The sequence below is a fragment of the Pavona decussata genome, unplaced genomic scaffold (assembly GCF_977016875.1).
Source record: "Pavona decussata unplaced genomic scaffold, jaPavDecu1.1 SCAFFOLD_215, whole genome shotgun sequence".
Taxonomy (NCBI): domain Eukaryota; kingdom Metazoa; phylum Cnidaria; class Anthozoa; order Scleractinia; family Agariciidae; genus Pavona; species Pavona decussata.
Window position 1 is genome coordinate 2796792 of NW_028145620.1, and position 71486 is coordinate 2868277.

The 71486-nt window shown below is 37.9% G+C and overlaps 4 protein-coding genes and 1 non-coding gene across 6 annotated transcripts in view; 4 read left to right on the forward strand and 1 right to left on the reverse strand.

Annotated features, from left to right (window-relative positions):
- Positions 1-1392: 1392 nt before the first annotated feature.
- On the reverse strand, positions 1393-17954 carry LOC146460026 (ceramide transfer protein-like). Its single transcript, XM_085088624.1, has 14 exons — positions 17573-17954; positions 15812-15928; positions 14025-14135; positions 13577-13754; positions 10184-10461; positions 9334-9426; positions 8838-8924; positions 8241-8318; positions 6415-6504; positions 5221-5289; positions 4642-4705; positions 4092-4309; positions 3107-3233; positions 1393-1940 (listed from the first exon to the last, which is right to left on the reverse strand). Exons 1-14 carry the CDS (start codon positions 17810-17812, stop codon positions 1813-1815), a joined length of 1878 nt encoding a protein of 625 aa, XP_084944750.1. The 5' UTR covers positions 17813-17954; the 3' UTR covers positions 1393-1812.
- A 1787-nt stretch (positions 17955-19741) lies between these two features.
- Positions 19742-43830, forward strand: LOC146460027 (uncharacterized). 2 transcript variants are annotated; one of them, XM_085088837.1, is made up of 28 exons: positions 19742-20097; positions 22687-22785; positions 23081-23143; positions 23374-23427; positions 25687-25755; positions 26403-26446; positions 26706-26809; positions 27683-27771; positions 28503-28590; positions 28665-28781; positions 29415-29528; positions 30106-30146; positions 30699-30775; positions 31459-31534; positions 32988-33190; positions 34084-34571; positions 34970-35348; positions 36296-36773; positions 37393-37443; positions 38065-38151; positions 38924-39022; positions 39124-39177; positions 39596-39685; positions 40076-40167; positions 40279-40330; positions 40924-41651; positions 42864-42966; positions 43536-43830. In XM_085088837.1, the coding sequence occupies exons 1-28, from the start codon at positions 19861-19863 to the stop codon at positions 43689-43691; spliced, it is 4332 nt and encodes a 1443-aa protein (XP_084944963.1). In that variant the 5' UTR covers positions 19742-19860; the 3' UTR covers positions 43692-43830. The 2 variants fall into 2 exon arrangements, with proteins under 2 accessions (XP_084944963.1, XP_084944964.1); XM_085088838.1 differs by having other exon boundaries at positions 31462-31534.
- Trnas-acu (transfer RNA serine (anticodon ACU)) lies at positions 25209-25281 on the forward strand. Its single transcript has one exon. It is a non-coding gene; the product is annotated as a tRNA-Ser (tRNA).
- Positions 43831-50598: 6768 nt separating the features above from the next.
- On the forward strand, positions 50599-64723 carry LOC146460029 (ATP-dependent clpX-like chaperone, mitochondrial). Its single transcript, XM_085088840.1, has 12 exons — positions 50599-50900; positions 54879-55139; positions 55869-56035; positions 57059-57239; positions 58288-58461; positions 59279-59409; positions 59891-59924; positions 60593-60681; positions 61354-61518; positions 62404-62694; positions 63401-63493; positions 64069-64723. The coding sequence occupies exons 1-12, from the start codon at positions 50834-50836 to the stop codon at positions 64264-64266; spliced, it is 1851 nt and encodes a 616-aa protein (XP_084944966.1). The 5' UTR covers positions 50599-50833; the 3' UTR covers positions 64267-64723.
- A 2115-nt stretch (positions 64724-66838) lies between these two features.
- Positions 66839-71486, forward strand: part of LOC146460030 (ribosome biogenesis protein NSA2 homolog) — a 5570-nt gene continuing 922 nt past the window's right edge. The window contains exons 1-9 of the mRNA XM_085088700.1: positions 66839-66970; positions 67143-67210; positions 67909-67974; positions 69203-69256; positions 69360-69510; positions 70307-70391; positions 70896-70990; positions 71286-71324; positions 71482-71486. The exon at positions 71482-71486 is cut by the window's right edge and continues 97 nt beyond it. Coding sequence (XP_084944826.1) covers positions 66968-66970; positions 67143-67210; positions 67909-67974; positions 69203-69256; positions 69360-69510; positions 70307-70391; positions 70896-70990; positions 71286-71324; positions 71482-71486 — 566 coding nt within the window. The 5' untranslated portion in view covers positions 66839-66967. The remainder of the gene's footprint in view (positions 66971-67142; positions 67211-67908; positions 67975-69202; positions 69257-69359; positions 69511-70306; positions 70392-70895; positions 70991-71285; positions 71325-71481) is intronic.

The following is a 71486-nucleotide window of genomic DNA, read 5'->3' on the forward strand; positions in this document are numbered from 1 at the left end:
TTCGACAAAATTGGGAAAAGTTTCTACATCAAGAAAAAGTCTTTTTCCAAAAAAAAAAAACTGTTCCGCCACTTCTTCTTAAGTTAAACACGGAAACGCGTAAAACTGGCACTTTCGGAAAAAAAAAAAGTTGTACTATGTGCAGTAGCCTTCCACGCAGTCGTTTTTAGGGGACTTGTGTTACCTCCGCTATATGTCCAGAGCCTGAGCACAAAAAATCAGAAAATATATTTTAAAGGAAATCAACTTTGGCTCATTCCGCGTATTTTGAGTTGATTTTGGATTAGGAAAAACTAGGAAACCAACAGATTGAGAAGTCTTTCAAATCACGAAAAAGTTTAACTAATTTCAACTGTTTCTACACAATCAGTTTCGCAATTAACGTTAAAAAAAAACGCTACGTTCGAGTAAAAGGGATGCTTTGATTAACGTTTACTATGCCAAAATTTCACCCACACGCCGCAAATTTATACCCAAGATTGCATTTTTGGGCGTTGTAAATGTTATTTGTAGCTCGAATGCAAACTTTTCCTTTCTGTGATTACGGGTCAAGTTGGAAAAAACAGACGACATTTGAAGGTTTTTTTATTTTGTTGAACTGCCCCTACGAACTCGTCTTCTTATTGTTTTATTCACTTGTTTATTTATTAGTGGGTTTGCGCACTTTTGCGTTTGGGAAAGATGAGTAAGACAAAGAGAAGAACCATTCAATTCGTTTCTTTTATATATTATTAAGTATATTAATGTTACAAGATGTACACGATCTCAAAAAAAAAAAAAATTCCTTTGTTCATTGTCTTGATTTCCATGAAAGTCATTTGAACGATAAACCGCTTCAATATGCCATTTCCGAGTTGCTTTGAACCTCATTACGAAAACAAGGCTAAGTGCAAAGCTTTTCATTTTGTTTGCATAATAAGCAAAAAGCCTCACTTTCATAATGAGGTTCAAAGCAACTCGGAAATTACCTCAACATTACTTCCCGTTCATCAAGAAGCTAAGTAAATTGGCCATTGATTTTTCTCCTTACAAAATAGTCTTACGAACGGCTACTAATAATCGAAAATCGTATTGCCTTTCTATTTTTTTTAAAGCTGTTGTATATTATTTAGTTCAAAAGTAAAAAGCTGTACATTTAAATTAGAAAAGCGACTTCACAAAAGCAGTGACATCATTGCAACGAGAAACGAAAGAATATAAGCGATCAGGTTTCACAGCTTTTGTGAAATCATTCTACATTTTCTGAATTCTATTTTCAAGACACACGTCTTTTACCTTATATTGCAACCTCACCGGCAAGAAAATTTCTCATCAGACAAATTATCTACAGGTTAGAGAACTAGCTGTACCATAATGAAATCTGCGCGCGATACACATTGAAAATTTAAATTTGAAATATTCCTTAAAAAAATTAATTTCTGTAGCTTTATCTCCTCTGAGTTCTGATGCGCACGCGAATTTTTTTCACTGATTTCTGTCATATTTTCACTTGCCGGCGTTTAAGTCAGATAAAGAAGCCTTCATCCAGAATTGTTACCAGGCAGGTTATTCATAAATCCAGACTTGTTTATAGCAATATTCCTGTCAGTGTAATCATTTAATTGTCCACCGCATATAGTGGTAGATGCTATCCACATTATAGTCATTCATTCCCCTCCTTCACCATAGCATCAGTGTTCTAATTCTAAGCCTAAAAGAGACTCAGTATTGGATGCACATTAAAAAGTGTTCATCCTATTCATTTTAGTACACATTTCTTTCCTCCATCACTGGGACGTAGATACGCATGCCGTTCTGCGGGCTTCCGCTGGTTCACATGGTTATTGGTTTATCCTGGCAGGCATTCTGACAGAAGGAGCTGATTTTACGGAGAAACTTTGGATATTCACGCTTTGAGACGGCACGGACTACTGAAGGTGGCGCCCAGCCTCCTGGGTTTACTGTGGAATGACAAGCAAACAGACAGTATGATTTTTAGCAGAACAACCTGCACCTTACCGAAGATGATAAACGGATATTATTAATGGAAGTGAAATATATATAATAATTTTATATCTGGATGAAAGAATTAATTACTGAAAGACCATTACAGTTATCTACTCAACTTAAGCAGCTTCGAAAATAAAGCATGAAAACAAAATCAGGCTTGAACAGGATTTGAACCAATGACCTGTGCAGTGCCGGTGCAGTGCTCTAACAACTGAGCTATCAACCCAACTGGGAGCTTCTCATTATGTGAATTCGTTATACAGCTATTTCAATTAACGTTGTCGGATCAAAGCTAAAAGCTTAAAGACAAGACCGAAAGTTTACGTGGGATTTTTATGAATAAATTCATCAAAATAAGTCATGCCTGGAGAAAACAATAGGCTGTAATTAGCAGTACAATGACCTGCACGTGCAGGGATGATTTTGATGAAATTATTCATAAAAAATAATCCCACAAAACATTGCGGTCTTGTCTTTTAGGTTGATTTTAATCCGACAACGTTAATTGAAATAGCTGTATACGCAGAGGTGAAGAGGTAGAAATGAAATATACAAAGTTTATATATTTAAAACTGCCCATGAAACAAATACGTAGTAGAGCGCAGTATCCCTTGTAATGCATTTGTTAACCGGCGTAGAAGGCAAAATTAGTCAGGAAGGGTCCACATCAAAGCAGGGTAACAGTTGTATGTTATCAACCATCACGCGGCTCACAACCCAAGATATTAAAATAAACTTGTTTCTTACTTTTCATGGGAGTGGTTAGTGCGCTGACAAGTAGTTTTTGCAGGTAAATCAAACGTAAGCCCCTATTCCATGCGAGATAAACGGGAGAGATCTCACTTATGAAGAGGAAACAAAAGTTTATTTTAAGCCTTCATTCTCTACAATGCAAGCGCGAAGAGACGTACGAGTATGTCCTAGGAGTCGCTGAACACATGGTTTGGATCGGAGTTCTTAGTTATCAGGTTTTCCCAGGCTGCAGTCGTTCGACTTAAGCCTATACTCAGCTGGACTGACAAAGTAAAAAAGGAATGATTGTAGACTTATTTAGTTTTCCTGTTGTGTGAGCATTAAGAAGGTGACACATGCTACATAATATTAAGATAAGACATACCATTCGCAGTGTAGGTAATTCTGCACGATATGTGATCTCGGTTAAGCCTGCTTCCTTCCTCTCTTGGTTCAATTAATGTTTGGCAAAATAGACCAACCACAGCCACAGCGCGAACATACTTGTTGGTCTAAAAAACAAATGCATTTTAATGCACTGCTGTATAATAATCATGCTTCCATCCAGCACCTGTTAAGATGCAGATCATACCCAAGGGAAATTACTAACAATATTCATGAAAATTAACAAGGAGTTGAAAAGAACCTTAGAATTACCCTGCAAGTAGTGGTTTCTACACGGGACGCTATGTGCTCGCAGGGTACCTTAGAATGTAAGGGATAAGAACTTTCTGCTTGTTATAGATATACAAACAGCACCACGTGAAAAAGTTACTCTACAATAATATTTTTCACCTCACTGGTACCAGTTAAGCGTTCATTTAAACAAGAAAAATTCCTATATTTACTCTCGGTAAGTTGGTTCCATGCACAAGGTGCTAATGCTCAAAAATCCCAACTGCTAGGAAGCAGACTGGTTAATTACAATACAAAAGTGTCCAAAGAGTTGAATTCGGCACTACCATGCTCCCTCCCTCATGGTATTTTGCTCATGGCACAAAGTTTAACCTCTAACACTTTCTTTAAGAAAATGCCATTTAGAGCCATAAGGGGAAAGTCACTTTAGGCTTCGGAAATTGGACATAAAGACTGTCGGGCCTACGGGTGTGCACGTCAAAGCTTTGTCACTTGACAAAGGTTTGGATTAGTTTTTGACAACTTTCTCTACGGTAATTACTCTGTCTACTGGCAAATCAAAATACAAGGACTGTATGAGGCAAAGCTGCCAGGTTCCATGTTTACACTTATAACTCTGCTTCCTGTAATGCTTGGATTTGACTGTTTAGAGCGCACAGCACTGTTATGGAAATCCCCCATTTTAAGTGTTCATGGGAAAGCTTGGAAGTATTATGAACAGTTTAAACTCATACCGGAGCATCAGGGTGATCTATTGAATAGTTGCAAACAATCCACGGTCTGCCAACTTCGTTCTCCTGTCTCTCACCAGCATCATACGCTGGGATTTCCCGGATGTGTGAAAGGAAAACAGTGTCTCTCTGGGAGGATGGCCAGACCCGTTTATAAATTTGATGCATTATAAGCGTACTGTCGCTCAGTTGTTCCAACACTGTTGAAGACTCTAATGTGGCTGTAACAAAAACGAAAGAAAGAAAGAAAGGAAGGAAGAAAGACAGGAAATGATATTTTTATTGACGTAATATTCCTCTCTGAGCAAAAGACAGCAGCATAAAAAAGCACATGTAATACTAGTGGCCTGAGTGGTACATGCACGTTTCCATTGTCACCTTGGACACAAAAATTGAAACAAGAAAACTTAGGGGCTAGGATAAAAAAAGGACTAACAACACTATGCCCTCCCCAGACTTTTAAGTTAAACTAATTAATTCTCCTGTAACAACAACAAATTAGAATTCCCATCATCGTATTTATACCAACAACAACAACGACAACACTACATACTCTCCCAGTCCATGCGAACATCTTTGTCATAAAAGTAGTGAGCCATTTCTCTTGCTGTCACTCCCTGTACATAAAAACAAAAGAACCCTATTCAGTCCAGGTACTGCTACAGCAAGGATTAAGAACTAAGGTCAAGAACAAGACACTAGTTACACTTGTAGTGCTTTCACAATCAAATGATAGTATGCCGTACACTTCATGCTAAAGACAGCCACTCTTAAGCATCTATGCTAGGTACCGTTCAGCTTTATGCTTGTGGTATGTTAGTTCTGAGCAGTGAAATCAAAGTAACGTGCACGTGCAGTTTTTATTTCACTCTAGCTCTTACAATGAGCACAAGCACAAAAAGATTTTAAAATGTTTCTTTTTCCTCCATATAGTTACCAGTTAGCACACAAATTTTCTTATGCTTGTACATGTGTGTTTTGCATGAACGAAAACTAGGCTTTAGAAATAGTTAATGCTGTGTTGGGATTCTACAAAGTACATTGATGTGAAACTAATAAACAGAGGCAATTTTATCTTAGAAAGATGAACAGTGTGCTGGGAAGATTTTTTTCTCTGTGGAGGTGCTGTTACCTGAACAGTGTGTTGAGCTTTCATGGGATCTAAGACAATCCCTCCTTCTTCAAAATCACGACGGTAAACCTAAACAGAAAAAAGCACATTTTAACCCCAACAAACTAAACTAAAAATCAAACTGAGATTACGATTCTAAATCTGGTATCAGGATGTCAAGTCCAGTGAGCAAAGTGCAGTAAAAGGCCACACCCCCAAACGTTTTGCCTCCACAGAAGGGGTATTTATAGCACTTAAAATTGTCTACATTTTTATACCAGGTGCTTGTTTGTTCCATGACAGTCTAACCCATGGTTTTCTGCCTATAAGTATCAGTTTGATAACAACCACTACCCTACAATGAGAATGACAAGACTTGCAGTCGGCTACATGTATAATATTACTGTCGTCCATTTATTTGGAACATTTGATAAAAGGTCTAGAGTTATCATGCCACTACATCACAACTCCATTCAACTTGTTTTATTGTGGGAACTACATAAGAGAATATTATTGGAAAGGCCACAAGTGTTCCAACAAATGCGGTGAATATTGTACATTATAGTCCATCAAATATTTTCGCTTGCGCGCGATTGGTCTCAACGCCTCACGTGATCAAGTATACCCCAGCTGGGGAATATCCGGTGATATTCCCCAAGTGATATTCCCCAATTTCAAAAACTTCAAGGTGCGTCTTGATTAAAATTAAAATTAATGTCAAGATGGGGGAACGGTTTGCTTTTGTGACAGAAGGAGAGATAAACCTGCTGGTTGACAAAGCAGTATCAGAAAACAACATACGCTCTAAACGTTTTTGATGGTAAACTGTTTTAAAACGAAATGTTCAAATACTCAAGCTCGTTGCTATCTATTGCGAAAAATATTTGAAGGATAATAACCACAATAGCCTCCATTTGGCGCGAAAATACACTCAGATATTCGTCCTTGGACATTATCAAGCTCACAGTTTTCCTCGAGCTTCGCTCTCGGAAAACTGTTCGCTTCTCGGAACAGATAATGTCCGCGGACAAATATCTGAGCATATTTTCGCGCTAAATGGAGGCTATTGCTTATTTATTCCGCCTAGATTCATGTGTGAAATACCTCCCACATACTGCTACAATCAGTACTGTTCTTAGCTTTACAATGTAAGCATGATGATGATGAAGAAAAAGATGAAAAAGGCAGAGCTTGGTAAAGTGGCTGTGTTCAGACCTTCATTTCTCCATCCTCATACACCAAGTTCCAGTTGTGGTCAACATTTTCCAAAATTATCTGCAAGCACTCCTTTATATATTTATCAACCTGCAAATTAAAAAAAAGGTTCAGATTATCAAAGTCAAACCACAATACTGGAAATGAAACCATTACGAGAGGGAAGTGGAAGTGGATAGGGCTGAAGCGACGACTGATCAACAGTCTTCATGAGACATGGATTCTTCTATGAACAATACAATCCTTAAAAGTCGTTGTCTGACTGAGGCATCAACATGACGTACAAACAAGAGAACCTTATTAATGAACAATGCAAAATCATTCCAAGGAACTTATCCCTGCAAGCTGAATTAATGAGCTACTTTGTATAGAGAAAACAACTCAAACAGAAAATGACCAAAACTGGAGGGGAGGGGCAACGCACTGTGTGAAGTAGAAAACCTGTCATGGAATATCAGCTCAGCAATTGAATCTGGTGGAGAACTACAGTGAATGCTCTGTGCTACACAGGAATATGACCAGACATAATTTTTGGTTGTTGCTACAACCTCCTTCAGCTTGAGAATGTTAATAAAGACGGTATCCAGGATGTTATATGAATAAAATATTTTAAAAATATGAATTTGGGCGAGAACTATTATAATAACAATAGTGTAGCAAATTTTGAATGCTTCTAAAAATTCTTTAAGTTTTTTGTAAATGACCGGAAAAGCAATGTGTTCATTAATGGAGTTCACTTCTCAAACAGAATGCTAAAGCTGTCAATGATCTCAACCCCTTCTAGATCGATCTTGTGCTGGTGAAGCATATGATGTTGGGCTAGTAATGAGTTTTTACCTAGCGTTGCTATGGCTTTTCTGTGTTCTTTGACACGTGTTTTTAGTGCACCCAAAGTCTGGCCAATGTAAACACTTGGACAATCTTTGCATTCAATCTTATAAATAACTCCTTTGGAAGCCTCTTTACTTATCTTATCCTTTAATCCATTTTTATTAGCATTCTCAAGTTGAAGAGGGTTGTAGAAACAACCAAAACGTCCATTTCTATTTTAAAGCAAGTGTCAACAATTTAAACAGAATTTTTAACCATGCCTGGTTTCAGCCCACATATTATTAACAGACATGTTAAGTCTCATCTTTGTAGAGGTTAGCCTCCAGTGTGTAGTACAGAAGAAAGTGAACAACTGGCATAAAAATCTCATGCCCTTAACAAAAAATCAATGTAACTCCCCATATGAATGAGAATTCTGCACAATCTCATAAGAGAACCAAAATGAATCAACTTCTTTTGCCATGCTCTGCTAGAACAATGCTTTACAATAACATACAGTATGTGCAGCATTTGCAAATCAGCTGTGCTTCCCAGGACACATCCTTTAACTATTAGATCAAGTATTATAATTAAACAAGACTAAATTATGATCTCAATTTTCTCATATCTTACAGCTCTTTGGAGATTTAGGTCACTCATAAAAAGTGATTGGTATAAATGTGGTACTAGATAATTTAGTGGTATATTTAACAATTAATTTCCATAAGGGCATGTTGGATATGAGATGACAGATAGCCAACCTGGCGTGTAGTGCTGTATTGGCTATAATCATCTCATATCCAACAAGCAGGAGTGGAATAATTGTTTGGTTAAAAACCCTCAAGAAATATTGCTAGATCTTGCTGATTTCGTTTTGCAAGAACAACCAGAAGACAATTTAATGGTTGTTATTTCTCAGGCATGGTATAATGGCTCACATACCATGGCCACTAAGCCAATCAAATCCCATGAATTGCATTATACAATGATCCAGTTTTTAATAATCAAAGTTTTACCTCAGCTTTCATCCTGTGATCTGGTTCCTCCTCAGTAAGTTCAGATGGTGGCACAAATGTGCTCCCATGAAAATCCACCTACATATGCAAACCAAGAAAAAAAACATTAAGTTTTGAACTTAAATGGGACAAAAGGTTGAGTAACAAACACAATGCATTCATGATGAGTGAAGGGCACAGCACCTTCACCCAAAATCTTATAATTTTTGAAGCTGTTACTTTCTGAAGAAAACACCTTACTTTCAATCAATAATAACAAGTTCCGACAGGACTGTTCTCAAGCACTTCGAAATAAACAAGTGAACATTTAACTTCAATTTCTGAGTAGAGAAGAAATAAACTCAGAAGTTGTTTATTAGCAGCTGCACTAGCAATCAAGTACACTGTACATGGTAAAAACATAAAAGACTTACATATTGTATCCTGGGATTGGAGATGATCACAATCCTACTTACTTTAAAAACTTAAAGCATGGGAAAAGACAGAAAACAAGGCACAAAATACCATAAAATGTCAAAAACACATGCCATGCTATCCAGTGATACAGGGTACAATAATGGTAGGTTAAAAGCATTCACAAGCAAAAAAGAAACACACCATTGCATCTTCTTCATCCTGACGATCAAGAGCCACTTCTATTGCATCATAAAACTCTTCTTCATTCAAAGCACTGTGCGGCCCTTCCTATCCAAGCATTAAAAAAATCACAGAAGTGAAAACCTTCACATGATAATTTGAGGATCTTGTGGTTTAAATTTGTTTCTGGTTTGATTTCGAATGTCACAGATTCATTGGCATAATCTGGACAATAAGAGGTAGATCACCACACTCATTTACTGTGGGAGAAAATTACAATTTATTAATAAATTGACTAACTTAGCATCAAGGAACATCTGGCATGTTTCCAACTTGGACACATCAGTACACCAGTGTTCGAAATTAGTGGTCGTCCGGTCGTCCGAGACGACCAAAAAGTTTACCGGGCAACCAATTTTTAGTAAAATTAAGAGGCTGGGCAACCAATTTTTAGTAAAATTAAGAGGCTGGTTGCCCGGGGAAAAAACACTGTCAAATACTATTTCATCCCCATTACCTCAAAATCTGGCCCTCCAATAAATGCTTGCTTCCTAGCATTAATAACTGCCGTTTTCACAGCTTCCTCTGCTTTCTTACGCTTCTCTATTTCCTGGTGAAAAATATTCAATAGAACCATCCATGGTGTAATTCACAGTAGAATTCATAGGTACAAGCTACAGGTCAATATGATGATGTAACCTAAACTTGTTAGCCTTAAGCTTTAACCATGTCAGGTCTCACTACCAGTTGAGACTCCTTTCCGATTATAATATAAAGATTCCATTACACCATTTATAGAGATCTCTGTGTCAGCTCAAATAATGCTGATCAGAGTTTGAAAGTAAGTAAATGACAATGTCCTGACTTTTGCTCTTAGAAATTTAGACACATTAATTTTGATATCAAGTACTGTACACTCTCAAATAAGATATTCCACTATCACAGAAATATCAAAAAAACTCTCCAATACCAGTACTTCAAAAACATAAAAAACTTTACATGCAAACGTAAACATCATTTTTTTACCCACCAAAGACCTCTCCACTGAGAGACTGATTCAAAGGTGTCCGTGCATTCCCAGTCAAATTGGAATTTTGAAGTGTTGGTTATAGTGCAGGGAGGAAAACTGGAGAACCCAGAGAAAAGCCGGCAGAGCAGGTACGAGAACCAACAACAAACTCAGCCCACATATGGCGTCAATACCGGGAATGAAACCTGGCCACATTGGTGGGATGCGAGTGCTCTCACCACCGCGCCACCCCTGCCCAGCAACACATCCATCCTTTTGTTATTCATATAAATTTGTATGTGTGTATTTATTGTTGAGCAAGGCAACTAGTAAACTAAAAGGTACATGGTACGTGTACCTTATCTAATCTCCTCTGCCAAAGGTCTTCTCTCTTATTCATAATGTCAATGCAGTGCTGTAGTGTTGCTAGAATCCCTGCTGTTGTTGCTTTGAAGGTGATTGACTCTCCCCTGAAATCAACTCCTTTGGAATTTGCAATAGAAAACACTGCAGCTCCACTCTCAAAACTGTCAGAAGTTGCTCTCCTGTTGCCATGGTTACCAACAAGGTGATTAAAAGTAGCAGGTGTAGGGGTAGTTGAAAGTTCATCCATTTCATCATCTGCATCATGATCTACTGTAAAATCAACAAAACCATAAGAAGTCAAGATGAGAGGTTTCATAAAAAAACAAACACATGAAGTGAAGGATAAGTGCCACATTTGAAGTCATCATAAGGCTGATGCATACAGCATGGTACAGCTTTTGCATAGATAGAATGCTTTCTCATGATGTACTAAAATATGTTTTAACATGATGTTGTTAAACCTGCATCCTGTGTCCCTGATGCATATAAATTTCCAAAGACGAAAATATAATTCAAGGCATGTGTCCTGCAGGACGCAAAGATCGATCGATCTGAAGATATTTTTTAAGAATATCCTGTTTGTGTGATTTTGAATTTGTAATAAAACCGACCTCAAGTCAAGAGGCAAATATCATCTGCCTACAAATATCAGTCCAGAAGTAATTTCTGAATGAATAAACAGAAGCATTTTCATGCAAATACCCTAGGTAAAAAAGATTTAACCTGGTTAAAAAAAAATAACCTAGGTTAAAATTTTTTTAACCTGAATTGAAATTTGACCTGTAACATATGCAAAGATCAAACAAAAAAAAGTCCCCAGCAGAACCCACAGGGCAGACTTCTCATTGGCCTGCTGCCACAGGAAGGGAAATTGTACTTTTCAACTCATGCATGCGTGCATAATGGGGATGTGCCGCTGGATGGGGTCGCATTTTCACGACTGGATCGACTAGAATGAGGTTGCATTTTCAATAGTTACTAGAATGGGGTCGCGCATTTTCGGATTTTTGGGGTAAGAAAATTCTATCAAGTAGGGATTCAAAATGGTTTCGGTTAAAATGTTCAGAAAGTTGTTGTTTATTAAATGTAACAATCACCTTGCATTACACTCCGTTCTTGAAAGTAGATGCATGAATAGAAAGTGACTTAGCTGGGATTGCGAAATTACATTTTTCCAAAAAGTGACTAAGATGGGGTCTATAACTGGCCACAAAATAGACTATAATGGGGCAGGGGCTCTGAATGGCCAGCGGCACATACCCAGTAAACCTGAGCCCAAGTACCCCCCCCCCCCCCCCGGCGCGCGCATGCTCAATGAATGAGTTATTGTGATGTGGGTTTTTTGTCACTTGGTCGGTGGGTTGTTAACTTTCAGGCAGGCGCAGTGAATGAGTTATCGCAATGTAGGGGAATTTTAGTCGGACGCTGGTCGTAAACTTAAAAATTCTCCAATTTTGAGTTTTTGGAAGGAAAACACACCTTTTCGAAACGGTATATCGAAAGAAGAACTTCAAAGGGATGCTTGACAGTTTCAGCAGTGGAAATCAAGCATAACGGCGAAGAAATAATTATTGATCTTTGATTTGTGGTTTTATCAACCTGATGAGCGGGCGGATCTCAAATCAACTTTTAATCTGTGGACTTTCTTGGTAATGTTCAAGTGCTTCTAGGAATACAACACACAAATAATTACAGGCTTGATTATGAATTTGTACTATCCTGACTAATAGAATGATTTTTCATATTCCAAACAGTTCTTGCAAAATGTTTGAAAAACATGCTCTGATAAATTTGCTTCAAAATTGACTTCAAATCACTTGCAAGTCGCTTTGCGGCAAAAATTATACGCTTTTGCTTCCAAGACCTATCTGAATAATTTTTTTATTAAGGAAAGCTTTTTGCCTGTTCAGTTTTCCATTTTTATTGATGAAACGTGACAACTGGGCATAATCTTGTGTAAACAAACACATGTCCTAGCAACTTGCGGATGAAATTCGCCCATGTTACAGGAAGGTCAAATTTTTTCCTCCAAATTTTGAAATTTTTACGTTCATTTTGTTTGTCTGAATAAATTTTTTTATTTAGGAAAGGTTTTTGTGTTTTTCTATTTTCCTTGATAAAACATGACAACTACATAACCTTGTGTCAACAAACACATGTCCTCGCAAACAAATTCGCCCATGTTATGCGAGAATGGAATTTCATCTAACGTTTTGAAATTTTGATCTTCATCTTGTTTGTTTTTTAAGTATATTTTATTCATTGATTAGAAGTTCTAACTATTCTAGACTAAAGGAGTGCTGTTTCTTTGACTCATAAGTTGTGTATGGTTTGCTTATTACCAATATGCTAATTTGTTGAATTTCTGGAATACAAGTACCGCATTGCCACTATCCACTTCTGCATTCACGAGTTGGCTCACAGGAGCCCTTGATTTTTTATACTTTTTAGAGGTTCTTATTTCATTTTTTGTTTTGTTTGGGAATGATTTATTTGTCAGAAGGCACTCACAATACGTTTTTAATGGTTTGAAAACTAAGTCAGGGCATGAGTGAAATCTGTAACAAAATTTTTCAAGTGAAAATGGTTAAAAAGGTTTTTGAGACATATTAAAATCTGTGTGTGATCAAATTAAAATCAAATAAAATTATAATATTATACTTCCTTTCAGCGAAAAACGAGAATTACACATACCAGTAAAAGAGGAAGTTTTGACCATGAATATTTGTCAGAATTTTGATTGAAGCTGTTGGTACTAAACTAATGGCTGGCAATATAACAGGGTGAAACTCACGCAAAAAGACAGGTTTCAGGTCCTTAGAGATAGCAGTGTATTTTGCAAAATTAAATCTGGACTGAATAATTTAGCAATGGAATGAGTTCAGGTGAGCCAATAATATTATTTATTTCCTCAGTGGTCCACATGCTGCTATAAAACAGGAGCAAGGGCAACTTTTATTTATAAATGTTTGAATAACTTATTTTCTCATCGTTTTAATATTGAATTCAATAAGGATAAACATGATTATAACACTAGATGTAAAAATAATATCCGTAAGAGTGCATCTAGTAGGAACAGAGGGCATTGGACCTCAACAAATTTTGCCTCAAACGATTGGAATAAATTAGACCTTTCAATAAGACAAAGCCCATCATTAGGTTAAGGTAGTTTTAAAAGAGTGTTAAGAAATGTAAATAGTCTTAAGTCTAATTTTTATACATTCACATATTAGTCTTTATTTTTCTTTTTTTTTTTTTTGTTCTTTTTTAATTTTCGAGAACTCTTTTGTAAATCACTTATTAGTGAAATTGATTTCCTCAATAAAGATTATTATAACTATCCATTACCGTGGCCTTGGCTGACAACCTTAATTAATGGACTTACATCCATCATTACTGTCAAAGACATCACGGTCATGGCCATCTGTGAGAGGAGAGTGCTTGTGACTAGCACCCGCTCCAGCACAGGCATCAAAGTAACTCTGCAGGGTGTCTATTTGCTGACAAACAATATCCCTGAATGTTTCCAGTTCCATTAGCTTTTCACGTAAGCCTCTTGCTTTCTGTCAAAATAACATTAATAATGGAAAGTATAGGACATTAGAACTTTGTATCTTTTGAGTTTACACTACTTTCAGAGACATGAGAGAATGGAGGTGCCAAGGATATCAATAGCTTTCTGCTCTAAAACATGCAGCACAAGCAATCAATAATATTATTACTCTCTTGTTTGATTTTTTGTTCACCTAATGAAAAAAGAAAAAAAAAACAATTCTGGATTTAATCTTTGTTCATGAAAATGTGGGTTAAGATGATCTAAATGTTGTTGGTACCTTGAAAGATGAGGTAGATGCTGTTGTTGATAAACTTGTGACAGACGTCAGTGAGAGCATGGAGCCACCCTTTCTGAGACTTGACTCTGAACCATAACCAGATTCTGCAGCCTGTAAACATGAAACATCATGAAAACATAGAATTAAAAAATTATTAATACTGCCCACTTGACTTCCAAAACCACAACAGGCATTTTTGCTGAGTATAAAGGATAAAAATGATTTTGTACTTGGTTGCAAAAGTGTACAGCAATTTTACTTAACATTTAGAAATATAGAATATCAGAGATGAAGAACTTTTCAAAGATGGGCATTCATCTGTGAAGCTTGTTGACTAAACAGCTGTAATCTAATTAGGTAATCGTATCATCTTTCAACAACCAACATCTTAAAAACAATTACATTTTGTCATGATATTCTCTATAAAACATAAAAAATGACCTGTTTTCCCATGCATTGCATTTCCCGGATGGTTTTGGTACGTTTGTATATATTTTCGGTTTTCACGTGACGTCACCAAATTCTAGAATTCAAAACTGGGAGGCCTACAAAATTCTTACCTTCATTCAAGGAAAGATTACCTAAAAAAATGTCTGTTCACAATTTCTTAGCTCAACGTCGTGCTTCCTTTTGAAAATAGAACAGTTTCAATTTCCGAGTTTCCATTGTGCGTGACATAAGGAGGACGGCCGTGACAGAGCTTTCCCGTATCTTAAAAATAACTCTTCGGGTGATTTTCAGCATTCTAAACAATTTAAGTTTGAGGAGAAATATTAATCTAAACATACAAAAATTCACAAGGGCAAACAAACCTCTTTTCTGGCAAAAGTGAACTCCAGATGTTTTTTTCGTATTTCCCGCCGCCATGTTTGTGCCCCTCAGAGGGACACAAACATGGCGTCTCCATACTAAGCTCTATAAATTTAGGTGGTACATTATGTCAAATAACTCGAGTACGGAATGCCGCACAGACCTGACACTTGGACAGATGCCTTATTTATTTATCCTCTATACCATGTCAATTTCTTGACTTCATTCATGGAATGGTTTCGATTTTTTTTTCAATGACGTGACAGTGAAAACCGAGAATAGTGTTATATTGATTTTATTTATTTATTTATTCATTATAGTTTATTCCTTTTGAGGGTCATGAGGTTTTTAGTTTAATTACTGTCAAATGTCACCTTCATCTTTTAGCTTGTCTACTATACAAGACTGCATGGTGTATATTTGACAGTGATTTCTCAGGGAAACATCACTTTTGCCATTTATTTTCCACTGTGCCCTATTATTTTTGTAATTAATATGTTTAGATGCCCTTTGCTTGCCATAGCTTAGAACGCTCATTGTGTAAAGCTGTCAAATGACGATAAAGCAGTAGTTTTGTAAAAATGAAAAAAAGACTGTAGCTTCCATTCCTCTGCAAAACTTTGTTGATCAATGATCATTTCTTGGACTGTGGATCCTTATGATTTGTGCAAGTCACACCATGCAGTGAAGTCATCCATATAGCAGTCCTGCCATAGATCACGGGCAAGGGCCTATTACGACACACTCAGAATCTTCATAATAATTATTGTGTAAAAGTTAACATCAGGGTTAGCAGACAGATCTCACGGTTGTACAACTCCAGCCAACTTGGTGTGTGATGTTTGTTGTTGTAATCATGACTGACAACAGTGTGAAACATTTAAAAATTTCTTGGGGTTTTGACCTCAAGGTCTGCATACTAATAAAAAGTGCAGTACCAAAGGGCAGAAACTACTCAAGGTTCAACTTTAACTGACCTTGACAGCCTCCAGTCCGTCCACCCATCTCTGCCTTGTGTCTACATCACGTGCTCTCAAATAGTACACACAATCATTGACACTGACATCAAACCTGCACTCATCAAACTCATGGGGCTGAAAAGACAAAAATAATGCTCATTAATTATTTGAACACCTTCTACATAAGCAGAATACATGTACAGGTATTATCTTGAATAAAACCTGGAGGTAATTTTATTAATTTTGTTAATTATACCCAAAAGGGGCCTGTAAACACAAAAACATTCATATGTAATGCACTTCCAACTTAATTTGCTTTGTACAGACTTTTTTTAAGTGATGACATCAGAAAGTCATTTAATCCTCACATTTGTGTGGTGTTTTTAAATACCCTAAATACTAAATGACATAAAAAAAAATTCAAATGCACAAATTTTACATTTTTCACATACTTTCCTTCATCAGATCTCTTTGCTAATTTCAGAATGGTGAATGCATTAATGGATCCTTGTTGGACTTTGCATAAAAACAATCTGTTAGTTCAAAAGGCTATACATGTAATGATTTTTGCAGAAAAATACTGGTTTATTTCTTGTATGAAAGTAGATGTAAATGGAAGCTCTTACGGTTATAAAGTCAGTGACTCAAAGCAGTACACCAATACAGGACACTGCTATGTCTAACAATTTTCTTCTACATTTTTTATTATGAAAAACGACAAAGATCTCAACTTCATGTAAATTCTAAACCAATTTAACTATTCTACAACCTCAAAATTACTGTTCAGTAATGCACATAATTTTATTAAAACAGCTACATTTTACCCTTGACTGAATTTAAAATGACATGCCAAAACCTGTCACCCAACTGTCTCATGCAGAATTTTTCCTTTCTGCTGGCGATGACAGAATAGACACTTTCTGCCACACTAAATTGTCTGCAACCCTAATTGTACCTAGCAGATGTCATTGATAATTATTTCTCTAAGAACTTCAACACCTACATGAATGCCTTCCATACAGCAGCTGTTTGTTGACTTTCTTTATCTTTGTGGCAATTTTGTTTATTAATAAAAAGTTTTGACCAGTGAACTTAGGTAAGGAAAAAAATATGCTGGATATAATCTGAATTGACAAAAAAAAACTTGCAGATTTCTTGATTTTCAAGAACAGCATTTTACTCCACAAGAAAAAATATTGAATGAAGAGACAGATGGAACTTTACATATTTGGCTATACATTAAACTGCTTTTTCAGTAATATAGGTTTCTTGATTTAATTTTTTTTGGGCTAGCAATATTCAAGTATGAAAAATACAAAGTGGGTCTCAGATACATGTAAATACAGCATGCGGTAGACGGAGTGTTGAATTACAAATGAGTACGCAAGAAATAAAGAACGCAATTTTGTACTCAACCATTGATGTATACTTTTTGTCGCCGAAAAGCGAAATAATATCCTAAAACGATAAGCTACAAGTCAAATATCGAAAACTCCCTAGTAAAGAAAGAAAACAACTTTAACAACATCTGTGTGGGTGTTAAACCACGGTTTTTTTTTTGTCGAAAGCAAAACCTAACATTCCCAAACGTCGACGTAGGTAACAATATATCTCCAAAATACTAAACATTTAACGGTTCCTAAATAATGAATATAAGGTTTATCTCCTGAATCAAGAACCTGTGTATCTTGTTTGCTGTTTCTGCCACGTTTAATTTTAGAACAACAACCGATTATATTGGAGCTTTCTGTCGGCAAAAAAACACGCATATGAACTTACTTGAATGGTAGCTTTTGCCACACTCATGGAGCCTCGGCACCCAAACGCCGTATCATATTCGGATTTATAGTACGACAAAGTACCACCGCTTAAGACAACCCATCTTTCTTGCCATCCGTGAAGGTAGTTCGTCCACTTTGACAAGGTGTCTTGCAGTTCAGGTAGCTGAGGCTGAGAGTTGGTGCAATCTAAGTCGTCCTCCTCCTCATCGCTTAAACTAGGCGTATGTTCTCCAGACATCGTTAGCAAATTCTTTGGAGAACTAAAAATCTTTTCTCTAATTTAACGAAGAGAAAGCGACTAACTTTCATTTGATATTCAAGCTAAACGCCGCTTCGTGCTCCTCCTACCTAAAATCCGCCATGTTTGTGTTCACTGTGTTTAGGCGTGACGTCACGCTTAGGCACCAGTGTCCCGCTGAGAGTCACCACAAAACCTCATGCACGCAAACGGTGCAAGAAGCAACACATAAATCAAAAAGTTACCTTCAAACGAACAAAGAATGAAAATGATTTTTAAAAGGCAAATAATAAATTGAGAAAGGTATAGGTACAAAGACAAACGAACAAACAAAGTTCAAAGTACGTTCTTTCTTGAAAGTCAAAATTGCAAAAATATATTTCCTCAGTATTTCGGACAAGTATATGCGAGAGCCCTACTCCACCGTCCAATCGAAACTCGTGAGCACTCAAGCATGCAATATTGGGATTCTGACTTCACTAACACGAGACATTCATTGTGAATAGTTCTTTTAGGATGAATAACAATAATCGCAAATTCCACTCAGGGACGTAGCCAGGGCTTTTTCACAGGTACACACAATTTCAGTTTAAATCCAAACCCTCCCTCCCCCCCCCTCCTCCTCATCCATCTCCTCACTCAAATCACCCAGAATTCAGCATTCAAAGCTCGTTTTCTTATCTACAGTGCTAGGTTAGGCATTAGAGAGTATATACAAGAGCCCGACACTGCTAAGCTAACAAGAGTCTCCTGCGAACCCGGCACGCGCTATAAAGCCCCTATAAAACAAGGTGACGATGTCGTCAGACTCGTTTCCTTTAATAAAACCAATGCGCTTGACGAACGTGTTATAGTTATTTTCTTCTTAATAGTTCTCGAATAAGCGCTCCGCTGCCTCTACGTTCTGTTCTGAATGCGTTCACTGTCTTTTAATCTACTGAGGTTTCTTTCAAAACGGGTTTCTCAAAAAGTTTCAAAATGTGCACTGACAAGTCGCTCCGCTGGTGAGTCGGTGCCACATTCCCGCTTGCTTTCCACCTGCTATTTTCTCGCCCTTTTCATTCACTTGCGTCAACATTTTGCAGCTGACCAATCACATTCCTTTTTTGAAAGAAATAAGCGGGGTTGAAAGTCTTCACGAGATTGTGTTGTTATTTACACTGTAAGGTAAAGGGTCATTTAACTTCAGTACAATTTGGCCCATTTCTTGAAAATCCAAGGGAAACGAAAAATACTTCGAGGTATCGAAGATGGAGCCAATTTACGCTAAATTGCTCAAATGTTGTTTCTTCACAACTTAAAAGTCCAGTAAAAAAAGTCTTAAGCCAAATAAGCACAACAGAACCGAAATGGATGGAGGCGACTCAGTAGATTTATTTTAACATGCAGTACACAACGACCACGACGCAATGTTCACCAATGGCAGATTGGAAACTGACTTGTATGCTATAAAGCCTACAGACAAACATCAGTAGTCTACAAATCATCCTGTCACTCATCTCATACCAAACAATCAATTCCGTTCAGCATGGCCTTACCGTTACGACTTAGAAGAATTTGTTGCATGGGTGAGTTCTTTAACACACGCTCCGACGCACTTACAACACATTTAATCAAGAGAGCATATTCACACCGTTTTACTAAAGAAGAAATAGAGAAAGTATGTCAAATTCCCCGCAGCAAAGCCCTCGAAACATCTAAGAAAAATGAGTCTTACAGAATTCCATTTGTAGTAACATTAAATTCAGCATTTCCTAACATACATTCTATCGAATAATTCTCAACAATTTAAACATTCTTCTTTCTTCACAGCGAAAAGCGGCCCAGAAAGTACGGAGCATCTAACCCGGCTCCTACCCCCTGAAAATTCCTGATCGGACTACCCAAGGGAGTGTTTGGTTTAATTGCCACTTGCATGGAGTCATGGTTAATGTTGTGAGAAAAATGGCGGAAAACAGAGCGAGATTTTATATTGTGTAAACGTTTCGAATTAAAAGAAGAGAAACTAGTTTTCAAGGATACTGGGAAACTCCAGTAGTGCTCAAAAGATGCCCAAACCTTCTAATAATAAGAAGAGGAAAAGAGATACGAAGAAAGACGAAGAACGCGGAGCGAAGAAGGCAAAATCGAAAGACGAGAGAGTTGAGGAAGACTTGAGTGCTGAGCTTAATGTGTCCGAACTGCCTGGTACAACAGAAGGCGTCCTAGATGACATCGATGAAATTTTGGAGGAAAATGCGGCAAGAAACAACTTAACGGCAATTAACGTCAAAAGCATCCTACACGTAAGTCTCTATATTTCTCAATATTATTTAAGACTATATATAAAGGAAGATTGCAGCTGATGCATACAAAAGACGAGAATTGATAGGACCTGTTTGCAGTTAAGTTGACGTGGCTGTTCAGTTAAGATTGAATTATTGAACATTAAAGTCGTAGTTTGCTTGTTTGCTTGCACAGGCTAGGTTATTTTTTCATCAGTTCTGTTACAAGCCTATGTTAATTCATGCTTGGCTATATACATAGCATACAGCCCTTTCGCAGATAATGAAATAGCCAATTCTACGTGTTTCTTTCCTTGCAATAAAGAACTACATCTGTAGGTTGTCTTACAGACTGTGCAAAAGTGGCCACATTCACTGTGCACAGATGACACAAAACTTTCAAGTAAGAATAACTTTTGTTTTGTTGTCTGTGCAAGTAATTACAGTTGTGTGCTTAGTAGCCTAGCCTTTGGGTGGAAACGAGGCTGAAGCTGACTTTATTTTGATACACTATAGACCCAGAGTATCCAATCAATGGAAACCGTGGATCGGAAATTCAATCGATAAAATTAGTTAATTGGTATTGATTGGTATCGGCCAATCGATAACCACACAAAAACCGTTGATCCATTGCTATCAGCAACCTCAAACAGACGTCACGCACGCTACCTGTCCGATCATCTGCCATTTTTAGGAAGCCCTGGGGACAAAATTGTTTTTTTTTTTTATATATAAAACTAGTGAGCAGCACGTCTGCGAACTCTTACAGTTGTAGAACGATTTATTTTCTCCTATTTGTTTCGTGTGACTAACGCACACTTCGTCAGGGAGTTTAACAATACGACATAAGTGACCTGTATATATACCTACATAAAAGACTAAAATAAATTTTACATTACGTAAAACCGCACCTTAACGCTAGCGGATTTACATGTAGGAAACAGACGAGAAGGTGTGCAAGGCGTTACATATTTTGTGCTTGACATAATTTTGGGGCCCACAGTTTCAGCTAAAACTGTGGGCCTCAAATGTGTTTACAATTAGTGCGTACAAAGTTGTGTTTTTTATGCGTCGATTCCGGTTCCGTCAACCTGCAACCAATCGATACCAATCGATACCAATTTATCTATCGATTGGTATTGATAATCGATACCAATCGATAACCACACGAATCTTCGCCATCGATTGGTCATTGATAATCAGTATCAATCAATTAATTGATATTGATTGATATCGATTGTCATCGATTATCAATTCCATCGATTGGATACTCCGGGTATAGACCATTGCCTTTTTTTACTCTTTACGCGGGATGCCCTAAGGACAGACCGTGTCTAAAATTGGGCTTGCTATCGTTTTTGTGGCTACTGCCTTCTGGGAAGGTCAGTAGCTACTATGCTATGATGTTGTGCGTAAGTCCGTAAATCGGAAGCTTTCGGAATTGCAGAATTTACCCGAAGTTGGGTCGAGTTCACCACGACAGGTTGACGAGATCTCAGTCGGCTTTATTCGTATGGAAGATCCTTGTATTCAATTCAAAATGGCTGCCATGTATTTCATGCGTGGATCTTCAAGGTGGCAATTTGTGGTTCTTGGAAGGAAAACACAGGTTTTCAATACTGTAAATCAAAACAACTTCTAAGGAACACTTGGCTGCTTAAAAAGAGGAAATCAGTGATTTCATAGGGAAGAAATTCCTGTTAGAGATTTTGTGTCAAGGCAAAACATGTGCAATCGTAAGCAAGATCTGCATCACGTGAGCTGTAGACGTTCTCGGAACTTTTTGCATGCTCCTGGGAATCCACTTTACAAAATACTAAAGGTTTAAATGGGAATTTCACTGTGCTTTATATTAAATTGATCGATTTCAAATAGCTTTGGCGAAATTTTTGAAAAACGTACTCAGTTTAAAAGAGTCGAGAAAGTGTGCTTTAGTGACTCGCAGTTTGCTTGGATCGGTCGGCTTCATTCGAGGCAAAAATTGAACGAATTTGCCTTTCAAGCGTAAACACAGGTCTGTCTGAATAAATTTTTCAATTACAGTGTAATTAAGAAAGATTTTTGTCTGTTTATCTGTGTGTCTTGATTCACGGAATTTCTTCACCATGCGATCTTATGTAAACCATGGGAGAGCCAAACCATATCCATTACTGTCCCCTGTGTATTAAAGTATAAACAAACCGAAATCCTCCACCGCATGCCAAATTTGCCCATGTGACAGCACGATCAAATTAAGCTGCACAATTTTGGCACTGACTGGAGCTGTTCATTCACCCCTCTGAATTTTATACAACATTGCTTTTTTACTGCAATATTCTACAAAAATAAAGCAGTAGCCACATGCAGTCATAGACCGCCTTTTATTTTCATGCACATTAATTTATTCATTAAACTCTGCTCTCTCCTAGAAAAGATCTATTGTTCTGATTGTCTTCAACAAAAACGGTCCAATCAGAATCTATTGTCGGCGCGTATATCACGAGGGAGGGGACCCCCTCATCCTTACCTGTTTGACGTCAAATCATTTGATTTATTCTACTTTATTGTACTGAGAAGATGAATATATCTCCACTTTGTTTTCAACTGAAGTAATGTGTTGATATTTTGCAGCATGTTGTGTCAGACAAGAGAGTCCTTGCCATGGTGAAAAATGCAGCTGCTGAGTCGGATGAGGAGGCTGAAATTTCTGGTGGCAGTGACCTTGATTATGTAAGTAATCCAATGTACATTTAGTCACAGTATTGGCCTTTGCAATCTAAATTCTTACCTTTTTTAATACCCTTTCAAATCAGTACATTAACTGTCTGAGTACTTACATTTTCTAGTTGTTTCATGTGACCTGACCATTATTACTGACAGCAATACTGTATGAGATTAACAAATCCTTTGAGGGTAAACAAGGTACATGTGCACCAAATAATTGTTGCCTGCAGCTGAAACCTGCACAAGTGCCAGTTGGTTAAAACTATTTCTAATTATTGTTTAAATAACATCTTTTCTTAAGGTACCAAAAATGACCAGAGCAAAGAGCAAACAGACCAATCAAGGAGATCCAATTGCTGTTTTGGTAAGGAACTTGCAAACGCTGACATTTTTTTTTTTTTTTTCCACCACAGTTGATTTTTAAGATCCATAGATTTTCAAGGGCGGTCAATCCATCTGCAGTTGTCACACACTTTTCGTTGTGAAATCACTTACATGTACATATGTATCTCTTTTCTCAGACAAGTCACCAGAATGTACTTGTAGGAAAATACTGTACATGTATAATTTAGAAATCTGAAATTTATTTTGCAGGCATCCCAGTCACCCAGGAAAGAGTTGAGAACAAAGCACACCTCAAGAAGGAAGGTATACCTTACATTTGGTATTGTTGTATCGGTTACCATGTTAGTTTCAAATGAGGTTGTCATTATGCTCAGGGCATAACCAACCTACATGTGTAACTTACTTTTTAACTGCTTTTTGTTGTTTTAGCCCAGATTCTTTGGATTTTTTACACATGACCTTCATTTCCTTCAGGAACCATTGCCGTAATGTTTATCGACTGCTTAGCACTTCATTTAGTGATAGAAAATGATAACTTGCTGATAGTCAAGAATTTTACTCCAAAAGCACTGCAAAAAGCCAAAAAGATCTCAGGGTAATGTTTCCTAAATGAATTGAGAGCCACTCCCTAAACATGTAGCAAACCTGGGCCAAGACAACAAAATGAGCCCTTCAAATGAGGTTTCTGTCTGTTTAAAGAATTTTAATAATAGTTGTTAAAAATGGTCGTCTAAAGATGGTAGTCTTGTGTAAAAAAATTGATCTGATTTTGGCAAATTGTACTCAGCAAATGACAGGAACTCATTATGTATTGAGAGCACATGACTGTCTAACCAGGGACCCTGTAAATCCTTCAGCCAATTGCCACTGCGCTAACCAAGAGCACCACCATCACCAGTGCTGATATCTGTGGAGAAATTAAAATAGAAAACATAAGGCATCCTTTGTATTGTCTCCTGTTTGTTATAGCATTTAGGCCAGGTAATCTGTTTTGGGGGAAATGAACCAAACTACCGGATTAAGTCAACCCACAATCTAATAATATTATTGTTATTTTAAGAAATAAGAATATTAGAAAGAAAGAAAGAAAGTTTTAAACAAAGAAAGAATTGTTTTAACCAGCGGCTTGTGATGATTGCTTGTTGCTCAATTCCGTTAACTTTGTTTGTTGACTTTGTTGCTCTAGCATCTAAGACCATCTGAATGAAAGAACTTATTTTCCTTTATCATTCCTTTGGAATGATTGGGTCGAAGCAAAACCACTTTTAACAGCGTAAATATTACTTTTGTGTCTTATAGCAAAAAGCCATGATTTAATTAACAAATCACTCTTTCAGAACCGAAAACTTGCATCCCTTTGCTGATTTTGAACTTTTTTACATATATTTTGTCTCAAAAATGCGGCGCAAACCAGCGATAAAAAACTCAGGACAATATTTATCATGCCACAAATTGGCTCAATTCTGCCAAAAAACCCCACCAAAAAGCGACTTACACACCTTTAGTGGAAAGCCCTTTAATTCTAATAAATATAATAGTCAGAGATGGGTATGTTAAGCTCTATTTTTGCACAGAGACCGGTTACCATACATGTAGGAAATTTAGTTGCACATTTAATCTTTGAGCAAAATACTAAAATAAACAAGAAATGGCTTATTACGTTCATTGAAAACAGAAGCGATGTAAACAAAAGAGAAACTAATGCTTGACTGTTTTCTTTTGTGTATGAGACTCAACCAAGTTATGGTTGTGAACAAAAAAGAAATCAGTCAAGTGTTGGTATCCCTTTTCCTGGTTACTCCCCTGAAGTCCAATAATAATAATAATAATAATAATAATAATAATAATAATAATAATAATAATTATAATAATAGTAATAATAATAATAATAATAATAATGATAGTAATAGTAATAGTAATAATAATAATAATGATAATAATAATTATTATAATAATTAATTAATTAAAAAAAGGAATCAATAATAATAATGAGATTAATGTAAGGCAAACTCGGAAAAAGAAATTCCGAGTGTGAAAACAAAAAATTCCGAATAACCTTGTTTAATGGCCTTAGCTCCCACGAGTCTCCTGTAGCTCAGTGGTAGAGCATCTGAACTACTAATCAGAAGGTCTTAGGTTCGACTCCTGATAGGAGGACTGGGAATTTCTCTTTCCGAGTTTGCCTTGACATTACTGAATAATACATCATTCTCATTTATTCACCAGGCTTAAAATATTACACATTTTCCTTTCAATAATAATAATAATGATAATAATAATAATAATAATAATAATAATAATAATAATAATAATAATAATAATAATAACAACAACAACAACAACAATAAAAAAAAAAATAATAATAATATAAATAATAACAATAATATCACCATGAACACTTTTTATTCCGTGCTTTGGAAACTGCACTCATTTAGTACTATTAGTTCACTTAGTGCTCACTTGAGCCACAAAAAGACCTTATCCTCAAGGAATTATATCATTTCAAGCCACAGAGTTTATATTTCCCCGTAAATCTGGAGGTTTTGTGTTATTGTGTTGTAGAAGATTAACTTCACAGAACTAGAACTTCCAGAGTCATCATCTGATGAAGAATACAATCCAGATGTGGAGGTATGTTGCTCCGCTCTGTGTCACTCTCAGCATCTCAAGGATGTGTGACATTTGAACATGTAAATTATTATGATTTTAATCTCACAAATTTATGGTCAATAATTATTGTCAATGATTATTTCCAGTTGCAACAACAGCTCTGGTCTTCTAAAATTCTGCTGTACACATCTTTATAAAAGTTAATGAGTTCTCTAAGGAGAATAATCAGTAAATATATGTAAAAGTTTGATCATGAATGAAGATTCAAGATTATATTGACAATAAATCTTGTCTAGTGTACCAAACAAAAGATTTTCAGCTCAAATTTGAAAGATGTAGGTTGTCTTGAAAGCTTGCAATGATGTTTTTACATGTAGTTTTATATTTGTCAGTAAGTTTTTTTTTTTCGCAGACTTTGATGTAATTAAATGAGAAAAACCAAATAAATGCGGGATGTGTGACTTCACACATACATGCACTGGTACACTGGCACGCCTCAAATTTGAAATGAATGTCTTGATATTTTATCTGTATAATATTACAATTCATACTTTTTTTTCATAATAAAATTGTAGGGAAAATTTTGGCGTGCAGACACAAAATGGCAGACTTGACTGTGAAAACTGTGAAAAGGTCTGACTAAGTAAATTCTTTCCTTTTTTTGTCAGGATGCAAGCGATGAAGATTCTGAAAGTTGTGTCTCCTTTACCAGGTAATCCTTGGCTTATGAATTTGTATTATTAGTAATATTGTTTTTATACATGTACGTTGTATTCTAACGCAAAATTTCAAAATTAAAGTCTTGTTCATGAATGTTCCAGTCAGTTTGTTAATGCTTCCTTTGCCTTTGCAAGGAAAAAGTTCCTTCAGGATTTCATTATAACCATTACTGTTAAACTTGTGTAGCATTGAGTCCTTGAGTGAAATTGGAATAATTTTTATGCTAAGCTGACTTTTACCCTCAATTCTAGTGATCTAGCATCTCCTCAGATTCCTGGCACACCAGAGGGCCAAAAGACAGATGATACCAAGGAATCTGAAGGCCATACTGATCTAACTCAATCACCAAAATCAGGTAAACTTAAATTATACTTGTTTAATTTGTGATAACTTCTGTGAATTTTGAAACAATGGTAATGGTGATGATAGTGGTAACTAGTGGTAATGAAATTATGAAAATGGCATCTGGAGGTGATTTACAGTGTAGTTGAAAGGTATCTCATCCAAATAATACTGACATCATTCATTTGCATTCATTATCTGAAGTATGGACATACCATGATACCAAATTGTCTATGAAAATAGACTGTGTATATATGCACACATCCCTACATTTTTTGCACTATGATGTATATTAGTGTAAGTTCCTTAACTTCTATTAGTTCTTATCAGTTATTTAGTAAATACACCTTTTCAGGCAGGTAGTATATTTGGAAGATAACACCCACGGCTGCATAATTGTCAGCAAAATGAACAGTTTGCTAAGGAGCAAAGCATTGAGCGTTACTGAAGTTTTTTTCAGCCTTAAGATTTTGTTTTCTGATATACATATACCAGCAAGCCAGAAAGGGGCTTGTGTATTTCATAACCCCCCAAATGACTTCTACAACACACGTGCATTGTCACAGTAAAGAGTAAACAGACATTGATGGTATGGTAAGATTACAAGTAAACAAAATGTGATTTGACTGGTTTTCTCCATTATTTTTTTGCACTGTGATTAGCTTTAGTAAAGACCAAAACATGTGAATTATTTTCGTTTTTCCTGTCAGTAAAATTGGGTAATAGATATGAAATTGGATAACAGTTATCGTGTGATAACCAGGATCTTATTTGGTACTGTGTTATCTGTTTTGTCCAATGACAGCTCACACCAAAGTTATACATGTAAGTTCTAACTAAGAATGGTGTTTTTAAACTAATACAGGTTTGATTCTTGTTTCTTAAGTGACGCGGTCGTGCAGTAAAAAGCTTTTGCAGGAGCCATTTAAAGTTCCTTATCCAGTGACTTCAACCACCCCAGCACCACTTGAAAAGGTATAATGTATTGATAATGAAAGTTTAATATTATAGGGTCTGAATTTTATTTCTTGCCTCTCCTGCTTCCAACCCTTTCCCCACCTCTGTCTTGCTTTTGCTATTGGTGATTGTGAAAAATGTTTTCAATTGTTTTTTTTCCTAGATGTCTTGCACTTCCTGCAATTTTAGTTTACTAATCACTTTCACCTGTGCTCCACCCTACTCTCCCCCCGCCCCTCACTCCTGTATTTCTCCTCTCTCCACAGCTCTCTATAACCTTACTCCCAACATATGCAAACAGCTTTGAACTACAACGAGACAGCATTTCCAAAAACATGCCAAAGGCCACTGATTATTTTCCATTTGCATTTTCTTTAAAGCTGAAACAAACAAGAACTTGACAACTTTGTTGAACACAGCTTGTATTTACTTGCAATGACTTTGTGGTGACTTGATTTCTTTTTGACCAATGATCAAGCTCCAACTGAACTTGCACCTAACTTACATCTAGCTGTGACTCAATTTGGCCACTCAATTCAAATAATTCCAAATTTTGTAATAATGTGACTCAGTTTTGCCAGAGTTAATTCTGGACTGCAAAATGTAGCAGGCAAGAGGGTCTTGTGCAACTACATTGTACATTTTTATTGCCTACTACTGAAAATAATTTGAGAGAGCTAAGTAAAGAGAGAATAATGGTATCCAGGTGTATCATGTTCTAGACTGTTTATCAGAGTTCTCTTGTGCAGGTTACTGTAGTGGAAGAAGGTGACTTGATAGCCAAAAGGACTCGCTCTCAGCTCCCTCTTCAAGATGTACCCATTGAAAGCATAGAAGGTATCTTTGTTAAACTGAGCAAAAAATTAATAAAGATTGACTCCAAATAACTAATGACCTTTGTTATTTGTTAGCAACATTTCAGCCACCAGACTTCACTGCAGACATGTATGACACCATCCCAGTAGATGATATGGACTTTGAAGACATTGAATGGCAGAGATGGCTTCAGGGTCTTGTTAACTCAGCAGGTAAATGAGCTACAAGAATTCTGGCATTATTCTCATTTTGGCGACATCTTAGCGCCATTGTCGCCGAAACGTAGGACTTTTCTTTCGTTAGTTTTTGCCTGTATATGTTTATCTAAATCATTGTTGATTAGAATTCTCATTTTACTTCATTATAAAAACATTTAGTTGGGTGTAATTAAAGAAAGAAAAGTTTACAGCAGGGCCCAGTTGCTCAAAGCCTGATTAAGCTAATCCTGGGTTAAGCTGAACTTTTATTTGAGTTTAATTACTAATCAATAAAGTTTTTGCGCAAATATTTTTGTCCTTCAGTTTTGACTAAGACTTTTTTGCCATCAACTTAAAAGTAGCTTTAAAATACATTTCTGACAAGTGAAATGAAAACCTCAGTTAACTTTTGAAAAGGGATTAGCGTTAATTGGCTTTTAAACAACTGGCCCTGGGTTTCCTTCCACAATGAGATTAAATCTTAGACAGTTGAGTAGAAAATGAAATTTTAAAGCAGGACAGATGGAAGACAGAAATAGGCTTAGGAATCTTGAATACAATTTTAAAGCCTGTGTACTTTGATCTTTGGTGACCCCACAGTAATCTTTCTGTTAATTATTTAATGGTATTGATTTTATGTGTCTTCAGATGATGTCTGTGTCGAGGAGGATCATGAGGACACTGAATACAACTTTATGGCTGAAGCTAATCAAAAGGAAGAAAAAGAAGAATACAGGAATGACAGGGCTGTGAGAATCACTCGTAAGATCATTTCAAATTCTCCTAAACTAATTTAAACTTTTCATCAGGCCATCCAAGCAAGGGCTTGGGCAGAGGAGACGCAAGTGATATTTTGGTCTTGGGAATCCAAGTTTCCATAAAGAACTTAGAAAAAAGCTTCTGTTGTAAGGCAAGAATCAAGAAGAAATTTAACCTGCATAACACTGACATTCAACCCAAAACACATTGGTGGGATGTGAGTATACACACCACAGCAACATTCCTGTTCCTTCAAAAATCTGTGATTATGTACGGAGTTGACATCTCCACTGGGTTGTGTGAAGCCAGTAAAAGTAGAATTGGGTTGGAAAACTGTAAACCTCCATAGCAGTCCATGGGCTACAGATGTAGTAGAAACTTTGGTAGAGGTAAATGATAATTAAAATTTATTCTACCAAGTTAAAATCATAACATCACAATTTGCTAAACATTATAACTAGGCTGGCAATAATGAAAGTGTAAAAAGGTATCATAAAATTATGTTGTTGGTGCTTGAAAATTTTTAAACATCATAAATATATATTTGTTAAATATGTCCTTATTAATTTGTTATCTTTAGAGAAGGAAGTCAATGAACTGCTTGAAGAGTTACTTAAAGATGTGAGTATGTTAAGCTAATGGTTATTACTTTCTTTGTCAGTGGATCAGCATGAACTTTTATCCAATGGTGATCATTTCCCTTGTTGTCATGAGCTGTATGTGTGATCAGGTATTGCAAGGAGAAATTAGACACTGAACACTATTGAGGCCTTAATAGGAAGTTCTGGTATAAAAGAGGCCTGGCCTTGCCATTCTCACCTTCAGTTGACAGTCAACCATCAGAGCGTAAACAACTGACAAATAACATGTATTTTTCTACGGCTCTTACTGATACAGAATAAACCTATTAAGCAAATTAGAACTTGGTGTTATGAAATTTTGAGGCATATTTTTTCAGAGGATGGTTGAGTCAACAACTTGCCACGACTAAATGGCATCTAAAATTGCATCTCACACTCACAAGGGTGTGAAATGAAGGAGGGGCTGGCCCTTTTATCGTGGATCTACTTGTTTAATTAAGGGCTAATAATGCAGATTTCAACTTTTATCTGACAATTTGTTACTCTTTTAATATGGGAACTAATTTCTTTTGACTGCATTTTTTGTGTACAGTATGATGACAGTGAAGACACATTCTGGTTGGACGAAGAAGGAGAAGAAATGGGATACCTGGAGATGCTAAATAGCAGGTTAGTTTGTTTTCACCACATATTTCAAACAAGTAATATCCTTAGAGAATAGTGTGAAAGGTACCCATAGTGTTCATTTATACAGCTGAAAGGTCAGAAAAATAAGTTGGTTAGTAATATTAAAACTACACTGAAATCCCAATTTAGAAACACCCTACATTTTGGTAGAAAAACGTTCCAGACGGTGAGACCTCATAAAATTATTTTGTTTGGATTAGTACCGGGAGAAAAGTGGTTTGCTTTTAACATTTTAGGTTATCTTGTTGTGCCATGTTGAGTTGGCTATTGAATGGACCATGGTGTTTCTCTTACGTAAAAGGCATCTGTATCAATACGTCAAGCAGCATCTTGAAATAAATCTGCTTGTCATGTTGAATGCATTATTTCATTTCAATGTAGTTGTTGCTGTGGTATGCTAAAATTGTACAAAAATAAATAAAGTTACAGAAAGGATGATCCCTGGCATTTGGGATCTTTTTTGTTTAAAACATTGCTTCTGTATCCTGTTCACAACAAACTAGAACATTATATGTAATTAGAAAGTCAAGTTTTTCAGTTCAAGATTGCTAGGTCCAAGTTGAAACACTGTGGCCTCTCCACTGAGCAGTCGTCTCATTCATGTGGAGTTCCCTTGTTCCAATCATGGATTTTTTTTTTTATTAATTCTTGGTGATGTTTATCAGCAGGACTGGAAGTCAGGAAAATGTACAGTTTTTCAACAGCCAGCAGTTGGAGAGACTAAATAAACAACTACAGCAGGTAGATGACTGTTCAGTCATTGACTTGTATATTGATGAAGTCTTTGCCTGCAGCAGAGTAGTAATAGTTACATGTAGGGGTCAGTTTGGATTAGGACAACAGAGGAGTTGGGGGTAACTAAAGGAACATTCCATGAAAACACTTAGTTAAATGAATTAAATCCATCATTTACTTACCCCCTCCCCCCCCCCCCCCCCAAAGAAAGCCTGTCTTAAACCTCCCACATTTATCAAGCCATGATTGGAAAGTTGTACATACTACAAGTTTGAATAACTTGTTATGCAAACTGTATTTTTCATTTGTGTGCTTAAAAAAAACAAAATCCATGTTACAACTGATTTCTTTTGAAGTTATTGAATTCAGCCGTAGGCATTACTTAATCAACTAATTAACAATAATTATTCACTAAAGTGGAGGTAGACTTTGGTGTATATTAACCAAGCCACAAAGTGGTGATGTAAATACTACTATTCACGACAGATGCTAGGCTTTTAAGAATATTGTTTTACCATATACCAAGCCAGTGGATAGCCAGATGCAATTAGTCACTTTATTTCTGACAAATTGTCCTCCAAGTTCCACCACAAAAGTTGACAAACATCTCCTTCATTTCAAGCCAAATTTGGAAGATTGTCTGCAGTCTTTTTATCTTTGTATTTTTTTATTGGCAAGAACGGGGCAGTACGACTCAATAAATTACAGTAAATGATAACTTACAGAAAAGGAAACTTACTTAATATTGGTAATTGAACTGAGTGGAGTGCAATTTGGTCTGAAATCATACGCGTGATTTCAAAATCAAACGAGCGCGCAGCGCGAGTTTGATTTGTAATCACAAGTATGATTTCAGACCAAAATTGCACGACACGAAGTTCAATTACCACTTAATTACATCCATTTTGAAATCACAGAGTATCATTGTCAATATTAATATTCTATTTGTGTTACTTCCTTTTCATTTTGATGGGCTAAAGAAAGGATGCAATTTAGAGCAAGAAATGGTGCAATTTGGGAATAAATTGCATCATTTTGGACCAATCAGATTCCAAGGATCAACAGTGATTTCAAAATGGATGTAATTAACCACAAAACTGCTTTCAGACTTGTACAAAGTAGACTTGAAATCAACTATTTAGCTCAATGTTTAATCTAAAAAAAGTGGTTTTGTGTGAAATCTTTCAGTCTAGCTTAGTTGTTGACTCTACTATCATGCAAGATAACTTTGCTTGAAAATGGCATGAATATCACGAAGCAACATACAATTGTACATTGTGGTTGAAGAAAAGCTAGCTACTCGTCAGTTGTTTACATTAATTCTTAGTTGTTGACTGATACTACAGCTGTAAGGAGTTGATAATAGCCAGGTCAGTTCAGCGCTGCCCTCTTCTATCTCAGAACGTCTTGTTTTATGTTTTCTCCCTCCATCTTGTGTTTTTTTTTTTTTTTCTTACAGCATACCCAGCTCCTTACCCAGATAAATCTTATGGCGCGGGAGGATGACAGTCTGAGTAAAGAAGCAGACCAGACCCATGATTATGTTATTGAGCTGAAGGGTTTCCACGACCGAGCATCTAATGCTCAGCTCATCAGGGGGCTAGGGGATGGTATGGTACATGCTTCCGCATTCAGCTTCCCAGGACTTGAAGAAGCTGTCGAGTAAGCCACTGATTATTGTATTTCTAAAGTTTGGTAAAAAGCGAGTAGTCTTCTTCTTCTCCTTGTTCACATTACGCGAGCAAAAGTGACGACTGCGTGCAGGCTAAAGTTTGGTTTGAACTAATGTTTAGTGATCTCTGAGTAATTTGGCCACCGTGAGGAGATACAAGAGCTGATGTATCGCTTTGGCGAAATGTTAACACTCAGCTTTACAGTGGCCAATTTACCTTATTAACTCAAGACCAAACATTCGTTTACACTCCCCCACCAACTCCCTTATCTAAAACGTAGTTTACGGCTTCCCGCTTCTCCCTTGTAAAAAAAAAAGGGTAATAAATAAATCTACTTTGTTTAACAAGGTTGGTACTAAATGACCAAAAAAAACGGTGACTCTCGGATTGCAGATGGAATTAGAATTTGAAATTGTTTTTTGTATCATCAACAAAGGGTACAACTGAGTTTAACTCAATTTGCACATGTAGCATTTGGAGAGAATAAATCGTATTTTTGCAAATACTTATTGGTTTTAAAAAGCAGAAAACGCTGTTTACCAAAAGAAGAATTTTTATCCAGTTAGAGAACTCAGGAAGTACATTCTTATGTTTACTGTAGTTAATGTAAAGTCAATAAGCCCTAATATTAATTATTTTACATTTGCGGTGAGATTCTTGTTTAAGTGACTTCTTGACACTTTGTTGCCAAGGAGGAGCAGGAGTCCGATAAGACTGCAGTGCAAGGCGTATTTTTCCGCGAGATTATTTGGCATCTGAATGTGGTCTTAGAACAGAGCGAGAGTGGAGACAGACGATTTAGCGCTTTGCTCTAGAGAAAAGAAAAGCTACTGGTTAGAACTTCGTTTCTTCTAATTTTCTTTACTTTCAACTTGATTGCAGAGTCGTTAAGAGCAGTTTTGTTCGAAGAAGACGAACACCCAGCCCAAGAAAATGCACCACTCCTAAAAAAGATTCCAAATCTCCTGGCAAAACATCAAGGCGTTCGAAACGCTCGGAAGACGACCTTCTTCCTCGACTGTCGGACACCAACATTCAGCTAATGGCAACAAACAAAAGTGTGTTCCGGTTCATAGAGTTGCTTCCTCATCACAGCCTCCTACCAAGAACAGGAGACACGCCCAAACAGATCAACGGACTCAGGGTGAAATTCACTGATGCCGAGGATAATCTCTTGGCTCTAGGTATGAAGCATCTTGGAAAACAGTGGGAATTCATTCAACAACACTTGCTGCCTGTCAAGAGTCCGAAGCAACTGCAAATACGCTGCAAAAATCTGCTGTCAAACCGTGCACCTGAGAACATTATCAAGTACTATCGCAGGAATAAAGAGCTGTGGAAATTTCCCACACAAATACAAGTTTCTTCTGGTAAGACTTCAGATCTTAATTTCTGTTTTCTTGTTCTTTTTGCTGTTGAAATCTCAAGTCATGTGATGCGGTTCTAACTTTTGAACTTGAGAGTGAAATCCTAAAGTGTGACCATTCAAGTGAAAGCGCCTGAGCAAAAACGCTGTAGTTGGGAATGAAATCCTTCAGTGTCGGACCATCCAAATGAAAGCTATTGTGCAGTACGTTGGTTGAGCTTATGATTATGCTTTACAAGGTGGTTGTAACTTTATGATTTCTTGGTGAAACCTTTCAAATGAAGCCATTAAGCAGCACTGTTTGGAGGAACGTTTTCAAGGGAAGCTAAGCAGGCTGGAGTTTTCTGAACAACAACAAAGGAACGTGCAACTGATCTTTCTTTGTCAAACATCTTTTTGTAGAATCTGTTGGTCGGCGACTGCGAGCCAGAGGATCACTGGAGCCAGACTGGCTGAAAAACTACAAAAAACGACAGAGGGAACGGCGCGTAAGTCAAGAAAAAAGCGAAGCCCAAGCTGTACAGCAGGCGGTAGAGAGCGCGGCATATGGCCGGCCGATCGCGCCCAAGTTTAATAGAGCAGCGTGTGCTGTTGCTGTACCAAGTGGTACATCAGCTGGCGAACAACGAACAGTAACTTGGGTGGCTATAGCAAGCAGTACAAGCAGCCCATGGAAACCTATCACACCAGCACAACCGGTTGAAGTCGTGCCGCGTGAAGGGGAAAATACCGCTCAGAATACGGGCAACTTGGCGAGTGCTAGAACGTCACCTGTCAGCAGGTAAGAGTCAAGTTTATTTAAGAGCGCATTTTGCAGGGTGGGCAATTATGGCCATTTTTATATTTTCCGGTTCAAGAATAATAGAATAGACGGAAAATCAGCTCCCAAATGAACGCAGTTACACCTGTTCCCATTAATCCGAAAACCTTCGCAATGGAACACAATTCCTCTTATTCTGAGTAAACCGTGTTCTGTTCACTCTACTATCAGGGGCAGAATGAATGGAGTACCATTCATTTCATTCTGAAAACAAAATAGTTCTCAAAAGAACATGAATGCCGTCTATTTCGTGTTTTTCTATGGGCCCTTTGCAGCTAACGGTCACGATTGGTACAAAATCCACCATGCTGGAAAGCAAGGTACGCACTGAGACATCCAAAACAAAGAAAATTCAAATTTGACTGGATGAAGTCGCTTTGTTTTGGATGCCCCAGAGCGTAGGTTGCATTGCAGCATGGTGGATTTTGTATCATGTGACCGTTACCTCCAAAGGGCCAATTCCGGTTTAGTACCAAAAGAACGCAACCTAAATCACATAACAGCATGGCGTGAGGACAGCACTGACGCGTGCTCGTCCTGTATCTACTTCTTACACTCTGCAATTCTTGCGTCTTGTACAATGGCCTCTATTTGCCTACTGTGATTTGCCTATTGTAATCCATTTGCCTACAAGTCACCCAATAGCTTTCAAGTCAGTTTTGAACCCCTCCGCTCGTTTTAAACACAAGGAGTCGAGTTTGATGAAGCAAACAGTAATAAACATCGTGTGTTGTTGAGATTTTAAAGCTTGAGACGTGGCAGGTTATGCTGGATAATCAGTTTCCTGTCTTTTTTATCGTTGCATTGTATGTCAGATATTTTAAGCTTCTGTTTTAAATGACCAGTCTATAAGTTTTTCCCGTGATCATGAAATATGTGTGCTTTACTGTTCTGCTATTTTATTGCAGTGACTACCAAGAGAGTACTAATGTTTCAAAGAAGAATTGTTCACCAGTGGAAGCAACCACTGATTCAGAAACTACCGCCGATATCGATGTTGATTTAAGCCACTCACCTGGAAATGATGAACTCGTCATTCAGCCGGAAGAACAAACAGAAAATGAACCTAGTGTTTCTGCCACTAGTACTGATCCAAAATCTCCAACTACTAATACAAAAGAGATTGATGCTAACAAAGACGGTTCTTCGAAGGACTCGACAGAAAAGACAGCACCAGAGAGTTCAACAAACAAACCTGCCACCGCATCAAAACCCAAGCCATCGCGTGACAAAAATGGCGGTAACGTGACAGGTAGTCGCCTGATGTCCAAGGCACAAATTCCTGGGTCTGAGAGCGGAGGAAACTCCAGCGGGACATCCCGTAAGCCCGCGTCAAACTCACAAGCAGGCTGTGCAGGGAATTACATTCTAGAACCTGACCCTAAGGTAAACTGTGATATGCATTTTCCGAAAAAAACTGAAAAATCATCTACACACAAGTTAGTTTGACAGTAAATACACCAATAAGTGTTACTGAAGATGCTAAAACCTCCTCACCAGTTTCCCTCATCCTCGTTACCAGGGTCTTTTCCCCCAGAATCGTTTCCCCCAGGGTCTTTTCCCCCAGGGTCCTTTGCCAATTGACAAGGGAAAAGCCCCGTGAACGAGTTTGGAGGTTGCAGCTTTCCTATTTCTTTAAGGACAGTGCCTCCTAGTACAGATCTATTTTTCTTCAGTTTATGACTATGCTGGAAAAGCAGATCTTAGCAAGGGCTGCTGGAATCCAAAAAGATAATTGGGGATAACGCGTATTTTTCAGAGATAATAAATCCGCTCCCCCCGCGTAATTTTTTTTTTTTTTGGATTCAAATATCCCTTCCTAAGATTTCAGCACTTGCTTTTCCTGCAAAGTCATAAACTGCGCAAAAATACGTCTGTGTTAGTTGGCACTGTCTCTTAGAAATCCAACGCCTCGGAACATCCTGAAATACGCAGGACGTATGCTAAAGGAGGCGCTGCCCTTAAGAGTCCGTGGCTTCTAACTTTGCTATTTCCTTTATTTCAGTTCAGAAATCGAGCTCAAGCATTCGCGGAAGGTTATCTGGCAAAAGTTAAGGTAAGGCTTCAGTTGTTCTCTGGTTTGAAAAACCTCAGTACATAAATTGAGAAATTGAAATACCAGTGATGCTTAAAAGGGCACTATCACCTGTTTTTATTGTCACTATGAATAGGCAAAAAACGTATTTGTTTCAATGGAATCGTTAAAATAATGGTCGAGGTTTGTTAACAATAACTCTACTTGTGCACAGAAACTACTGTTAATTATGTTTGGCTGCGGATGGCTAAGATGGAAATGGATTACAACTTGAAAAAGTTGGCCAACTTTTTCAAGTTCTTCCTGTGTATTTTAGGGAAGTAGCTGAAAACTGATTCTAGTTAGCTCTTCTTAAACCTTAAAATTTTCTTACTGGTGCTGTAAGAGCAATTTCTTTGTCAAATATTTGAGCAGTTTTAACCAAAACACAGCACAATCGCCATGACAGTGCCCCTTTAACTTGCGTTGGAAAACTTTAGGTAACGGATCCCAGACTTTATATAAGGGTCAACTCTCTAATGACAATCTCTGAGAAGTTAGCTTGCAAAAGAACGCGTACGGAATCAATATGAAGCATTGCAAATTTTTTATGGCTATGGTAAAGTGTTCAAGTTTTAAGATTTCTCTTTCTTTTGGTGATAGAAACAACTATCCAGTGACCCTGAGACGTATGAGGAATTTTTGCGAACACTAGCGATGTCGTCTGAGGAACAATGCTCTCCAGTAGAGGTATGTATGGATTTAAGTACGAACACTCTGTAAGACTAACTCGCACTGCGAGACAAGCTCTCACTCAAAAACAGTAAATGTGCCTTCACACCACAAACTGAGTTCTCAGATGCGGGCTAGCAAATACTAGTTGACAAGTGTGAACAAGAGTGGCAACAACATTGACCAATCATCATGATGTTGGCGAACTCTTGGAACAACTTAGAGCTAGTCTGTAATCTCAACAACTAATCTCAACAACTTTCCTGTGAATGTTTGCCAAGCATTTACCGTATTGGTAACTTCAAACGCCAGAGAGGAAGATATAGAAATGGGTGATGTAGAAATAGCAAGATGTATGGAAATAATGGTCGTCAATCTGAGTAGTAAATGAACAGTTTGGAGGTTTGTCTACGACCACAGGACAAGTTGTGTAATTGTCGTTACCATTGGTTTGATGCTACGCTTAACAAATAAATTAGAAAAACTCCATCAGTCCTTACTTGCTATCCGCTTTTCCTTCACGAAGGATGAGCAAGTGGTATTTGTTTGGTTTTTATTTCATCAAAAGAAACGAAAACTATCGTAAAAATCCCGCCGATGTGGTAAAAGTGCTCCAAACTCGTGCTGACAATTACAAGTTGGTGCATGGAAACGTCTGGACGCATCAGTTGTCAAACATGCATATGAAGGCGAATTTATTTGTGTTCTTCACAACCCATGTTCCTCTTGCTTCCTTAGCGCCTTTTTTTTTTTTTTTTTTTTTTCAACAATGCATTGTTTTGCTTTGTAGCTGTACAGAAGAGTTGAGGTTGTTCTGGCTGAGTATCCTGATCTTGTGGAGGGTTTTGTTGGATTTTTGGAGCCTCATCAGGCGGTGGAAGCAGGAGTGGTAAGCTTCATAGTTTGTGCACCGTAATACGAATCCTCAGCTGTCAAGGGATAATTTGTGAAACTTACAGTTGTTGATCTGTTGTATTTTTTTTATCTTAGTTTATGGCAAATCAGGAATTTGTGAGAGCGAGAACGTTCCTGAGAAAATTAGAGGTATGTTTAACTATCGAGCGTTAAATTGTTGCATACTTTCATACCTTTGTTTCCTTCAAACCCCAGATGCGGCCTGGACAATCCGACCATTTGACCGTTAATTGTGAATATCAGAATGGAAAAAAAAATAAAAAATACAATAAGAAAACAAAGATTTATCTTTCAGAAAGACACCTCAGTTCCCCATGCAGTTTCCAAAGCTTGTTTTTTGAAGTATTTTTGTCTCCGTTACAGGGTTTCCGGTAACAGTGTAATCCCTTGCACCCTTCTTTAACGCATACACGACCCACAGAGTCCTTGAACCCTTTGAAAAAAGGCTCATGCTTGGAACACCATCTGTTTTAAAATATAATGGGGTCTCAAGTATTTTCAATGGCCTTGTAGTTTAACTACACCTCGTGTTGCTTTGTATGAAAAGGTTCACTTCCAACGGAATCCATCCCAATTCAGAAAGATAATCAACGCATTCAATTCTTGGAATAAGAAAGCTGTAAAAGACCCTCTGGAGGTATGCCAATATATACATATCTTTTTTTCTCTTTGCTAAGTACTGACGTATTAATAATGTACAATGTTAATGTTCAGTTTTGTTAACAATAACCTTACTAGTACACAGATTAAATTATCTTTGGCTGCGGATGGCAAGGGTTAAAATTGATTGCAACTTGTCTTTTTTTTTTTTTTCAAGTTTGTCCCATGTTTTTTGGGGAAGTCGCTAAGAAACTGTTTGTTTGTTTTTCCCATATTCTCTTCTCAGTGCTCTGAGAGCAATTCGATGTTAGATAAAAGGTACCTTGTCAAATATTTGAGCAGGTTTGACTAAAACACAGTGAACTCACCCTGATAGTGCCCCTTTAAAGAGGCTTGACTTTATGTTTTTGTTTACTTTGTCCAATAGTTACAACAAACGATTGTTCCGATGTTAAAAGGACAGCTGCACCTGATTGAGGAATTGTACTCGTTCTTTGACGATCTGAAGCCCCCTGTGTGGTATGGTAACATACACTGACCTTTGTCTGCCGCACATTGTTTGGGTGAATTGTGATCAAGCTTAAACCTGACTGTGTCGTCTATTTTCTTTTCTTTCTATTTTCCTCATAGTTCTGACGATGATTTTGAAGAAGTTGAATTCGGAAGTGGTAGCGAACCAGAGGTAGTGATACAAGATAGTAAAGAACGAATTTTAATGTTTTTTTGTGTTCTGGCTTATTCCGATGGAAACGCTCCAGATGTATCAAGGTCTATACCTACCATTTCGTAACAAAGGAAGCACACATTCTATGGGAAGTCAATGTAAACATCTTACAAGTAACTGTGGTAATTAATTTGTTTTCCCAAAGAAAAGACGTCAACTCAGTTGAGTGGAGCAAAGAAGATGCTTTGCCTTACAAATCCCCATGTGGTGTCTGTATAGACTTGAACCAGTAGGATTTTGTGAGAGAAAAAAAAAAACTATGTAGCATATCGGATACATCAAATAAACTAATAAACTAGTTGTCGTTATTTCCTGCTCTTATTTTTTTCATGCGTTTAGCCAGTGAAAAAGCTCTTTAGTTGAGTGTTTCATTTGATGAAAAGAAATTTTGCAACTGGAAAGAGTAGTGAAGAGGGCATCTCCTCCCCGCCCCTCCCCCCACGCCCCGCCCTGTCCCCCACTAAGGATCATATTTTCAAAGTTAACGACTTCACTTTATGAAAATACCTTATTTCATTTGTCTGCTAATTGACTTTTTGTGTTTCACGCAGGTTGATGATTTTGAAGAGGTAGTCATTCCATGCTTCGTGGAGCCCAAGAAAATTAAAGGAAGACCTGCCAAGGACTCACAGAAAAACAATACAAGAAAAACTAAAAAACCTCATTCAACTGCCAAGGGAACAAAGCAACAGGGAAATATAAACAAACCACTGGTAAACAGAGCAAAAACAAAAGCCAACCTGACTAAACCGGGCGGCAAACAAGACACCCTCCCAGGGAGGGGTCAGAGAGAAAATACGGGGAAAAATCCGATACGTCCCCCTGATATTCAAACAAACATAGGCTCTACAGGGGAGGAAAGTGGACTGGATGATCAAAGAACTGAGGTTCATCCACTTGAAGGACCTCTGTCCGCGGCAACATCACTGCAATCAGAGACCAGCAATGACAGTTACCGCGGAGACACTTTAGAAAACGAACATGAAGGGACCGAACGAAGAAACTCCGATAGCGAGGAACAGGAGGATGATGGGAATTCTGACGTTGAGCATGATGGGTATGAAGAGGAGGAGGATGATGACGATTACATTGATGGCGAAGGTGCTGAGTGCATTGACGACAACGACGCATTGTGTGACGTAGTTGGTGACGTCAGAAGTGAGGTGGATACTGAGACCAGTGGCTGTGACAGCGATGCTAATGTAGTTACTACAGGTGCTGTGCCAGCTAAAAATCTTCACCGGAGCCAAGACGGTCAAGTGGTACTTCTATGGACAAGGCAAGCTATCTTTGCTTTATCACTCGCGGTTTTGGTCTACTATATCGAATTTAAACTGTATTTTCTTGATCCAACAAATTCACCCATTTCTCTCTGGCTCCCTCGCGCGGTTTCGCTGCTTGAATTATCCCCTGAGATTCCAAGGGTCTAATCCTCTCTTTTCCCGCTCCACTGCAACCTCTTTCCCAAGACTTTCCCCTGTAAACCGCCCTCCCAACAAGGATGGCCCAACTGTGCTCGAGCTTTTTCTCCCTTTTTTTTTTTTTTGTCCTTATGCCTTTTACTTTCGTTTTGAGGCACTTTGTTGAGGGTTTGTGAACATCCGGCAGTGTAGAAAGTGTCTACAAGCGATATTAACTGACTAAATTCCCAAAGTCCGTAGCTAAATACCTTGTCTGTAGACGCCCTGAGAACTTGGAGAGTTCCAGACTTAAATCAGCCGAGAAAACCTGAACACACCTACACGATTATAAAAACAAATAGCAAACATCCACTGAAAATCTGGAAACAACTACAGTTTAAAGAGGGCTAATCCAAAAACTGGAGGTTTCATGGAGGTCCAAGCCAAGGTTGGCAGGAACGTCCAAGCATGTCCTTCGCAGAATATATTTAAAGCTTTAACAATAGACGACATCAGTTAGAATTTACAAAATGTATGTGTGGGCGATAACGCTACTGCACTGGCAATAAAATTCCATGTTTTGGATTTTAAGCTCTGTAGGGCCCTTTTTGCATAAAAATGTCGCGAAAAGTTAAACTTGATTTCTGCCCGACTTTCTTGAAAGCATCAGGGTAATAGTACACGAACAAATTAAACCAACGCATTTTATATGGAGTGCATCAAACCTCTTTTATCTCTTAACGACGGTTCCTACTTTTGTTATTGGGCATACGTTTAAAAACTATGCAAAGAAAGCAGAACTAAGGAAGTACTCTTGGTATCCAAAAAGAAAATTGGCGGTAACCATGCATTTTTCGGAGATGATAAAGCTTCAATTTGGAAAAAAACGCCATACATTGCTTTGTATTTTACTGCTCTTTAGAATAATTGTTGCTTAATTATCTCTCAAAAATGCCCCGCTACCCCCAATTTTCTTTCTGGATTCCAGTAGTCCATACTAAGATCTGCTTTTCCTGTATAGTCATAAACTGCGCAAAAATACTGCTGTATTAGGAGGCACCGTCCTTAATGCATTTTATGTTGTGATTCAGAGAGGATGACCGGACGATTTTACAAACTTGTCAAAAGATGGGCGCCAAACCGGAAACATTCGAACACATAGCAAACAGTCTGGAAAATAAAACAGCAGACGAGGTGAGACTACCGCACGGTGTTTGTTAAGTACCATGTATTAATTGTCTTCACTGTGATGAGGTCACCCACGTATGGTACCTGGGCTTGAATTGGATTGATTTTATTTTCTTAACAGGGTATTTCTGCAATGGCATAAAATTTATTGTAAAACACATAATGAAACATCGAACTGAATGTTTTATTAGATCACATGTGGTAAGTGTGAGCCCAGGGCGGCAGTGGGACTCTAGCTGGCTGAAGGGAGGGTACCTACTACCACTGTGATATGTACCACTGAGGACTCGATAGTGATGTCTGAACACAAAATCATGTAGCCAACTTACTAAGTAAAATGAAATTGTCACTTAATATAACTTGCACTCTGAATCAGAAATAATCTGATTAGCATAAGAAATCTGCTTACTTCCCCTCACCTTGAATGGCTCCTTCGTTCATTCATTCATTTGTTCGTTCGTTCGTTCGTTCGTTCATTCATTCATTCAATCAGCGTTTTTATTCTTGTTAGTCAAACAAAACAGCATGTGACCCTTCTTTTTCATCCTTTTTTTTTATTATTATTATTATTTCAGATCAAAAAGCGTTTTATGGATCTTTTAAGCCTTTACAAAGCCAACAGTGGAGAAAGAACTAGAGAATCAACAAATGAGGATTCTTGCAGTGAAGAGGAGGAGGATGAAGACAGTGAAACTATTGGCGAATCAGATGGCGAACAGGCTCATGACTAGCGCAATATATGGACAACTGTACAACGAACTTGGCCCGATCTCGCTGACTCGTATCATAAAAGCCTAAAATTGTTGATATTTATAGAAAAAGGTCATAGCGTTTTATTTAAAATACTGTGCTGTCCAACACAAACGTAGTTCTTTGAGATTTTGAAGGTGACTGGCACCAATTACCAGCACTTATAGTTTGGCGGATCAATACTACTGCTCTTTATCAGTTCATGCAACAATAATGAGATCAGAGCCACCTTACATTTTCGAAAATTCAAGATGGCTCTGAACCATCCGTACTAATTTTGTTTAAACCCTGGAAAGGTTGCACCTAAACATGCTAATCACAGGTCCTTAATAAAAACAATGGGGTTCACCGAGCTCGTTTTTTGGTTATAACCACTTTAAGCTAAAATTAGGGGTGTTTTAAACAGGTTATGCTGTTGCTATGGTAACTTATTGTGTTGATTAGGTGTTCTATTCAGTATTGTGGTATCAAACGGTAAAACTATGAGAAGAGTGGTATTGATGCCTCAAAGTGTAGGTGCTGGAAAATGTTGTGAGTCAATTAAGTCTCGTGTAAACTCTAAATTAAACGGCAACAATTTATTTGGAGCTGATTGATTAAAAATGGCTGTGCCATATTGATGTTTCGTTCGTGAAAAAGGTCGAAATTCAAATAGTGTGAATCGAATGGGCGATATCAAAATAAATAAAAAAAAAATGGAAAATGAAAATCTAGTGACTGAGATTTAAAAGTAATTATTTATTGGGGGTCTATGAACCAACTCCAGCAGCAAGACGCAAACTACTCAATGGACTAATCAGATCTCGAAGCAATCGGGTAACCGCAGCCAAGCGCGGGAAAATGACATTCAATAGAAACCATAAAAACCAGCCTTTACTTGCACGTTAACTTTTCCTGATTTGGAAACGTGCACGCGTCAATTTAGCCAGTGAGTGTCGAGCATACATTTGTGGAGGCTGGTTTATATTTCCTCGCTGGTGAACGCCCAGGCTTTGTACGGGTAGGAATGTTTAATTTTGGTTTCTGTTTCGACTAATTTAGTAGAGTGGCACTGTGATAATGCTTACAATTCAATTAAGGAGATTGACTTAAGCTTTTACTCGTGATTGGTCGCGCTCAGCTTAACCCCGACCCCCTCCTCATCCCGGAGTTTTGCGCGCTTTTTTTCCAAGGAGTTGGGTGAGGATTTGAAATTGTTCCAAGACCTTATTGGTTCCCATGACGGTACATGGTTTGCATAGTTTTGCTGTTAATTTATCTCTTTCAAACACTGCGGTATGTGACAGAAATGTGATGCTTGTCACTGTTATGTATTTTTTCTTTTTTTTTTCTTTTTCAGTCAGTGACAGGCATACTCGCAAAAAGTCAAGAGAATCCGGGTTCTTCCAACAGGAGTCGAACCTGTGACCTTCCGATTACTAGTTCAGATGCTCTACCACTGAGCCGATTACGGCAGTGTCACTAAGTGAAATAAACGAAATACATCTATCACTGTTGTATGGTGTTTCTCAACCTCTTTAGTGCTAATTGCATGACAAGATTTTTTTGTTTTTTGGTCGTTTTCCCATGATTGCAATTCTATAGGGAATTCACTCATGGTGATGTTCAGTATTCCGTCAGGCATAAAGAAATAAACAAGCCTCTCCTTCCCAGAAATCGCGATAAACTATTTCATGGTTTGCTAAGAAAAAACTTGGCCGAAATACCTGCATCAAGGGAGTCACGTTGTGCTCCTCATCTGTTGACCTAAATTTTGTCCCACTGCACACACTACGAGATCATCCCCTTTTGCATCATTTCCGGTAGTAAGTCCAGTCATCTAATAAAATTTTTATGGTCGAAGTCAAACTAATTGCAACAGAATTTCTGTCACTGCCAAATGATAGATAGTGGTCAACTTACTAACATACTAAAAGTTCCCCAAAATTCGTGTGGTGGAACATGCTTAGTTTAAGCATTGTAATATTTGGAGCATGTACCACAGGGTACCCACGTCGGGGAAAGTAATAATAAATCAAAACACAAAATAAAGTTGTTTTGAGCGGTTCTAAGCCATCTTGAACTAGAATAAATGTTTATAATGTACAAAAAATGTTATTAATAGATAAAAAATAAAATAATTAGATTAAAACATACGATTTGAGTGGTTCCAGACTCCAACAGTATAACATGGACGCATTTAGTTCCGGTTTCGCTGCATTGCCTGTAAGTTCTGTACTCACGGACTTTTACTTTTATTACTGGACGTTTGTGATTTCTCTGCAGTATCTACTTGTTCTTTTTATAGCAGGGTCGTACTGTGAGAAACGGTAAGTCTGATATATGTTGTACATTGTATTTTTATCATGCATAATTAGGTTATTTGTATATGTAATCGCATGTGGCCGAGTAAAATCTATAACAAATAATATCACGCGTGTTTTCAGAAGCGATCAGGGTAATTTCTGAAACTTCTGAAAACACAAGTGATAGTAATCCTTAATTTTACGAGGAATCATGCGATTACATGTGTATGAGATAGAGGGTAAAATTACGGTTAAAGTTTTAAAGCCTGACTAAGAAGACTTGCTCGACAAACTGAGGAGAGATTAAAGCTATTCAACAAAGTTTTGTTAAAAAAAAATTTATTGTCTAAGAAAGAACTACAAATACTCGTTCTTAACTGCTATTAAAAAATGTCTTCTTAATGGATAAAAGACTGCGAAGGACATGTCATTGTGGACGTTTCACCTCTTTCAACATGTTCAAAACAAGAAACAACAAGTTTCAACAGTTTGGCAATTCGATTTCTTTCACTACTTTCAGCCTTTTTCTTCAATTCGTACTGCAGGTAAATACCCTAACGCTTAATAATTCATAAACAGAATTAGTTATTGAAATATTGATATGATTTCTTCCAAGGGAATTTGTTCTACGAAGACGTACGCAGCTACAATGCATCATGGTTTGCTCCTTTTGCAGCGAGTCCATAGACAATGGCGATCTCACGGTCACTTTGACGGAAAAGGGTTGCAGAAACATCAGTTAATAGTATAAGCCAGACACTCGACCGGTGCACAATCCAGGTGAAAACTGGCCAATGCGTACATAAGAAATGCCGTCTTGTTTTCACCAGGTCCAAAAAAATAGGAAGCCGTAATATAGATCAGAACGAAAGAACAACTATCGCGGCTCGCCTCGCATGCGGATCCCACAGAGACTGCACGTACCGCCCTGGCGTCTTGTACTGACACCACAGAGATGGCTAGTAAAGTTCGAGAGCCAACTAGTCAAATCGGCAGCAGTTTCCCGCAAAACGACATTCCTTCACAGATACAACTTGATGACGTCCAAGCGGAATCCAGAAGCGAAAGTGTTGAGGATGACATTAAGGTGGCGAGAACCATGCCAAGACGACTTAAAGAAGGCAAATTCACAGAAGAGGAAGTTTGTTCTACAAAAGTGGTCCCAAGAATTTCAGAAAAGCTTAAACACGTGCAAAGTTCAATGAAGAATCAACGGACTGCTGTTGTGTGGACTGCATTTATGGAGATGGTAGAATACTGCACAGATTCATAAAAGCCGAATGCACGGAAATTGGAGTCTGCACCTCCAATCGGTTATGACATGCTTCCTTATTTTGCCGCTGCCAGTGACCGACTTTATGCTAAATCGGCCTATATGTACCTACAAATGATGAATGAGCTTCAAAACGCTCACCCAAACATTTAAAAGAACTTTCAGGATGGACTTCATTGCACATGGAGAAGGGTTTGCTTTTGGGCGGGGTTTTCCACGGATTTGATGATTGAACAATTTCGAACGCGCAGCGTTAAGACGAGCGGTGGTTTAACTCGAGGTAAAGGATTGTTCATGTTAGAGACGCAGGCGCTTGTTTGATTAATGTCAATACCTGCTTGTGCAGAGGGCAACGACGCCATGCAGACCGTTACTGGTGTTAGGTATTCACCTTGTTTATAGTATTATATTTGTATTTATGTTACCACGATCAGTACAAATCAGACTGATATTCTCACTTTTTTAATTACAGGTATCACACTAGTTAACAGCATAGGGACGCCACAGAAGCAAGATAGCTGCGCGATTATAATGACACCCTCCCCTCAGTTGATCTAGTCGATTACCTTTCCCAGAGAGATCTATTTTCCCAGGATCATGCGCTGTGCTGCGCTGCATTGCAACAGGTGTCCTTGCTGATGAGGAAGTTAATGTCGATAAGTGCAAGGAAGTATGAAACAAGGTGTTAAGTTCTATGGTTGGCAAAAATGTGTGCATGACGACTCATTTCGTAAGAAAGACCAAGTAGTTACCCTTACGTGCAAGACGGCTGTGAGGTTAAATGAAGGCAACATCCAGGTGGATCCACAGTTGCTGTTTCAGAGATTGAGTTTTGTAGCAACTGGAGGACAGTATGACAATCCCCAATCGTTCTTCGAGGTTGAGATGTGCAGTTTTATCCACCAGCATTATTTGATTCCTCGCTCCTATCACGTAAGGCTAAGAAGCCCCTCCTGGCTGACGCTATCTGGACTCGAACGAAGAATGAGAAAACAACCAAGTCTACAGGAAAGGTTCACTATGTTCTTGATGGCGACACTCTCCTCCATCGCATTCCCTGGCCACGGGGCCTTACCTACACGGAAATTCTCTCGCTCTATGTACAACATGTGACCCAAAGGTACAGCCAGGTTACGGTAGTATTTGATGGATATGAAGAGGGGCCTTCCACAAAAGACTGCGAGCATCAAAGAAGATCCGGTGTCTCTGGTCAAACAGTGAACTTTGATAGCGACATGGTTTCGAACCTGAAGAAGAACATGTTTCTAAGTAATACCACCAACAAGCAACGGCTCATAAAACTACTTGGGGAGAAACTGCAACTTTCGGGATATAGTATTATCCACGCCACAGGAGACGCAGACCTGATGATAGTCCAAATGGCCATTGAGTCCGCCAAGTCAATCACAACAGTCCTTGTAGGAGATGACACAGACCTTCTAGTTTTGCTTTGTCATCATGCTAATACAAGCGCTCGCGATCTGTTTTTCATTCCTCAGCCAAAGCAAAGGTCAACGACGCGAAAGATTTAGAGACAGACGAAAGAGACTGGGACCAGCAACTTGTGCAAATATTATTTTTGTTCACGCAGTTCTAGGATGTGTGATACAACGTCAGGAATACATGGGATTGGCAAAGGTTTGGCTCTTAAGAAGATTAAGAGGGATGCAGAATTTCAGGAGCAAGATGAAGTTTTTAATAATGAAGATGTCACAAAGAGTGATATTATTACAATTGGAGAGAAAGCCCTTGTTTTACTATACAACGCCGGTATGAAGTCTGGATATTCGAGATTCTTCCAGAAGATCACAACAGGGACTTCGTTTCCACATCCCGAATGTCTCCCTGCGACTTCTGCAGCCGCGATCAACCACAGCCTCAGGGTTTACCACCAGGTACAGCAATGGCGAGGTGTTGCGCTCCGGCCACAAGACTGGGGTTGGAAACCAGTAGATGGAAGTCTCGCACCCGTAAGAACTGACCTACCAGCAGCTCAAGTGTCTTTGTTAGAGATTATCAGGTGCAGAAAACATGGACTGGATTGCTCGGCTGCACTTGGTACTTGTAGAAGGGAGATTTGCACGAATTCTGCCTCACCAGACTTCAGCATTAACGATGAATGAAAATCACGTCAATATTCCTCCTGAATATGCAACAAACGGGTAGATTAGCCCCTCCTCTTCCACCCCCCATTCCCATCGGAATCCCCCCAAAAATCCAGTTTGATCAGTTTAACTAGATAATTATGTAGAGGTTACCAGATAAGCCAGGAAAATAATATATATTATGAGATTGTTTCTTTTTTGACCTGTTGAATTATGCACCACACCCTGTGCCTGTTATGCCAAACATCTCTAGATGCTTGAAATGTTGCACAGTCTTTATCAAATTCACCAAACGTTCTATGCAAGTAATAGAAAAAACACATTTGCGTTAGCTAATAACAATATTTTAACTTTTCTTGTAATTAAAGTTAACTTATTAATAAAAAGTATCTTTCCGAGACGTGGGTACCCTGTGGTACATGCTCGAAATATTATAATGCTTAATTTAAGCATGTTCCACCACACGAATTTTGCGGAACTTTTAGTATGTTAGTAAGTCGACCACTATCTATCATTTGGCGGTGACAGAAATTCTGTTGCAATTAGTTTGACTTCAAAGATGACTGGATAGTGATCGTCTATCACAAACGATCTTCGGAAGTCTTCGGATGGTGTTCGAGATTGTTCGGATAATAAGATGGACACCGTCGATAAGATACAACACCGTAAAGGCAGCACGGACAGTTTAAAGTTTGCTCAAACCTTGATCCAAAACGCCAGTATCAGTCACGTGATCACGCAGCCTGAACCCAGGGTGGGGCGGGTGAGGATTAACAAAAAAAAAATAAGAGGTTTCACAATGGTGGTCGGAGCTGGTCGCTTGCGAGAGTGGTCGCAAGGAGAGCTTCAAATGTAGTTTCCTGTAGCTAGTCCACCCTTTTCTTTTTTCTATCGTCGGAAGTCTCTCCTCGTGGCTGAAAGTTCAGCTTTGCGCGCTCCCCGCGCGTAGCCAATTGATTGCATAACAACAAAGCAAACTATAAGCAAGGAACCGCACAACGAAAATGCTGTAGGTATACGCGGGATCTGTAAAAGATCTAATCAGCCAAAAATATAAATGAATCCAATTTATGCAAGGCTGGACTGCGTAGAACAGCGACATGATAGAGACCAAACCGATCATGTCGCTGTCGTGTTAAGTTACTTTGATTGCATAACAAACCTGCCGGGTGGGGTGAGGCATGACTTGGCAGCTTGTTTGTTGTGTAACCACGCACGCGCAAGCTAGTAGAAAACAAAGATGGCGGGATAGCGGTGGTTTCATGTCTGCAAAGTTTTGCGTTTTAGTTCGTCTCCATATTTTATTCGCCAGTATTACAACGGTTAATTTTTTTATATAGTGTATAAGATTATTAGATTTCGATTTCTTGTACATTTTGGTATTTTTTCTTGCAATTCGTGACGATCTTGTTTTGGTGACCGTACCTTTCAGTGCTTGTTGTTTGGACATAACCTTAAAAATGTTTAGGATACCAAGCTCTTTACGATTTATCGGAACTCCCAGTAGACAGATATTCAGTTCGAAAGGTAAGTTGTTAATTAGTGGTGTTTTGGAGTTGTTTGAGATTGTAAGAGGTGTGCTGAAAATGAACGTTCGCTAAACGCGCAGCTCAGTGTATGTTTTGTTACAATTACGAAGTACAGCTCTCCACGTATTGCACTTGGGATCTTATGCCCTTCACAATGCAATGAATATAATGAAGAATTGGACGTTGGATCAATCATTACATTTTCTTGTTGTAGAGTGTTGTGTTGATTCGCACTATCATACGTGATTTCAGATTGTTTATCCGTGCGTATGCACAACTTCCGTTCTAGTTTGCGATCAATAAGACAGCTTTACGTACAAATAATTTTAAGGAAACGTTTGCAATTCTCTTTATAATATCTCTCTCGTGTCTTATGCATTTGAAAGTTGAGTCTTACACATTTTCCTCTTTTATGTCATGTACATTCAACATTCAAACTGGTATCAGTCATGTTATTTATATATTTGCTTTGTACTTTGAACCCTGTTTTCATTATGCAAATGTGGTCATATGACATAAACTGCACATCAAAGATCACATGACCTTTTTTTTTCTCATAAAATGAATGTATTGATATTTTGACGCCGAATATGATTATGGGGTAGTGCTCTAAAATTTAATTTTGAAAATTTGCATTGATCTGGAAAAAGTGGTAAATTTGGATCTGGACACGTGACAATATATGGAGATACTAAATATTATTGTAAGAAAAGCATCTTAAGGACGGTGCCTACTATTGTTACTGCGCATACGTTCTGCGCATCTCGAGATACTCGGGTTTCCTGTGGGTGGTGCCTACTAATACAGGAATATTTTTGCGCGGTTTAAAACTATATGGAGAAAGCAGAACTTAACAAATGCTTTTGGTATCTGAAAAGAAATTTTGGGGTAACCATGCATTTTTCGGAGATAATTAAGCTTCAATTTAGGGAAAAATCCCATACATTGCTTTATATTTTGGCGTTTTTTTGATATATTATTGCTTAATTATCTCTGAAAAATGCGTGGTTACCCCCAATTTTCTTTTTGGATTCCAATAGGCCTTGCTAAGATCTGCTTTTCCCGCATAGTCATAAAATCCAATCCATAGTACCAAAACAGATGGTGACTGGTACATTTACCCATAATTCTTAGCATACAAAATCCCCCAAACACTCATAAAAATGCACAAAAATGTTCAAATAACTCCAAAGCTAGCATACACAATGTTGTTAATACAGGTACAAAATTCACAAAAAATTGGCTTTCTTTGCATCTGTTGGCTGTGCTAGGTTCGTAAGGAATTGTGGTAAAATGTACCATCACCATCTTTTTCCGTGCGGTTAAAGAAACATCAAGGGAACATTTAAACATTCAAAGTGTGCTCTGTAGTTGTTCCCAAAATTTTGAGTGCAATTGACAAACATTTAGCAAGACAGTAGTAAGTTAGAGTTTTGTCTGCCATAATGGAGGGCATGTTGTATGAGACAACGGCTCCCTTGGACTAAACTACAGTTGAAAGAAATTCCTGGGAAACCAATCACATTACAGTCATGTTTTTATAAAAACATTCGATGCAGATATGGCAGCTTTTTTTTACTTTTTTGTGTCTATGGCTTCTAGAGAAGCGTAGACACTATGTCATCGGGTTGAGTGAAAGAGTGTAAGAGTGTAAATGCCACAGGAATCCCAAATGGAATCCTATCGAAAGCCGACGCTAATCCTCGATTGACCGAGATCTAAGCGATTGTATTTCCGGATCAGGACAATGGCAACAATACGGTAAATGATGTTATCCGATGTTGATTTGCTTTTTACAAATAGTTTAAGTGATGATTTGAACCAGAATTCTGTAACTTCTGTAATTTTCATCGCAAACGCGCCCCAATTTACTGCGAGTGATCGCTTTGAACAAACATGGAGTGTCTTCAAATTTTACATGCGTGTTTGCACGCACGCAAAAAAAAACTGAAAGTTTTGGCCTCTAATAGCAAATGCATCGTTTATTTCAATAAAATGTTTTTTTGGAAAAGCTTTTTGTTGATTTTGTCTTTGTCAATTCATATATGCATTTGACAAGCGACAAATGCGTAATCAAGGACAATTTGCATAAGCAGGTTGAAATTTGATATGCCAAAGGTCTTCATCAACATGCCGGGAACTTTAGATATTTTTGCGTTCAAGTGTGTTTTTCGGCAAATGATTAATAGTAACGATATTATTTTAGGTCAGAAAACATTTGTTTAATCATTCCAGTTTAATATGCAGTTAATTTTGGAAGCCAACGATATTTATTTATCTACTGCGCATTTTAAACCGCTGCAGGAAAAAGTTAATTAATGTCACTGTTCCGTTTAATATATCCAAACACACAAGCTTTAATGAAACGTAGAGTAATAAACTAAAGAAAGGACCACAAGACACGTTTGGCATTAATTTGGGGGACACCGCTCGGCGATTGGCGTGACTGGCGACTTCTATTGCGCGACCATTTTAAGGCCTCACTTCTCTGGCACTTCCAGCTGCACCTAGGCCAACAACAACAACGCACTGCAACAGCAGCACAGCTAGGCCAGCAGCGCCACTCCAAGAAGAGTATTGGCAGGTCGCAAAACTAGAGCGCTACGAGCTGCCATCTAGGCCAGCAACGCGCAAACCTAATTAACTGAATGACCTATCATGCCTCACCTATCTCTCCAGCGCTGCTGGGTCGGACCGGAGTATTGGCAGGTCAATATTACCAAAAGTCATTGAAATGAACTAGAGAACTTAGCTTGGGGAAGTCGCTACGCAGACTTAACCGAAGCGCAAACGCCGATAGGCATCCCCAAGTTTATTTGTTATATCACAGATCAACCCCCAAAGGGAGGGAGGGAGGGTACATTTTTTACAGCGTAACAGTAGATAAAACCATGTCGTAACCAAGTGTGACTTAGAACCTTCTATCACACATTTAAAGCTAGACAGCGTTCAATGTCAGGGCCAATGGCCAGGGTTGTACTATGCTTATGATAGACTTTACATCATAGCAAACCAGACATGAATGCACCATTCACTGGTTTAGCCATACAGAAAAAGCGAACTAACTTGTCTCCAGACAATGTCGCAACATATTACAATGTGACTATTGACCAACGTGACAATGATACAGTGATAAGTCTAAAGTACAGTACATAGAGATGCCCCCCGGGGCTAAGGGTGTCACGTTCCATTAACTGCATTTTACAATTGTATTGTAAAACTTTCTTTATGCGAAAACTATGGAAACACGAAAGGAGTCAAGGGGTTAAAGAATGCTACTTGCCATTCATAAGTTCAGTATAGATTAATTAATAGTTTCTGTTGCATTTTATGCCTATGTTTCAGGTTAGAACTTTGCTTTCAGTACTTTATGTTTAGAACTTTGTTGCATTGCTTTCAGTACAAAGTTGTGGTTCACGTTGTAAGATGATATAATATATTGTTTATGTTAGAATAAAGTTACAGTTCTCTTCTTACAAAATGTTTGTGGTAAACGATACCAGCTTAATCTCAATCTCACCAGTATCCTGTGCAACATTTTTACAACCTTTTTTTTTATCTCTATCCTATTTCCACTCCTCCCTCTTCGTTTTCATTTCAGTCTTATTTCCCTTTTCTTCAATTCTTTTATATCACATTTCTATACCATAACTGCAGTAGACACATGCAGTCTGAGACTGCCTATTTTTTACAGAGATATAAAGCAGCAAACATGTGAATAGTTGTGTAGTCCTTTCAATTCCATTTCACTCTCAGTTTGTTTCTTCACCAGCTGGTCAAGCCAAGAGCTAATATCACCTTCTGCAAGCTTGTCCCATATATTTTGTGGAAAAAATTCCTTATTCATTGTCTTCTTTCACCCAAGGATTCTTTTCTCTCTTTGATTTTTCTATTGAAGCATGAGCGTGACATGCAGTGATTAGCCACCCCAGAAATAAATTATGTTGTTCTTTATTTTTTTGTTTTGCTTTTTCAGAATGTTTAAAGTCTTGTTGTGGATTTACAACTGTCAAAAGATTACATATTCTTGGTTCACGAGAAAGCAGATCAGCTTTATCTCTAATCACAAGTTCTTATGGCTCAAACTATACAACTCTGGGTGTTTTGCATCATGGCCACGAAAGAGGTTGCAGAAGTGTTTCGTCCACTAGTAATGGAGGTAAAGACAAAAATGGCAAAGGACCTGGAAACCAGTGGAGCTGCCCAAAATGTGGAAATCCATGTACTACCATGGAACGTAAGTCCATGTCAATCTTGCACTTTAATTGACCCCCTGGTCATAATTAAGTCTATTGAAGACAATAATCCGCACAGCATTTCTATGCATCTTCACATATTTAACTTCTCAAGTTTCTGTTGTTGGTAAAATGTGCTTGTTTTCTTAACTTCAAATGTCTATGATCTGAGCAAAGTTAAAAATTGTGTTTGTGCTGCCTTCTTGAGTAAATTAAAATACATGTAACATGATTGTTTGCTCTGATGATGATTTCAAGATAACTAGCTAAGGGTTCATTTCTATGTTCAATTTTGAATTTGGATTTAGATTTTCTCTTTACAATACAATACTTTATTGACACTCCCCATAGGGGTTTTTCAGTGACAATTTGCTATCAAAATCAAGAAATAAATGTTAAAAACTGTACATAGATAAATATTAAAAATGATTAATAGTTTTTGAATGGTCATTGCTTTTTGTTTTCAAACCCTGCTTTACAAATGCCCAGTTTACAAAAGGAAAACTGTTTTATGATCAATAACTTGTTAATGTGGCCACACTGTTGACTTGAATAGGCAGTCCCTTTAGTAAATCACAGATTGTGTTGTCAGGACAACTAAGGACTTAACTTTGCTGACAGGTGGCACTGCAGTCCTCCCTTTTCTTGTTAATTTTGTCCTCGCTTCAGTATTTTTAAAATTAATCCATGATTTTTTTATTCATTCATTTCTTTTATTTTATTTTTTGCAGCTAGTACTCGTTTTGTACAATGTGACAAGTGTAATCACTTTTTCTTAATCTTATCGGAATCTGATTCAGCTAAGCGATACATTCATGTCAAATATGATAAAGCATCAAGTAATGAAGCAGAAAAACAGAGCAAGGCACTACAAAGTCCCCCACCACCCCCCAGAAAGGTATGTATTGCAGGAACAATACCATTTGTCTTTGCAAGTCTCTGTCTTTGAAACAACAGATGTGGCCACAAACACCAAAGAAAGTGGTATTTCCAATAGTAAATAACTAAACCACGGTAAATTATCTTAGTTTGGGTTTTCTTTTCCATTACTAAATATTCAACAGAGGCAAACCCTTAAAATCGCTCTTTGTGGTTTTGCATTGAACGCTAAAGAACATCATGATCAGTTGCCTCAACTCGGATATTGAAACACCTTAGTTTTGTACCAGACTGTTAATGTCATGGCACTTGTTTTGTTCTTTTTTATACATCCATGGCAATTTCCAAAGCAAATTTACCTCGGGTAAGAGCAGATGTGTTCTGGCTGTGATTTCTTGTTGTAGAAAAAGGAAAGTGTCCTGTGTGGCCACACCTATATGAAATTGTTCAGTAAAATTTTTAAATAGCAATATTTGACAGAAAGCAACATAAATTCTTTGCCTTTTCAGCGAACTTTTAGGTTGATTGTGAGAGTGCCCCTTGTTGTAGTGTGTTTTTTGTTTTGGGACAAATAAATGCTAGCTTCAAAAGCAGAAGTCCTATATATAGCAAGTTGTTCTGCCAGCTTAGAACTGCTGTCAGGTGCTATTTTATTTTCTTTATAGAAAAAAAAGTGTTTCTTTAGAGCAAAGTGAACTTCAACCTAAACTCCTAATGATATACAGTAAATGAAAAATGTGTTGTGCATATAAATAAGTATTTTGTAAATAAGGCAATGTATTTATAGATGATGGTAATAATTTTTTAAATTGGTGACTCCATCTAAGGAAAGTAGGGAAATAAGTAATTTGACCAGACTTGTCATCCCCGGGAGGGGTGGGAAGGTGTGATCTCAATTGAAATTATGTCAGGTAAGGCAGGTAGCCCACATAGCTACCTGACATGGGATGATTCTCATGTTATATAAACTATTTAATGTTAACAAATTGGTTCTAACAATGTACAGATCATTTTGTAACATGCATTATATCTTTTCCCCCAGATATTTGAATACTTAAACAAGTATGTAATAGGTCAAGGGCATGCCAAGAAAGTCTTGTCAGTAGCAGTGTATAATCACTACAAGCGACTATCAGTTAACCTGCCACAGTCACAGCAAGCTTCAGCACCAGCTGAAGTTAAACCAGTTCCTCTTCAAAGACCATTTCCTGGTTCACCACAGGGTAATCAAAACTTCCATCATTTTCTTTCTTTAACGCTTAACTTAACTACCATATTGTTGCTATGGAGAGTTCATCATATCTTGGAAACGCTAACTTCCACAGTGATCTTGTTTGTATCATGTTTTTCTATTTTAAAGGTTTTCAAGATAATTTTCAAGTCACAACCATATTTGGCAAGTCACATGATCAGAACAGAAAGATGCCTAAAACTCAAATGGCATACAGATGTGAAAACTGAAAACAGTGCCGATAGTTTTAGATCAAAACATGGCGTACTGCTTTTTTAGAAATTTGAATTTTTATAGAAGTTATTACGTCATAAGCACATTATTTATCCATTTCCTTCAGTAGCAGGTCTACGTCAGGTTATAAGGAAGGCTGGAATACATGTATTTCCGACTCATGAAAAAAATCAGAACTCTTCCCCTTTTCTTTGAGTTTTAGGGATTTTTCTGTATGCCAGCTGGTTGGGGATTGGTACTAGTTACATGCATGTAATGACAATTATTAAAATCCATCTATTCACCCACATATATTGCACCAATAAACTGCCACAAAATACTGCAAAACAGAGCATCACAAAATACCATCCCTAAAAATCCCCTAGCAACAAACCTTATTTTGTAGTTAAGTTAGTGCCCTTAAAGTGCCCCTGGGACGAAAATTTTATTCGAGATTTCATGGCCGCCATTACTTGGCCTTGTTGCTGAAGTTAAGGCTCAAATTACAGGAAGTGACGTCATTGGCTCAACACGAAAAATTCCACATGGCTAATTTTCATATGGATTCTACTTCATAAACTGTATTCTGCTGTTATTTAGTTCGCAACAGCACAATACTAGATGCACAATACCGCTAGATGAAACTAACACTCTGGATCTATGGATCACTCATACATGTAGATAAGCTGCACATTCCCAGCATAACATAATTTTCTAGCACAAATATAATGGCAGAATTCTGAACTATGATAAACATAGTTTATCTAACCCTTAAATTGCTTCGCAATTTTGTGACAGAGATATTTTTTTTTCTCCTTACTTTCAAGAATTACAGATGCTTATGACCCAAACATCCAATCTCAATTCTCCTTTGGGAGCAAGTGGTGTCTACTCGCCAACACAGTTACGTGAACAAGCAGGAAGTGATATACTGGATTCAGAAGTGGAGAAGATTCAACTTGACAAGAGTAACATCCTTCTCTTAGGGCCAACAGGCTCAGGTACAGAACATTAAACTGTTTTTGTAAAATCCATGGGAAGAATACTTCAGCTCTGTGATGTTAAGTTGTACAAGCCTGATCTTCAGGAACTGTTTGTACACTTCAATAGAACAGCAGTTAACCAAAATATATATTGCTGTGATTGCTGCTGGACAATGTTATTACCCCCAAGTTTGACAGGGATCTCAGGGCTGGCAACTGGCCTATGTCCACACTATATCATATAGCTTGTGTATCACCATGAACATTATTCTACATCTATTAGGCCTTGTATGCCAAAGTGGCACTGCACCACTCTGATCTTGAAAATACAACACGTTTTTACATTATTCCAACTGTTCTATGTGGACAGTCAGCTAAGTATGCTAGTAATAATCAAAGATTGGGGAGTGTGTTCAGTGATCTTGATCCCAGGCTTTCTCTCCTTTGCTAAGTTGGTGATGATGTCATCCACCCCCTGCAAAATCTGTGGGGGATGCCAGATTGCAATCTCATCTCCAAACACAATATTAGGAGTGCGTTCTTTCTGCGTCAAACACAATTAGCACACCATACAAACGGTTTTCTAGATTTGTGCTGCAATAAAACCTGTCTGGTATATTGTGAACAACTATGTACCATTTTCCCTTTCTCTTTCATTAGCATTAGCACAATAATCTATCCAGTATAGTGTAAACATGCATGTCCTATAAAAGCTTAACTTTTGACAGAGAGAACTCTTCCTTGAAAGACATTTGAGAGTCAGTTGTACATTTTAACAATACAATCAGTTCTCTTCATTTTAGCTAATTTTGCTATCATCTCATTCTTTTTCAAGGTAAAACTCTGTTAGCGCAAACGATAGCTCGGTGTCTAGACGTCCCATTTGCAATCTGTGATTGTACTGCTTTGACACAAGCTGGATATGTGGGTGAAGACATTGAATCTGTCATTGCAAAACTTTTACAGGTCAGTCTAGCCTGGTATAAAAAGGTGTAAAGCAAGTCTTATGCTACTATACCAAACAGTTATTTTTGAAGATGGATCTTAGAAGGATAAGAGGGTTAATTTCTAAAGAAACTGAGGTGCTGAGTTGGTGTGGGAGTAGAAACAAAAATTTGTTTGATGCTTGTTTTGATGCTTTTAATGCTTGGTATTATCAATTGAGTTGATAAGGTAATTTGGCCACTGTAAAGAGATTTGAGAGCTGGCATTTTGGATATTAGCCTCTAATCAGAGCGATTTTTTAACTCTCGTGTTCATACCTCAATCTAAAGGTCACAAGTAAAACTGGTTTAGGATGACTTCACTTTGTTGAGAAGTTTCCATTTGGGGCCAAAAATGGTTGTTTCTGATTGTATGTGAAAATGTTAGAGTTACATTGCATGTTGCATATGTAAATGTATTGAAACTGAGATGTGTTTTTATTTGATCTCCTTACCCATCACAGGAAGCTGGGAACAATGTTGAAAGAGCTCAACAAGGTATGACCGAGGAGATGTATTTTGAACTCTACTCAAATTTAACTTTATTTGTATGTCATTTATTTCTTGGCAACTCAATGTCAGGCAGAAATATTTGGCTTAAATTTGTTTCCTGAGTAAAACAAGAACTCTGAACTTAAACCCCAACTAATGACTACATTTTATACTGTCATAAATCACAATTACAATGTTGCCACAAGCAGTGACCTCCCACGTGGGAGCCGAGTTTTGTGCATGCTGGCATGCTTTGCCTGCTCTACTACCTGTGAGAGGAATAAGAGACTACTTGTTGTCTACACACAACAGACAAACAAACAAAATATATCAACATCCACCAATCAGAACCCATGAATGTGACCTTTTTAACCTGTTGAACAAGACTATTATCTTGACTTTGACTCTGATGATGACTTCCACTCAATCACTCCGTCACTCACTCACTCACTCAATCTCGTCAAACAGTCCATCTCAGGACTGCACTCACCTGGATGATCATAGTTTACTTGCTTATGATTTTACTGCTGGATTTAAACCAGTGTTAAGATTGTTTTCTTGGCTAAGGTGCCTGCTAATATAACTGACAACAATAATTGCTACTGTTGGTTTAGCTTTGAACTTCAGGGCTTGTGTGCAAACATTATGGTAATAAAATCTGCTAAATTCCTTAGGGATTGTGTTCTTGGATGAAGTGGATAAGATCAGCTGTGTGCCTGGAGTGCAAAATCTGAGGGATGTTGGTGGTGAAGGAGTTCAACAGGTACTTAAAAAAACAGATTCTGTTTACAGGAGGGAGGGTGACCTGGCTAACTGGATTATTGAACCACATAGAAACAGACTGACTTAACGCACATTTTTCAGCCATCTACAGCATTCAACCACCAAAGCGAGTCTTTGTTGGAAATAACATCATGATAAGTTTTTGCATCATGGAAATTCTGAAAAAATCCTAGCTCCAGATGGGATTTGAACCCATGACCCTCTGTGATCTAGGTGGGATGCTCTAACCACTGAGTTACTGGAGACTCCATGGTGAACAAGGGTGAAATGTGGGTCTTTGACTTTGTTATGCCTTAAGGTGATTGCGTGATGCAGTTGTGAGTCATATGGGCCTATATTGATTTGACTATTTGACTGTGTGATGCTCACCATGGAGTCTCCAGTAGCTCAGTGGTTAGAGCATCCGACTAGATCGTGGAGGGTCGTAGGTTCAAATCCCATCTGGAGCTCGGATTTTTTACGAGTTTCCCATGATGCAAAACCTTATCATGATGTTATGTACAGCATTCACATTGTAAATAAATCAATTCCAAATTATTCTTCTTCCTTCATTTTTCGGCATTTAACAAGTCTTAAAAAACTTCACTCGCCCAGCCTTGTTATAACTTTTGCATTTTGAAGTGCATGGTCTCTGATACTCTTCTTTTCGCAGGGTTTGTTGAAGATTCTTGAGGGCACGGTAGTGAATGTTCCAGAGCGCAATTCACGTAAGATGCGGGGTGACAGTGTAGCTGTTGATACTACCAACATCTTATTTGTGGCGTCTGGAGCGTTTAATGGACTGGAGAGAATTATTAAGAGGAGAAACCAGGAGAAGGTGTGTTTACTTTACTCACTGTCATGAGATACTACTAAGATCTTTTTAAGAGTGGACTTCATACACTTACCCGACTTTTTAAATTTTGTTTTCAATTTGGCAGAACAAGAAGGCAGCTGGGTAAACTTGAAAACTTTGAAGCTGTTTCACGAAACACTAATCACATTTGTTGTGTTGTACTCTCTCTTTTTTATAAGAACTTTTTTTGTGAGAACGTTGAGGCTGAGATTAACTAAAATTTAAGAACATACTAAGAACATTACCCAGGCTGAGAGTCAGTTAAGAACATTTTTTTTTTTATTTTGACCAAATGTTTTAAAATGAACAGTGTAAATACGGATGAAATAATGCATGTAAAACTTCAGTCTATAAAGTGCAAACTCTGGTAACTTAAATCACGTTGCGAACCTCTGTGGTCGCTACTTTTTGCCAAGAGTTGGCTGCCGCGACATCTTGTTCTCTGCACTAGAGTACATGTAAGCCGCGCAGCAGAGCTTGTCACAAGCAACTCAGTTGACACTATGTTGGTCTTATTGAAATACTGTAAGAGGTAACTTAAGAACACCTTAAGAACTTTTTCAGGCTCAAATTGCCAAAAAAAATTAAGAACGTTCAGCCTCAGCCCACAAATTAGACGTTCTTATATATATAAAAAAGTGTAGATTGAAGTTTAATAAGTCTATACGATCAACTCCTGCCTTGTGAACACCGGGCTATTACGGACACCCTGGTATTAGCGACAGGAGTTGAAATCCCAGCGAACAAAAATTACTGAAAGTAATTCTGTTCAGTACGGACACCGAATCATTGTCGCCAAGGTGTCCATTGTAGCGGAAGCTGGGCAAAACAATACATGTATCATCTATCTCTTCTCTGTTGATCCAGGTTATCGGGTTTGGTGCTCCTACAAGTGACCGTGGCGCCAAAGAGAAAGAGCTTGACATCTTCAAGAACTCACAACCAGACGTGCGGGACGATAACGCTGAGCGGGACAAACTCCTTAGCAAAGTGGAGGCGCGGGATCTGGTCGAGTTCGGGATGATACCCGAGTTTGTGGGTCGACTTCCCGTGGTGGTCAGTTTACATTCCTTGGATGAAGATTCACTGGTTAAGATACTCACTGAGCCCAGGAATGCGCTAGTGCCACAGTATCAAGCACTGTTTAGCATGGACAAGGTAGGAACAACCAGCTCTGCCTCTACCTAGTTTAATGGCCTTAGCTCCCACGAGTCTCCTGTAGCTCAGTGGTAGAGCATCCGATCTAGTAATCGGAAGATCTTAGGTTCAACTCCAGATAGGAGCACTCGGATTTCCGTTTTCCGAGTATGCCTGTGTCACTTTGAATAGTACATCATTCTCAGATTTTCAATACTTGGGAAATTTAGTTAGAACACTGTTCGGAACTGGTAAATACGTTCCAACACCTTCCCCTCCCTCTGTCCTTCTCCCTTTAGATTTAGAAATTGCCAACAAGTGTTTTCAATGACAACTATTTCCCTTAGGGAGTCGACCTCAGATTATCTGCAATGATTTCCTGTTAGCAGTGATTTTTTTTTTTTAACAAATTGTCTCAGTTTCATTCTGTAGATGGTAGACCATCGCAGTTATGTGTCTTTAATCCGCAGTTCGTGTATACAATATTTATATTTCACATTCACCCTCCACGGGTTTATCACAAACTCGCGAAATGACCAGCTCCCAGTTAGCTTGATAGCTCAGCCATGGGTTCGAATCCCGTTCAAGCCTGAATTTTTTTATCACTGTTGTTGTTGTTAGGTTTTTTTTTTTTAGTTTGCAACTTCCTAATTGCATAGGTAACTGCGATGGTCGGTTCACATATATGAATTCATATATTTCACATTCATAAATTGCCTTGTGTTAGGTTGAGCTGAATCTCAGTCCTGATGCTTTAAAATTGATTGCCCAACAAGCCTTGGAAAAGAAGACAGGAGCCCGCGGCTTGAGAGCCATACTGGTATGCAAAAAAATTCCCTGTATGGAAGGGAAACGTTTCCTTACTCTTTCTTTACGCGTACCAGTCCCACTCTTTCCAAGCACGTTCCCGAAAACTTGTGACCTACAGTTATGTCGGCTTGCACGAAGACCGTTGTTGCAACGAAGAATTTGTCAGAAGCGCTTTGTAAATTTTTTCTCTAATTTTTCCTTTAATGTTGCTGTGATTTTTAATCATTACAATAAGGTTGATAGTCAAATCAACAAGTTGAATTTTCACGTAGCGGTCACCTCTACTGACAATCTGTCTGCCGTTTGTTCAGATACGATTACAACTGTCCGTGGCAAAGCACATTTTTTATCAAACGTTTCTAGCGAGACAAATCTATTACTGGGTTATTGCGAACAGGCTATCAGAGGCGTTTTAAATGGTATTTGCAGTCAGAAAATTTTTTCAGTTGCTCTTGCTTAAATGAACTCGTGCTCGTTTGTTCATAAACTCTCACGTGCTTTCGTGGATCCCCGGTAGTTTGAAGTCTCGTTAAATGTCGTTCTTATTTGCTCCATAATTTTAAAAATTTGCTATTCACTTTCCAGGAAAACCTGCTGTTAGAGCCCATGTTTGATGCACCGGGATCTAGCATCCGGGCAGTTTACATAGATGAACACGTGGTACAAGGGAACAAAAAGGCTGAATACGTAATGGCCCCTGAAGAAGAGGTTCCAGGGGATGCAAATGATGGGTTCAACGAAGAGGAAGTTAGATATGCTGGAGACGCTTCTTCCAGAGTGTAAAAAGAACCAGTGACTTTTGACTGTGACCAAAGCCTTCATCTGTAGTGTGTGTCATTGTATTCCAATAGCACACTCAAAAACTCACCATTCAGGGGAAATGCTAAACGGACGATCCTGTGTTTTGAAAGCACAAAACCATTTTTGCTGCAATCGCTCCAAAACGATGCCTCAAATACTTTTCCTTTACTATGTTATCTTCCTGAAATGGTTACTTGTCAATGACTGTTTCTCGTATTTGATGTGGTATTATTATGTGGATTCTAGTCTTTGGTAATTGCTGGGTATTGCCAAAAGCGGTGATAAGAATTGGGAGTGGTGAACTTTTTTTTACGGTTTATTTTCCTTAGGAAAAGATTTGATACATTGGATTTAACTTGTGTATAAAGACATGAATTTAATTGCTGAATAAGATATATCGCGCTATAATGTTGTTTAAATAAACGATATTTGACTGACACTTGAGCCTGTGCGTTCACTTGTGGTTGAGTTCTTTATTGTATTGAAAGTAACCTCTATTTGTCGTAAAAAAATGTGCTCGTGTATTTGTCTGCGAGCATTTGCAAGAGCCTGATATTTTCTGTTTCCAGAATTAAATAGCGAAGCTCGTTCAACAAAAATTCCCAAGACCAATTTTCGAGGATACTAGTAATGTTATCTTTAATTTTTTTGTTTGTTTGTTTGCAAAACCACAATGTTTTGGTAGCTTACTCAAAATAATCGTTTTTATTTTATCAAAGGAGTTATTTTGACGAAAGCTGAACTTATTGGTTTAGAAGTTACCTGTCAAGATTCCGAATTTGAACGGCTTTAGTTTGGGCGTTTTGGAGACAATTTGTTTTTTTCGATTTTTTTGAGATTGAAAGCGTTTCCAGGACAATAACTACACCTGGGAGCAGTGAATATTGAGCGTACTGGGAGCAAAACGATATTACTTGCATTCAATAATGGAGATGATATTTTGTATGTGTAACATGTATATGCACTGCGGATGAAGAGATAGATGAGAGATGATATTGTTGCAAAGGAAGCTCTGGTTTGTCATTGGAACTAACAGGATTTTAATTCTCCCCGATCAGTCTTGTGTTTCCCTCGGAGTTCTCCTGGGCCTAGCACTGCATTCTGTATTGCCACCCCAGACCCTAATAGATTGCACACAGTTCGTCTTCCGCGGTACTTACCTTGCACTTCCTGATCTATTGTAGCTACGCGTGACGTGCTAAAACAAGTACACAGACAGTAAAAACATTTCATATGGTATCCAGGGAATACTCCTCCCAATATTGAGAAGGGATGTGCTGCCAACAGTGTGCTGTAAACTTGGTACCCCATTTCAGATCTCGCCCCTAAAAGAATTATCCTTTTCCTCGTAGAATAGTCCAAATCTGAGGTAGTTCATGTACACTTTCAAACCTTGGCCCTCGTGGGGAGTGTTGGTGAATTTAAACTCGGTAATTAGCGAGTCTACAGCGACAAAACGAGGAGAAGTGCAGATCTTTAATGAACCTCAATCAGCAACATACTTGAGATAAGAATGGTGTATTATTCAGTGAGTGACACAGGCAAACTCGGAAAAAGAAATTCCGAGTGCTCCTATCAGGAGTCGAACCTAAGACCTTCCGACTACTAGTTCGGATGCTCTACCACTGAGCTACTCGTGGGAGCTAAGGTCTTAGGTTCGACTTCTTGTAGGGGCACTCGGATTTTCTTTTTCGACTTTTTCCAATTTTGCCTGTGTCACTCACTGAATGATAAACCATTCTCATGGAATTCACCATGCTTAAAATATACCATCACGTTTATTCCATGCATGAGATAGTAAAAATAATATAGACGGCAAGAGTAGTACTGATCCTCTTACTGCAAAAACAAACCTTCGGTGGCTACAAGACATGTTACCGGGACCGTTACCACTTTTATGAATACATACAGTTACCCTGCCACAACGAGTCCATTACTGAAAGGGATGGCTACTCTCGGTACATGGTGTACAAAACTATCTTAATTAGTAGCTGGTTTATACGCTGTACACTTTATGCAGTGGAAGATAAATACAAGATGGTGAACAGTTTTAGGTGTTGGCTACGCTGAAGCCGCAGGTTATTCTACAGCTTAAGGTGAATTAAAAGTGTTTTGAGCTATAATAGACCAGCCAGCGCTTTTCACTTAGCCAAATTTTGGGTTTAAGGACGGTGCCCACTATTGTTACTGCGCATACGTTCTGCACATCTCGAGATACTCGTGTTTCCTATGGGTAGTGCTCACTAATACAGGCATATTTTTGCGCAGTTTAAAACTATACGGAGAAAGCAGAACTTAGCAAGTGCTCTTGGTATCTCAAAGAAAATTGGGGGTAACCGTGCATTTTTCAGAGATAATTAAGCTTCAATTTAGGAAAAGCTGCCATACATTGCTTTATACTTTGGCGCTTTTCGCGGTTTCCCCCAATTTTCTTTTTGGATTTCAAAAGCTCTTGCTAAGATCTGCTTTTCCCACATAGTCATAAACCGCACAAAAATACAGTTCCCTGTGATTAGAGGTGGACATTGCACCAACAAACTGTAGCATTGCACCATGGGAAGGCCTTTTTAGCATGGCCGACAAACTATGAGAACGTGAGACAACTTGATTGAAGAAACCTCAGCATTTTACGAGATTAATAAAGACAAAAGGATTTAAGTGATACGGATAACAATTTGCAGCCATGGTGAGGAGTAAAGTTTTGTAACCTTGGCTTTTTAGTGGTATTTTCTAGCAGGATTTTCAAAATTTATTCAAAGAACGATACTAGTAGAGTCGATTATAAACTTACATGTATAAAGCTTAATTTTGAAGTGAAACCTTTCTTACTGGTAAATTTCTGTTATAATCCTTTACAGCCTCAGAACGAATACGTGGAACAGTCTCGTAAACGTCGTGGATACAGACTCGATCATTTCGAAAAGAAGTAAGTGGATAAATACATAAGCTTAGATCTATAAGCTTACACTCTTTTGTTATAAAAACGTTGAGGCTGAGATTAAGTAACTAAAATTTAAGAAACAGACTAGGAAAGTTACCCGTTGTACCAGCTAAAGTAACCTAGGAATATAACCTTTGAAGACTCACCCTGGTTGAGAGCCATGTTTCTATAATTATAAAGCGAATTTTTTTTATATAGGTTTAGTTTATAACAGAGAGAGAACATTTTGTTTGTGTTTCTATAGAATTAGAGGAACACTTGTTGAAATTGGCAGAACTCAAAATAACAGTATAGCATCCACCCATGGCTTATTTTCTCACCACAAATTAAACATTTTGAGAGGATTATGCAAACTTCACACTGTGTGCCTTGTTGTCTTTGAATAGTTAGTTTTCCATAGGTTATTTACACAGAGCAGGTATGGATGTCTGCTGTAGAGCTGACTGATCTACCATGTATAAATAAAGTTGATTGCTCTTGCCACAGAGTTTAGTTCTATGTGAGTTTCTAGCCAACATGGTGTAGGAAACTCATTCATAGCACAATTTCATGAAATTATAACTTGTGTAAATAAGCTGTTTGTTACATGTAGGTCAATTTTCAGCTATTAACCTTTTGTGTTTACAACATTGTAAAGGGCTTCTTATCATGAGCTTAGTATTAATGAGGGATATTTGTTTCAGACGGAAGAAGGAGAGTCGTGAACCACATACACATGCCAAGTATGCCCACAAACTACATGGCCTCAGGTATGGTGGAAGTTTTAATATATTTTTTTCATGTGGCACACTCTTTTTGGATTGTCCTGATTCATTTGAATTTCCATATTTTCTCTTATGGTATGAGTTTTCATGATTCTGACTGTATATTATCAACAACACCTAAGTGAAGTCTTGTTGAAAAAATAATATAAGGTCAGTATCACAAAAACTCATACACATTAGGCTAACTGATCCTTTTTGCTAATTTATGGTGTTAATATGGTATGAAGATTGTGTCTTAAATGATATTTTAAGACATAATCTTCATACCATATTATACACTTATATTAAATTAGAGAAAAGAATCAATGAGCCTGACTGGTACGAGTTGCTAAAGCAACATGCACAGTCCCAAGACCTTAAGCTGTAACCAGACTACTTACATGTATGTGTATTGTTATGACTAGTCGTTGTACAGTATGCATTGTACATTCTGCAGTACCACTAATTGGTGCTATTGTTATTATTTATCATTATTTAAAAGGTTGTGTGGTGTCTTTTGGTTTCACTTACTAGAACTAGAAATACGTGACTCGCAAAACCTCGCGAAGCTGGAGCTGGGTGGAAAGCACTCTTTACTCGTATTGTAGCATCAAATGAGGAGATTAAAAAAGGCATAGGATTTTGTTTTTTTTTTGATGAGCATGGTCTTTTTGTAGTTCCACAGGCTAGTTTGCGGTTGAAAATGTTTTTCTGACACGACGTAATGTACAACGGGGGTCCAGCGCTGTCATGTTCGATGAATTTAATTCCCACGGAAAATTATTTTACCGCGGCCACAAAACGTGTAATTTCTTCAATGCAATCTTTCACAAAAAAGATTTCTAAAAGAAACGGAAAAGATTCTGGAGAGATAGTTCTGTATCCAGTGAATATTGCTGAACATTGCAGTTGAAATTTGATCATGCACGCATATTTTTTCCGATGTATGCAAATTTTGCTCCAGACGACGCCAAACAGTCTGACGTCATTCATACTTTGTTTTTCACTGTTGCTAGGCAACAGTGCGGACACCTTCAAAGATGTAAACATATAAACATATATATACAGCTGTATATATAAATATATTTTTCGCTCGAATTCGCACGGCTTAGCTCCGCTCGGCTCGGCTCGGCCCGACAGATTTATTAACCTCGCTTCGCGAGGAATAAGATAGACCAGTTCTCAGATCAGGTAAAATGTCTTACCATGAGCACCATTTTTTGTTCTTTTACAGAGCCAAACTGTACAACAAGAAGCGACGTCTTGAAAAAATACAGATGAAAAAGACGTAAGTGGAAATAAGTAATATTAAATATTAATTTTTAATATTTCATGTTGTAAGACACTATTGTTTGAAAATTTAATTTGTCTACCTTGTTCGTGTCACTCAGGCTGAGGATGCATGAAGAACGCCAGACAAAAACAAGAGACAGTGAAAATGTCCCTGAAGGGGCAGTACCCGCATATCTGTTGGACAGAGAGGGTCAGTCACGCGCTAAGGTGCTCAGTAACATGGTCAAACAGAAGAGGAAAGAGAAAGCTGTGAGTATTGACATAAAAGAGTTATTTGGATACAGGTCTAAATCACTTTAATTTACTGGAAGTAAGAGTCACATCAAGTTTGCATCAAGCTCAAAGTTAATAAGTTGGAGTCTTGGGTCGAGAGAGCCATAAATGCATGATTTTGCCTTGAAATCTGAATTGCTCCAAATCACATCTACTTTGACGTATGTACAGCTGTGTATTCTGGGTATCAGCTTATTACTTTTTTCTTAAAAACTGATGCTACTCAAGTGAGTCAGTGGTAATTTGTTTTGCTCTCTGCTTTAGCCAGCAAAAAAGAAATCATCCTTGATTCCTCTGTTGTTTGAATTGCCTGGGTTAAAAGGAAAGTTATGACAAAAGATAAGCAAATGATTAAACAACAAGGGAGAAGCCTACCACTTTTCTTTAAAGTGCAAGCAACCTATACAAAAGAGGAACTAGTACTTGACTGTTTTTTTTATAATTTTTAAATCCAGTAATGCTACATGCTTGAGTCAGTTGTTCAGCTTTTAGCAAAAGAGTAGTAGGTGAGTTCTTAATGTTAAACATTTTGCTAAAAGAATGTATACAAAACTAGGTTTCTTACTTAGAGGGTCTCTGCCAAAATAGAGCTTATTTGAAGCAATGTTGATTTCAAGGCAATAAAAGGCAGTTACAGCAGTTTGGCACAAAACGCTTCATCATTTTGATCTTGGCTGAAACTTGACATGGATGCAAAACTTGGTTTGTACTATTTGGTGGTTTCAGTTTTATTTGGCTGGGTTTAACGTTTGCGTATATTTATTTCACTCAGGGCAAATGGGATGTTCCACTTCCTAAAGTTAAAGCTGTAGGAGAAGATGAAGTTTTCAAAGTCATAAAAACTGGAAAGTCAAAAAGTAAGTTCAAGTCTACAGTTCAGTTATGTTATTTTTGTTAAAATTCTTGATGCCTGCAAACCTGACTGGCATTTTCTGACTCTTGTAATCTATAGTTTCTTGTATTTGTTGCTGGCTGGCTGTTTTGATCTATAACCCTCACAAGTTTCCTGCTTTCCATTCCATGTTACTCAGTCTGACATGGACTATTGTCTCTGCATTCTTACATTATAACCCAGATGTACATGTATCTAACCAAAATGCACTCAGTCTAGTTATTTGCATGATGTAATGATATAAAAGTAATAGCCAATCAGATCATTTTGCAAACATTCTTGGAAAATTTATTATTATCAACATAAGATGCAAATACCCCTCTTGAATTTTTTTTCGGGGAACAAGCAGCGGTGCACAGTCTAACAGAGTAGAGATTAATGGAATTCTATATAATGTTATCTGCTATTAATAGCCAGGACCTAACTTTAACCAATCACTGACTCAATATTTACATCTACCTGTTATTAGAAAAAGCATGGAAACGAATGGTAACCAAAGTGTGTTATGTTGGTGAGGGCTTTACAAGAAAACCTCCCAAGTATGAAAGATTCATAAGACCAATGGTAAGGCACATCCTCTCTGCTATAATTTGTTTTTCTCATGGTACTCATAGGTGTGAACAAAAAAATGTTGTGAATGTTTTTTTGTTTTTTTTTTGTTAACCAGTTAAACAAGAGTGGTTTTACTTCACTACAAAACAAAAAGAAAGTCAATCTTAGTTTGCCTGTAATACTGACCTATACAAAAAAAGACTGAATATAACATTTAGGTTTTAACAAGAAGCATACCTACCATTGCCATGTTGAGGTTTTTGTTTTCAAATTAAAGATATATTTTTTTTTTGTTTTTTCATTTTAGGGTTTACGTTTCAAAAAGGCTCATGTCACACATCCTGAGGTGAGATGCTGTTAAATGGTGCATTCAATCACTCCAAGCATACTTGTTAAAACTATGTAATACTATTGTTTTAATTTATGTAATGCTTTTATCATGATAGTCGTGTATTCTGCAGGCTGATGTGTTGATGCAATAGGTGTGTTATTGTACCTTTCAGCTGAA

What these genes read in the sequence shown, in the direction of transcription:
- LOC146460026 (XM_085088624.1), bottom strand. Translation starts at nt 17,812, where the DNA reads ATGTCTGGAGAACATACGCCTAGTTTAAGCGATGAGGAGGAGGACGAC. An exon ending in GGCAGAGGAGATTAGATAAG is followed by an intron (nt 9,427 to 10,183) that starts GTACACGTACCA and finishes ATTTTTCACCAG; the next exon opens with GAAATAGAGAAGCGTAAGAA. An exon ending in TTGGAGGGCCAGATTTTGAG is followed by an intron (nt 8,925 to 9,333) that starts GTAATGGGGATG and finishes ATGCTTGGATAG; the next exon opens with GAAGGGCCGCACAGTGCTTT.
- LOC146460027 (XM_085088837.1), top strand. Translation starts at nt 19,861, where the DNA reads ATGCCCAAACCTTCTAATAATAAGAAGAGGAAAAGAGATACGAAGAAA. An exon ending in GAGATCCAATTGCTGTTTTG is followed by an intron (nt 23,144 to 23,373) that starts GTAAGGAACTTG and finishes TTTATTTTGCAG; the next exon opens with GCATCCCAGTCACCCAGGAA. An exon ending in GATCTGAAGCCCCCTGTGTG is followed by an intron (nt 40,168 to 40,278) that starts GTATGGTAACAT and finishes TTTTCCTCATAG; the next exon opens with TTCTGACGATGATTTTGAAG.
- LOC146460029 (XM_085088840.1), top strand. Translation starts at nt 50,834, where the DNA reads ATGTTTAGGATACCAAGCTCTTTACGATTTATCGGAACTCCCAGTAGA. An exon ending in TGTTGAAAGAGCTCAACAAG is followed by an intron (nt 59,925 to 60,592) that starts GTATGACCGAGG and finishes TAAATTCCTTAG; the next exon opens with GGATTGTGTTCTTGGATGAA. An exon ending in GTGGTGAAGGAGTTCAACAG is followed by an intron (nt 60,682 to 61,353) that starts GTACTTAAAAAA and finishes TTCTTTTCGCAG; the next exon opens with GGTTTGTTGAAGATTCTTGA.